Below are 72,089 nucleotides of genomic sequence, written 5' to 3' on the forward strand. Positions count from 1 at the left end.
AAAATATTTTAGTTTTACTTTTTGATTCACCAAACTTTTTTTTTAATCCATTTTTGGCTTGATCCAAACCAAACTTTTTTTTCTGATGTTTTCAGAATTAAAAATCTGTTATTCTTCTCTACACAACATTAAGAGTAGAGTATTTTGGTGGGGATTGGTCCTGCTTTGAGCAGGAGGTTGGACTAGATGACCCCCTGAGATGACCTCCTTCCAACCCTGATATTCTGAGTCTAGGGGGAACCATACAGAGCCACCTTGGCTCCATATAGCCATGTCTCAAACTATATACAAACATACAGGAGCTATATATATATATATATATATATATGCCACTGCTCTGTTCATATCTGGTGGCCTCTACAATGCAACGGGGGAGGACCCATTTAAAGGGCTGCCAACCTCCTATTTACACTGCATATAGGTATCTAGAATAATAGATGTAATTAACACAGAAAAACTAGGCAACAAAATGAAATTAATTTAAAAATTTTTAGGCCTAGTTCTCAAATGAGACTCAAACCTAGCAGCTAAAATTTCACTTGCAATTGTGTGCACTGTTTTGCAAGTGCAAATCAGATATTGCACACTGTAGTATTTAGATGTCTGGCTGCTTGACTAGCTGCCTAAACTACATTATTGCTGTGAAAGTGACCCGTCACTCTGGGAGAATGTGTCCCCTTCCAGTGGCTAACCTACATAATAGGTTAAGCGGCTACTAGAGCTGCCAGCTGGAGAAGTCACTCCTTTAATTCAAGCTATGGAAATACTCTTAGTGCTGGATGTTCCTGCTGATGAACCCTAGTTGGAAGCTAAGGGTGTCTAAAAAATTGTTGTTGCTTTTTTTAAAACTTAACCCTTTGATTTCACTCTCAAGTTGTCTGGCTACTGGATTTCCAGAGTCCTTGATAATGAATTAGAAATGATTTTTTTCCCCGCTGTTCCCAACTGGCAAGCCACTCTTTTGCTTCCTTGCATCTCTGAGGGAGCTGAAATTCCCATGGCTGGTTTTGCCTGTTTGTTTACTTCTCATGTCGGCATACTGGCCTGGGTGAAGACATGAGCAGAGCTCCAGTGGAGCATGGTGTTTCTTAGTTAACTGTGGCAAGTGACCAGTTTTCTGTAGATGTTGAATTTCTCCAGAAATGATCTTTGATATTAAACCTTCTAATTAAAGAAGACCAAGATCACATTAAAAGCAAGTCGTTCTATACAGACACCTGGAGACTTTGATTCAATCCTTTGGTCTCTCATAAGACTGCTGCTAAACAGGATGCCGCTGAAACCAGGCAATGCGGAGGAAGCTTTGAACACAGTACGATGCAAATATCAAAAGTTCAAGCCATGGATAAGAGATGCTATCTTCCATCTGACTGAAACAACAATGAAATGCCAGACTTAATGGGGACATGCTCCAAAGCATCTGCGGAGGAAAGACTTGAAGGCCCTTAGGCAGAAGTAGCTGAACACGAAGGTTAGAGTTTGCAAAGAAGCATGAGCCTGCTTTTATTTCTTAAGAAAATCTCAATGTTTACTAAAGAAAGTGCACAGAAATTGCCTGAGCTACATCCACAGCAAACTGATGCTTCAAACTGGAATCCAGCACCCAAACTAGATGAAGTGCTACGTCAATATTTCTCTAGAAGTTCCAAAGTACATAATCCTTTAGGAAGAGTCTTACCTTGCTGGTCTCTCCTAGTGTGGGGGAATTTTGACTTGCTGCTTTTCCCCTCTGGGTTGTTCCATATACTCATAGAAATCAGGGAGAGAGAGAAAATACCTACTAGATAATCTAACCTGTTTCCTGACACCTTAGGATTGATCCCTACAGTATATCTCTTATTGCTTTATTCAGATTAGCTTTCAGCATCACAATTGCTGGGGCTTCCATCACTTCCCTTAAGCATCTATTACAGAGTCTAATATAGCACCGGAATAGGATTCTTTCCTAATATTCAGCCTAACATTTCCCTTTTGTAATTTCGTCTTGTGACACACCCATGTACAGAACAGCTTAGTTAGATGGGTGCATTGGGGTGGTTTTCTGCATTCCTCTGAAGCATCTTAAAACATGCAAATGGACCGAAGATCTGGTGTGCTATGGGAGTTCCACCGGTTGAGAATGGCTTATAAAAAAATGAATGCATGCCAGCAGACGTCTCTTATTGGTGTACGTGTAGCTGCTCAATACATTTATTCCTCATTCTACTGCTGTTGGGCAGTGCTCTTGGGGTTACACTCTTTCCTCAGATAGCAGACATAATATTTTGCATCTCTATAGTGCATTTCAGACATGGGTCTTCTGGACCCTCCCCCCGACTCCACAGATCAGCAGCAGTGCTGTGATAGCTGGGCTGTCCCCGGAGCCCTGACTGACAATGGGGAATGAGGAAACAAAGGAAGTTGGCCTCTGCAGCCTCGCAGAGCTCTGGTTGGCTACAGAGCTGGCAGGAAACCTCACCCCGATCACCTGCTGCAGCAGGAGCTATGTGGGCTGCTGGAGGGGCCACAGGTGGCAGTTGCTGGGACACAGCTGGCCAAGCATCAGAGCTCCAGGCCGAGAGACAGGCCCAGGGAGCAGCCTGAGTGTGTGGCCCCTGTGAGAGCCTGCACCGCACATGAGAATCAGCCGGAGTCCAAAGAGAAGGAGGCCCCTGAGGGGCGACTGGGGGCACTGAGATGCTGGGTTTGCTGATAAAAGTGACTGTTACTGATAAAGCGAAGTGGTTGTTACTGATGGGGGTGCAGGGGTGATTTCTGGGTGAATTCCCACCTTGCCAATGGCTGTAGGAGGGGTCTTCAGCCCAAGGAGAAAAAACAGTCATTGGGAACTGATTACTGGCAAGGGGGGTGCCCTCCACCTTCTCCAAAGGCTTTACATGCACCGGGACAAAGTTGTGCCCGGCCCTTCTGCAATGGGGCTGAGTGCCCAAGGAATCTCCTCTCCTTGTTCCCTAGTTCTCTTCACCTGATCAGTGCCGGTCACAGTCCTGGCCCCTGTTGCTGCTCCCTGCTTAGCCCTCCCTGAGACAGAAGCCAGGCCAAAGGGGAAAAGGAAGAGGGAAGGGCACATCCCTGCCCTCCCCTCCACAACAGCAAGCTCTGGGGAGTGTAGCAGCAGCTGCTCCTATTCAGGGGTGGCTCTAGACATTTCGCCGCCCCAAGCATGGCGGCATGCCGTGGGGGGCGCTCTGCCAGTCCCCGGTCCCGTGGCTCCAGTGGCCCTCCCGCAGGCGTGCCTGCGGAGGGTCCGCTGGTCCCGTGGCTCCACCGAAGCCGCGGGACCAGCGGACCCTCCGCAGGCACACCTGCGGGAGGTCCACCGGAGCTGTGGGACCAGCGGACCCTCCGCAAGCATGCCGCTGAAGGCTGGCTGCCTGCCGCCCTCCCGGGGACCGGCAGAGTGCCCCCCGTGGCATGCCGCCCCAAGCACATGCTTGGCATGCTGGGGCCTGGAGCTGCCCCTGCTCCTATTGCATCATGCTGCCTGGTTTTCTGCTGAATGGTGCAGCTCCACCCTGCCTCTGAGGCAGGACTGTGACTAAAACCCCAAATAAGCCCTCTAACAAATTAGGCCACAACACCCCTGCAGGGCAAATAGGTATTTCAGCTGAGTCATTTGCAGCGCAAAGAGGTTCAGAGCCTTGCACAGGGTGGTAGTGGTGGAGCTAGAAATAGATGCCAGAAGTCCAGCTGCTGGGTACCTGCTCTGACAACTAGGCAAAGGTGATCTCCATGGTCTTAGCTGCTGTCCTCTAATAGCACACGGCTAGCCAACCAACTGCTCATTGAAAGGTAACCATTCTAAAGCTGTTCAAGACACACAAACATGTGCTCCCTTGAAGTTTGCGGGAGCGTCCTGTTGTTTTACCCTACATACGGTGATGGTGAAGCCCTCAGAGGAAATCTCAATGTGAATTAAGCAGGGAGGAAACCAATCTCTAAAAGAAAGCGACATTTTTTTGGCATTCTAGGAACAAAACAAAACACAGGGGGGAAAAAATGCTGCCAAGCCTGATCAAATTCCCCTGTTTTCAGAGACAAGCAAACGGCTTGCGACAAAGCTTGAGGAAGAGCACATTGTATCTCGAAAAGACTCCGAGCAGGCTGGCTACGTTCCCAACCTCGGTGCTGCCAAGCAGACCTTTCCTGTCAGATAAATAATAGAGGAGGCCAGAGAGTTTAGACATGCACCATATCAAAGAATTGTGAGTTTTAAAGTTGCGCAGAAGGAACTCACTGCTCGGGCGATTTTGAATCTGAGCAGGTGATCTAACCACTTTTTTCACTATTCTGGGGCTATCGTAGAATCATAGAATCGTAGGACTGGAAGGGACCTTGAGAGGTCATATAGTCCAGTCCCCTGCAATCAAGGCAGGACTAAATATTATCCAGACCATCCCTAACAGGTGTTTCTCCAACCTGGTCTTGGAAATCTCCAACGATGGAGATTCTACAACCTCCCTCGTTAATTTATTCCAGTGCTTAACTACCCTGACAATTAGGAAGTTTTTTCCTAATTTCCAACCTAAACTGCCTTGCTGTGATTTAAGCCCATTGCTTCTTGTCCTATTAATCACAGAATCATAGAATATTAGGGTTGGAAGAGACCTCAGGAGGTCATCTAGTCCAACCCCCTGCTCAAAGCAGGACCAATTCCCAACTAAATCATCCCAGCCAGGGCTTTGCCAAGCCTGACCTTAAAAACCTCTAAGGAAGGAGATTCCACCACCTCCCTAGGTAACCCATTCCAGTGCTTCACCACCCTCTTAGTAAGAATGTTTTTCCTAATATCCAACCTAAACCTCCCCCACTGCAACTTGAGACCATTACTCCTTGTTTTGTCATCAGGTACCACTGAGAACAGTCTAGATACATCCTCTTTGGAACCCCCTTTCAGGTGGTTGAAAGCAGCTATCAAATCCCTCCTCATTCTTCTCTTCTGCAGACTAAATCATCCCAGTTCCCTCAGCCTCTCCTCACAAGTCATGTGCTCCAGCCCCCTAATCATTTTTGTTTCCCTCCGCTGGACTCTTTCCAGTTTTTCCATTGTCAGAGGTTAAAAAGAACAATTTTTCTCCCTCTTCTTTGTGGCAACCTTTTATGTCTTTGAAAACCGTTATCATCCCGTTATATCCTCTCCCAGTCTTCTCTTCTCCAGACTCAACAAACCCACTTTTTTCCAATCTTCCCTCATAAGTCATGTTTTCTAGACCTTTATTATTTTTTTGTTGCTCTTTGGGTGTGCATTGGGGATAATACACACCCACCAGCTTCTATTATGCATTTTCATCTGATATTCTTGGCAAGATACTAACACGAAAGGGACAGACAGGGACTTGCGATTCATCATGCCTGGGTCAATCTTGTTTATTGTACAGAAAGTTGTAGACACAGCTTTTTCCAAGTCACAATCATGTTGCAACCTCATTATTACTATTCAAGCACGAAAGCTTCATGACACTTACAGTGAGAGCAGTACTGGGCATAGGGGCTGGCTGGGGGGGACGGGACAATTCCTTTTCATAAACATTTTGAGGCTTCAACATTTGGTTTCATTTTGATGTGGAATGAAAATGAGATTTTAAAAAAAATATATGAAAGGGAAGCCCAAAATGGGCTAGGCACCCAGTGGTTAGGGCATTTAACGGGGATGTGGTAAGCCCAGGTTCAAGTCCCTGCTCTTTCTGAGTCAATCATTTGCTCAAGTTCGCCTTTTGTCGTGGTTCTATTCTGTTTAAACAAGAGGGGGTAAATAGCAACTGACTTTGTCGCCCAGGGAGTCAGATTCAAATCCCTATTGCAGGCAGAGCAGCAACTTGCAGCTGCTTCATTTTCCTGAGTGCCCGAACCATTGAAGTATTCTTTCTCTTTCTCCTGTTCCGATTAGAAATTCCATCCTGGACCTGAAAAACCTACCCAACTAAATTTCCATTGAAACTGATATGCTTATATGAAACATTTTGGTTGTGGGATAGCTCAGTGGTTTGAGCATTGGCCTGCTAAACTCAGAGTTGTGAGTTTAATCCTTGAGGGGGCTACTTAGGGATCTGGGGCAAAAATCAGTACTTGGTCCTGCTAGTGAAGGCAGGGGGCTGGACTCAATGACCTTCCAGTTCTAGGAGATAGGTATATCTCCAATTATAAAAAAACAGCATTTTTTCAAAAGAAAAGGGTTTTGTCTAACATTTTACAACCGGCTGTGGTTGGGAACCTCTCCTTCATTATATACCTCATCACCTTCAGCTCCAAATGCAAGGCACAATTCATCAATCTACCTTCTGTAATCTAAACACAAAGGATAGGTGTGTGGGGGGGGGGAAAAACCCCAAACATGACTACACTGCATACACAATTGTCCCCCTGGGAAGACAATGAGAGAGCGAGCAAATCACACATGACAGATGTTAGTCACATTGCTTAATGGTGCTACTGGAATGCACCAGGATACTACAGGGATGATGGTGATATAACAGTCGGTGTAGAACAGAGTGGAATAGAATTTCCCGATTCTTCTCTCCCCACCACCCCACCACGCAGTTTTTACAGTGTTTTTGTCTATGCAAAGATCTTGTACTGGTTCAACTAACAATGCCATGTTGCACCTGTTTAGTTAAACTGGTCCAATTTAATGTGTGAACTTGCTGCATCAGTTTAAACAAGGGTTACATTAATTTTGCTGTAAAATTTACAGGAGCAAGCTAACCGGCCAAAAGCCAGGTTTAAACAGATATGAGTGTCCACAAATCAAGTAAGCATCAATTTCATTAGCAGTGCAACATTCAACCTTTAGTTAAACCACTTCACCTTTGTGCATAGACCAGGCCTCAGCTGCATGACCTTTAAATTTCTTGTCATATGCAAGGTTCTATTCATGTAATAGGCACCATGGAAACTTAGTGGAATAAGGATATCCAACGGGACATGGTAATAGCAGGATACAAAATATAAAGAAACGACAGAGTAGATCATGTTGGTGGGGGAGTGGCACTATATGTGAGAGAAAGCATAGAGTCAAACAAAGTACAAATCTTAAATGAATGAAACTCTACCATAGTCTCTATGGATTGAAATCCCATGCTTTAAGAATATAGCTAGAGGAATATACTACCAACCATAAGATCAGGATGGTGACAGTGATTGTAAAGTGTTCAGTGAGATTAGAGAGGCTGCAAAGGCAGAAAATGCAATAATAATGGTGGATTTCAACTAGCCTCATATTGACTGAGTACATGTCATTTCAGGACAGGATATAGAGATAAAATTTATACAACATAAATGACTGCTTCTTGGAGTACCTTGTCCTGGAACTCCAAGGGGAGAGACAATTCTTGATTTAGTCCTAAGTGGCACAAACAGGATCTGATCCAGGTGAACTGCTTGGTAATAGCAACCATGCTGTATTTCAATTTAACTTCCTTGTAGTGGGAAAATGCCAAAGAAACCCACCACAGTAGCATTTAACTTCCAAAAGGGGAACTACAATAAATGAGGATGCTAATTTAATTGGAATTAGAAGGAATAGTCACAAGAATGAAATGTCTGCAAGCTGCATGGACACTATTTAAAAACACCATAACAGAGCTTCAAACTAAATGTGTTCCCCAAATAATAATAATATATTAAAAAAAAGTAAGAGAAAAATGCCACCATACTAACCACCTCTTTTACTCTCCAAAGCAGAGTAAAACAGGTGGTTAGCAGCAAAAAAGGCATCCTTTAAAAATTGGAAGACAAATCCTACTGAGGAAAATAAGAAGGAACATAAACTCTTGCAAGTCATGTGTAAAAGTATAATAAGGTAGGCCAAGAAAGAATGTGAGGAGCAACAAAAGATAACGGCATTTTTTTTTAATTCCATCAGAAGCAGGAAGCCTGCCAAACAGTCAGTGTGGTCACTGGACAATCAAAGTGCTAAAGGAGCTTTTAAAGATGACAAGGACATTGCAGAGAAGCTCAATAAATTCGTTGCATTGGTCTTCACGGCAAAGGATGTGGCTGAGATCCCCAGACTCAATTAATTATTTGTGGGTGACCAATCTGAGGAAGTATTCCAGATCGAGGTGCTCAATAAAAGAGGTTTTGGAACAAATTAATAAATTAAACTGTAATAAGTCACCAGGACCAGACAGTATTCACCCAAGAGTTCTGAAGGAACTAAAATACAAAGTAGTAGAACTCCTACCTGTGGTATGTACCCTATTACTTAAATCAGCCTCTGTTCCAGATGACTGGAGGATAGCAAATGTAAAAAAGGCTCCAGTGGCGATCCTGGCAACTATAGGGCAGTAAGACTAACTTCAATTCCAGGCAAATTGGTTGAAACTACAGTAAAATGCAAAATTATGAGACACGTAGTTAAACATGATATGGAGGGGAGGAGACAACATGGCTCTTGTCAAGGGAAAATAGACCTCACCAGACTAGCAGAATTCTTTGAGGGTTTCAATAAGCACGTTGACAAGGGTGATCCTGTTAATACTGTGTACTTCAGTTTTCAGAAAGTCTTGGACAAGGTCCCGCACCAAAGAATCTTATGGAAACTAAATAGTTCTGGGATAAGTCATGCATCAATAACTTTTTAAAAGATAGGAAACAAAGAAGAATCTCATGCACTGCTACAGACAAAAGACAGAGTGGCTAAACAGCAGTTCTGCAGAAAGGGACCTAGAGGTTACAGTGGACCAGAAGCTGGATATGAATCAACAGTGTGCCCTTGTTGCCAAAAAGGCTAACAGCATTCTGGGCTGTATAAGTGGGAGCATTGCCAGCAGATTGAGGGACATGATTGTTCCCCTCTATTTGGCATTGGTGAGGCCTCATCTGGAGTACTGTGTCCAGTTTGGGACAAGAAGGATGTGGAAAAATTGGAAAGAGTCCAGCAGAGGGCAACAAAATTATTGGGGGGGGGCTGGAGCACATGATTTATGAGGAGAGGCTGAGGGAACTGGGATTATTTAGTCTGCAGAAGAAAAGAATGAGGGGGGATTTGATAGCCTGCTTTCAACTATCTGAAAGGGGGTTCCAAAGAGGATGGATCTAGACTGTTCTCAGTGGTAGCAGATGACAGAAGAAGGAGTAATGGTCTCAAATTGCAGTGGGGGAGGTTTAGTTGGATATTAGGAAAAAAAATTTCACTGGGAGTGTGGTGAAGCATGGGAATGGGTTACCTAGGGAGGTGGTGGAATCTCCTTCCTTAGAGGTTTTTAAGGTCAGGTTTGGCAAAGCCCTGGCTGGGATGATTTAGTTGGGGATTGGTCCTACTTCGAGCAGGGGGTTGGATTACATGACCTCCTGAGGTGCCTTCCAACCCTGATATTCTATGATTCTATGAAAGGGTAGGATACATAATTGGTTTTCACAATGGAGAAAGAGAAATAATGGTATTCCCCAGTGATCTGTACTGGGACCTGTGTTATTCAACATATTCATAAATGGTCTAGAAAAAGGGGTCAACAGTGAGTTGGCAAAATGTGCAGATGATACAAAATTATTCAAGATAGTTAAGTCCAAAGTTGATTGCATAGAGTTACAAAGGGAACTCACAAAATTGGGTTATTGGGTGACAAAATGGCAGATGAAATTTAGTGTTGGTAAGTGCAAAGTAATGAACATTGGAAAACATAATCCAACTATATACACAAAAAGATGGGATCTAAATTAGCTGTTCCCACTCAAGACAGGGATCTTGGAGTCATCATGAGTAGTTCTCTGAAAACATCAGCTCAATGTGCAGTGGCAGTCAAAAAAGCCCTAATAGAATGTTAGGAACCATTAGGAAAATTATAGATAATTAAACAGAAAACATCCCAATGCCACTATGTAAATCCATGGTACGTCACGCTGTTCTGGTTGTGCTACCTCTCTATACACACACACACACACACACTGGAAAAGGTGCAGAGACGGGCAATGAAAATGATTAGGTCTATGGAACATCTTCCATATGAGGAGAGATTAAAAAGACTGGAGTGGTTCAGTTTAGAAAAGAGACAACTAAGAAGGGATAGGACAGAGATCTATAAAATCATAAATGGTATGAAGAAAGTGAACAACAGGGAAATGTTATTTACTCCTTCGACATAATACAAGATTCATGGTTCTCCCAATGATATTAATAGTCAGGTTGAAAACAAACATAAGGAAGTACTTCTTCACACAATGCACAGTCAACCTGTGGAACTCATTGCCATGAGATGTTGTGAAGGCCAAAAATATAACTGGGTTAGTAAAAGAATTAGATAAGTTCAGGGAGAATAGGTCCATCAGTGGCTGTTAGCCAAGATGGTCAGGGACACAACTCATTGCTCCAGATATCCTTATACTTCCAACTGCCAGAAGCATCTGGCACTGGCCACTGTCAGAGACAGAACACTGGGCTAGATGGACCATTGGCCTGACCCATTGTGATCATTCTTCTGACACTAAAAGCCAAATGATATCTTTAAGTATACAGGCTCACCTCCTACTGATACTAGTGGAAGTGGCTTGGGCATATATGAAGGCAGTATTTATCACGAAAGGTGAGCAAACGTGTAAAAGTTTGGGTCACTCTAAACTTAGAATTAAGATATCTGCATACTTGTAGGCAAGGTTAATATTCAAGCACCACCTAGTGGCATGATGGTCCTACATCAGAATTTCATATGAAACTGAATGGTTGAAATGGCTAAAATCTCTCTATTTATTCTCCATGCATGGGGTAGGTCCAAAATGTTTCATTTTATACATCATTTACTACTTGCCACAGTCATTTCATAAAGTCATCTTTTGCCTTCTCTGGAAATGAAGAGAAAATAACTTCTAAGTTTGCTGATTTACACCCACTGAGGATCTAATGCAATATGTTGTCCACAGAAATTTCCAGAGAGCCACTGAGTTGAAGGGTGTGCTGCCTATTCAAGCCTACTAGGCCTGACTCAAAAGTCAATGGGGCTACACCAATAACCAGTGCATGTGAGACTAGCAGTAAATCTCTTGTCTGTAATTGGCACCTTGGTCAATGATTAATGTGCATTTACGATAGGAGATTTGAGCTTTGTCCATGTAGATCCAAGCTAAATCTACCTCAAGAGCGAATCAACCATATATCCATGTCATTTAATATTTGCATACCCTTTTCCTACCGTTCACTATGCTGCACCCCTGTGAAGACCCTTCCCACCGGCTCAGAGACTAAATAGCCTGACACCAAACTCAGTCTCCAGAGGCTGACACACATAGTAATAGAGAAAGTATAGTCATCCACTAACTTACACTTCACACAGAGTGTTCAGATCCATGTTTTTATTCAGGCTCATTCCTAATTAATTCACCCTCCCTCCCTTATTCCCAAAATTGAGTTCCTTGCCTTTAAGCCGGAATGAACACACATCTCTTTCTTATATTTGGAGCAGGGTGGGAATGCCATCTGATGACATATGCTGTCAGGAGTGAGGCCAGCTCTACACTAAAAAGCTAGGTTGACCCAGCTATGTCACTCAACAGTGTGAAAAATCCACAACCTGGAGTGATATAGTTAAAATGACCTCACCCCCAGGATAGACAGCCCTAGGTTGATTGAAGAATTCTTTCATCGACCTGCCTACCACTGCTCAGGGAGTTGGATTAACTACAGTAGTGGAAAAAAAACCTCCCATCCCTGTAGTGAGTGTATACACTAAAGTGCTATAGCTGTGCTGCACTAGCTGTTTATGTGTAGATATCACCTAAGATATAAGCCCCTTTATTTCAGTGGGATTACTCATTGAGTAAATTATTGCTCAATGGGAGTTAAGGTGATAGAATCTGTCTCTAACCATTCATAGGTGCCACATGACCTAGAAACCACTTCCTGGAATGTTGTTTCCCACCCTAGCCCAGTAAACAAATACCATTGGGGATGTTTGGGATGCAGGTGTCCATCAAAGTAAATGAACTTGGATACTTTGGAATGTCAGGTTTTAAACCTGAAGCTTAATTGCTTGGGCATTTAATGACACTAGAAGCAACAGAATGCTTGTAAACACTCCCTCATTACTCAAGACAGTGTGAGAACTGGAGGGGAATGAATGGGTCATTCTTGCTACGTTCCTAGCATACACACAAAGATATAGAGGACAACATAAATATTCTTTCTAGCAATGTAACATTACTTTATTTCCAGATACCTAACACATAACAACCAAGAAAACAGAGACAGACAAAACAGGCTGCTCCCTAAGACAGAGAAGCACCATCAACCCACTTTGCTCCAGGCTGGCTCTTTTCACATTCCCCATGAGGACTCAGATCACACAGCTTCCCTATAAATTCCTCTAGCCTGCAAGCTGGACCAAAAAAACCCTTATAATTTAAAGTGATACCTTGTAATTTTAACACAGTTTTCAATACACCATTCTCTGAAACAAAACAGAACTCTTAATCTGCTGAGCATTCCTCACCAATTGGCCTTGGTTCACTCTGCCTATGCTCACCACTCCTAAGAGTGGGGAAGATGAAGAAAATATAAAAAAGAGGAAGGCCAAGCTCAGAGTCTTCTCAAGCACAAGTGTGTCTGTTTGTCTGAAGCAAGCGACACGGTGTGAACCAGAAAACAGTAAGTATGTAGCAAATCCTCCATCTGCTCAGGCTTGAAATAAGGACATTGCAGAGCTCATCTGCAGACGGATGTTGCTAGTTAATGTGATTTCCAACAAACCATTCATTAAATTCATAGCTGCACCTGACACCCATTAATGTGTTCCTGCTTACAAGTTTGTCTCAAAATAGGCTATTCTGCAACTTTAGGAAGTTGTGCACACCAGATTATAGCAAACAGCAGGAAATGGGGTGGAGAAGGGTAGATGGAGATTAGGTACATTTACTATGGACATGTGAAGCCACATTGAAATGCTGATTCCACGAATACCCAGCACAACAAAGTAGGAATCCAGTCTTCTAAGTCACTCTAAATTTCTCGTCCAAACAAACTTTGGGGCAGATCCTGGGACACTCACATGAGAAGGGATGCGGAAGTAGGAATGTTGTGCATTAAACAGCAGCACTGTAGTTTAAATGAGCTGACATAGACTAGAATCTGATCAGCCATCTGCAGGGAATTACAGAAGCAATCCGAAGAGAGGTTTTTATAAAACCTGTACAAATGTTGGCAGTTTCAATTTGAAGGCCTGAGCAAACCTTTGTTGTTGTTTTCTAGGGGTGGGTGGATTTCATTCACTTCTGATATTATTAATTTTGATACTGAACCAAACCAAAATCCCAAAGCAATTTCAAGCTGAAAATATCAACTTTTGCTTGGTTTCATGTCAAGCCTATACAAAAACAGTGACCATGTTCACTTTGTCTCCACCTAAAAATAAATTGATGAAGGTTCATTTGAGCCTGACATTGGACTGGCTGAAATATTCACTATACCTAGGTAAGCCTTTGGGTGAATCTAACCCAGGTTTTATAACAAATACACAAGCCAGGCTTGTTTGTCTTGGCTTTGTTCCAAATGTTTCACAGTGATTTTAGTGAGAGTTTAGGACTGGAAAGAGATCAAACAAAATCGTTTGCATCAATACCAACTTCTCTTCGCAGAGCTCTGAGGTCATCTTTGATTGTATAAAGTCTTTCTGCACAATGGTCAATTGTCTCAGCATGGACTATCATTAATGCGAGATCCCTAGCATTTCTAGGATATCTTGCAGCCTTCTTGTGTCCCTTTAAGGGCATGATGATCAACCAATATTCATTCAGAGTCCCTCTGGCTGATGTAACATTTGTACGTAGATATCCCAAAAGTGAACGTTGGTGAATGGAATTTCTGTAGAACCAGGCAGACGCTTTAATCCTCTCACCTGCAGCTTCAGTTAAGTGAATACAAAACTTTTAATTAACTTCTACTTTGCCTTCAGACAATTACATACCTTGGCCAAGATTTTCAAAATTGTTGAGCACCCAGGGGATCGCATTGAACTTAGCAGTGCTGGTTGGTATTGAAAATGAGACCACTTATTTAGATGTCTATATATGAATGTAGGAGCCTAACTTTAGGGTCTTGGTTTTGAAAGTCATGGCCCTTTACTCCAAACGCTGTCATGGCAGAGGTTATTGCTGATGCCTGGGAGTCAGTATTGGCCATTCTGGAAAAAGGCTATAGCTAAAGAAATCACTCTATCTTTACAAGCTGCTTCACTGAGACAGCAAGAGCATCTGGTGCTTGGTCAGTGTTACTCTGCATAATGACAGGGCTTTTCAGCTACCTTGATAGCCTAGATGGTACCGTTAAGACTGAGACTAGCAATCAGGTGGCCAGGCTGACAGGAGTCATGGATTGCTTGTTTCTGCAACATTTGTAATTAAAAGGAGTCAATATACAGTTCTTGTTCTTCCAGGCCACTAATCTTGGCGAATAAGTAGATCACTATCCCCCTACCCTTCCAAATTGAAAGATGCTAGCAGCGTGAGCCCGTACTCCAGAGCTGAGAAAAGTGACTGGACTGACTTCAGCTCAAAAACGTTCTATTAAACTGCAAAAAGAAGAGTGAAAGGAAATTGGTTCAGATCAAAATTGTTATAATGGGGAACAAAGGGTGTCCTTGATAAAACATTATTGCTCTTTCAGGCATCAGATCTGTAACATGGTGGATGCCCTGTCATCCGGGCAATGCTCCAGAAGTTATATATTTGATTTTAGGATGGTTCAGACAATTCTTCTTGGTGCGTACATCATTTTGCTGTTGGCATAGCCGTTTTCTAAGCTTGTAGGCCCTAATTTGGTGAGGTGCATAATTACACACCTAACTTCAAGCATGAGAGTGGTCCCAATGATGTTACTGGAACTGCTCACTTGCTTAAAGTTCAGCAAATGGCTCTGTAACTTCCTGAATCACAATTTTTATTAGAGTGTATTGCATGTGTTTTACCATTTATGGATCTTCCATTTGTATTGATCGACCTTTGTTGGGCTTACATAATACTTGTGCAGTGGCAGCAGGAGATGCCTGAGCAGTAAATAATGAACCTGAAGGCAAGTGAAATTCACCCCATTTTGGGTTTTGTTACAGACCACAACTCAGCGCAAGTTTTCCGCCCTTTGCCAGTGCTCGGAAACCTCACAGCAAACTTAACCTAAGTTCTGATTCAAAGGAATGTGCGCCACAAGCCTATTGATTTACAGAGGAAGTTAGGAAAACTTTACATTCAGATCTATATTCAGACTTTGTCTCTGTTCCATTTCCAGTGTTCCCAGGTTTTGATCCTAAAAAAGATCTTGTCTTCATATGTTCCTTCAGATTAATTTTGCTTTGAGTGTTCAGGATTTGTTCAAAGTCAGAACTCTACCTGATATGGACAAGTGTGGACCTGTGTGTGTAAAACCCAAGACCAAAACCAAAGAGATTTCTATGAAACACCAGTGAACCCATTCACTATCCCTTTTGCACAGCTCATATTATAATATTATACCATTTTGTATAGCAAGTTTCAGACACCTGTATCCCAAAATCTTTAACTGAGTTAAATACTACGAGAGAGGGAGAGTAGATGAGGTAATATCTTTTATTGGACCTAATTCAGTTGATGAGAGAGACAAGTTTTTGATTTTACACATAGCTCTTCTTCTGGACCTGAAGAAGGTAAACGTTTCCAAATAATGATGGAAGAAGGTTTACATAAGAAAATTATATAAGAAAATTGAAAAATGAAGAAACTGTACAAAGACACTGTCTCATATATTCTGGTAAAGTGGATGCAATGTTCTGTTTTTGTTACAAATTCCTTGACGTTGGCAAGCATAGTCTCATTGATGGTGGTTCTCAAGTGGATCTCAACATGAAAGCTTCTTTCTCTCACCAGCAGAAGCTGGTCTAATAAAAGTTGCCACCTCACCCACCTTGTGTCTCTAATATTCTGGGACCAACACGGATACAAGAATGCTGCAAACAATATTGAATACTATAAGACAGCAAAGAGGGGCAGTGAACAGGAATATGGTGTTAATATTGAACTCTTCTGTCCTCCCAGATACTCTCAGGTACCACCAAAGTTAAACTATTTACAACAACCCCCCCAAATTACAGGTTTAATAGCTGTGTGATGTCTGATTGTGCACACAATGACCCATTTGAACATTCAGTGACATATCTTACACTTGGAACTTTCTCTTTGAACTTTTATATGGATATTCTGGGTCATGGGGGTGCAAGATAGGCTTCTAACTTTGAAAATGTGACCCTCAACATCCAAATCATTAAAGTAGCTGTAAAACCAACAGAGGAAATGAGACCACTGACTTCAAGCTTCCATCTTTGAGTTCTGCATCCATCTTACTCACCACAGTTTCTCTTTCCTCCATACTGCAACATATAATGAACAGGCACCACTAGAATCTTCAAAGCTACATTCTGGAATGTTACCAAGTCCAGCTCATTTTTTTTCTGAGAGTGATGGAGAGAGAAGGCTGGCTGTACCAAATGCAACAATGACTGTGTTGGATGGCTGGATACAGACTGAAATCTGTGTGCATCTCTTTTGCAGAGTATCTATCTATCTATCTATCTATCTATCTATCTATCTATCTATCTATCTATCTATCACCATGATGAGGGTAACATTTTCAAAACATCTAAGTGAGTTAGCAGCCTCTGTCTCATTGAAAATGATACCCCGAGTGCTTCTGTAGTATTTGGGGCTAGAAGCCAATGGAGCCTGGTATTACCACTGCAAAAGGCTCCCTAAGCTTTGGTCTGAGTAGCTCAGAATATCCAGGACTCTGGAAAATTCATTCCGAATGTGAGTCCAAATTTAGCAGTTTAGGCTTATCTTTAAAGTGATGACACACTGAAAGAAATATTTGCCAGTACTTAGTGTTTATTGATGTACAGTCTAGTAGTGCCCAGAGGTCTCTATAAGGACCACAGACCAATAAGGTAGGCTCTGTCCAAACACATGCAAAAACATGGTCCCTGCCTGGGAGAGTTTACAATCTAAGATTTATATTATGATTAATAATATTCATTTTCATTCTGCTGGTGCCCACCCTTTGCAAGGGTCTGTCTACACCTATAAGAGGATATAGTCCCCAAAGAGATTAATCTATGGGACTGCTACTTAATAAGAATGGGAGGGGAAGATTCAAGCCCTAAAAAAGTTATAAAACAAGTTACTGTCAGCACTCCTATCAGATACTTATGTAATTCCGAGTTTTTCTGTAAAGGGCTCCGGGCTTTCTGTGCTGTTCCTGATATATATCTCACCAGGAGTGTGTCCCTGTGGGTGGCTTTGTTCTTCGCCCCCCTGCACGCAAGAACTCTGCCAACCCAGCTGAGCTATCACTTCACAGTGGCAGGGAGAGAACATGCTGCACCTCTTTGCAATGTAAGGAACATTAGCATTTTCACAGACCGTAGCAGCAATTCAGGGGGTGCCACTCATGAGTACACCAGCCTGCTTCCCCCTAAGGTCTTTACATTAAAAATTCCTGCAGCGGGAGGTGGGGAGGGGAGTTCTGATACTTCCACACAAATTCTTGACCACCCTTACCACTCTATGTCCTGGAAACACCACTCATAAACAGTATGTGTGGCTGGCTGTCTACTCCCCAGAGAACACAATTAACCCTTGCTCCATCAAAGTGTTAAAATCCCAGATAGCTGAGTCACCAACAGTTCGCTAACATTTCATTTGCTGTTAATAATGACCTTATAGCAGCTGATGTGCAAAGCTCTCTATACACATTAATTACCCTCTGGTATTGGCAAGTATTATCATCCCCATTTCACAGATGTGGAAACTTGAGGCACAGAGAGATTAAATGAGCTGTCCAATTTCATGGAAAAGTCACTGGTCAAGCTGAGAATACCCCTGATCCAAGCATTATCATGATTTATTTATTTGTATTACAGTAGTGCCTTGAGGTCCCATTGTGCTAGAACCTGCATATACACGCAGCAAAAGTTCTTCCCCCAAAGAGCTTAAAATCCAAATAGGTGGGACATACAAAGGGTAGGAACACAGAGAGGTGAACTGACTTGCCTAAGGTCACAAATCAAGTCAGCAATAGAACAGGGAATAGAACCGAAGTGTGTTGCTTCCTAATCCAGGATTCTAACCACTAGGATCTGCTGCCTCTCATACATGCAGCTGTATTCCCCTCAGTAAACTTGCCGCAGCTTTATGCTTCATTTTGTGCTGTGATTACGGGCAAAGAAAACATGTTTCAAAACCTAACGCTCTCTGTCATTTATTTCAGAAATACTGTATTTCAGCCACCGATTAGCCTGAAGAAAAATGTAGGCATTACAAGCTTGTTTTTGTTCTAAATTGGTTATTTAATATACAACTCTGCTGCAGCGTGTTTATCAGAATTTAGTACACCACCTGCAATTGCTTCAGCTTAACGATCCCGAGTCTATTCTTACTTTACACCAGTGTTACTCCGGAACAATCAAATTGGTTTCAGTGGTGTTACTCCTCATTGACACCAGTATAGGTGAGAAGAGGATCAGACCAGTATGTTTATGGAGCAGGCTTACTACTATTGCCTTTCAATACGTGCAATAAATCCATCTTCAGTACTAGTCTCTTTGATTAAGATTAAATCGTGGATACAAATTAAATGTTGGCCATCAGAGCTCATTTCAGAGCTATATTAAGGGATTTATGGGGCCGTTTCCCCATGGAAAATATTGCATAAGGAACCTTGTCTCATACTCAGCACTACAGCATCTTAGTTTGCTTTCCACACCCCGCCCCCCCTTGATCTCACCACACAGTTGCGGCAGCTTTTGGGCAGCAGGGAGATGAGAGAGGAGAGAGAGGGTGCCATCCACCACTTGCAATATTTCTCCTTTGGGGTTTGGGCAGAAATCAGATCCAAAGTTATTGCCGTGAAACAAACTGCAATGCCCCTCCATAGCTTCAACAAGAGAGGACTAAGGATTAGCCAATGGCAGTGGGTTCCCCTAAAGCAGAGGGGAGCAAACTACAGCCCGTGGGCCACATCCGGCTGGCAGGACCTTTCCTTCTGGCCCCAGAGCTCCTGCCTGGAAGCAGGATCAGGACAGGCTTGCGGAGGAGCCAGCCCAACTCCTCAGCAGCATGGTGAGCAGGGCGGAGGCTAGCCCCTGGCCCCTCCGCTTCTGCTCCCCTTCCTCCCTGCATCCCTTGGGCAGCATGGCTGCAGCTCTGGCCGGGTGGCACGGCTGTAGCCCCAGGGTGGCACGAGCAGGGTGAGTTCCAGGTGGGCTGCAGGGGGCAGTCAAGGGCCCAGGGGCAGAGCAAGCCAGGACCCTCATCCACCCTCAGCGTGCATGGCCCCTGTCCCCAGCAGCCAAGCCCACACAGGGAGCGAGCCCTGCCCGATGGCCAGGTAGAGCAGCCAAACGAGCAGGGGAAATGACTAAGCCCCCATTTCCCCCACCCCATAGGTAAAGTGGGGTGGGGAGAGCAGGGAGGGTTGGATAGGGGGTGGAGGGCCCCAGGAGGATGGTCAGGGTGTGAGGAGCAGGGGGGATTGGATAGGGGACAGGCGTCCTGTGGGGGATGGTCAGGGGGAAGAGACCAGGGGTGTTTGGACAGGATGCAGGAGTCCCAGGGGGCAGTGAGGGGAGGGGGGTGGGAGGAGTTGGATGAGGAGGATTCTGGGGGCTGGATAGGGGGCGGGTGCCGGGCCATTCCTCATTGTTTGGGCAGGCATAGCTTCCCCAGCTTTCCCTACCCGGCCCTCCATATAATTTCTGTATGTGATGTGGCCCTAGGGCCAAAAAGTTTGCCCACCCCACCCTAAAGACTAGGCACCACGAGCTAGAGAGGCCAGGGAACTTGGTTGAGCAGGTGGTACTCTGCATGATGGTCTCTGAGCTCTGTTCCCTGAGCTCCCCACAGATCTTCCCTATTTCAAAGGACCTACCAATGTCTTCATCCATGCAGAGCCAAATATTCCCCCTTGATGAGGGTGCTACAGTAATTTACATAGTTTGGGGCACATCTTTTACCCTCCCGTGGGTTTATTGACAGGAGGTTGGAATGTAGTGCTGTATCTAGAGGACGCATGATCTGATTATTTGAAAAAATCCCCTTTTACAAAAAAACTGGGTGCTGAAAGGTATAGTGTTAAAGAAAAAAAGTTTTGTTTTTCACTATGGCTGTCAAGTGATTAAAAAAATAATCGCAATTAATCACATGATTAAAAAAATAAATTGCAATTAATTGCACAATTAAGCGCACTGTTAAATAATAATAGAATACCATTTATTTAAATATTTTTTGATATTTTCTACATTTTCAAATATATTGATTTCCATTACAACACAGAACACAAACTGTACAGTCCTCACTTTATATTTATTTTTTATTACAAGTATTTGCACTATATAAAACCCAAAGAAATAGTATTTTTCAATTCACATAATACAAGTACTGTAGAGCAATCTCTTTATCATGAAAGTTGAACTTACAAATGTAGAAATATGTACAAAAAAACTTCATTCAAAAATAAAACAATGTAAAATTTTAGAGCCTGCAAGTCCGCTCAGTCCTACTTCTTGTTCAACCAATCGCTTAGACAAACAAGTTTTTAACATTTGTGGGAGATAATGCTGCCCGCTTCCTGTTTACAATGTCACCTGAAAGTGAGAACAGGCATTTGCATGGCACTGTTGTAGGCGTCACAAGATATTTACATGCCAGATGTGCTCAAGATTCATATGTCCCTTCATGCTTCAACCACCATTCCAAGGGACATGTGTCCATGCTGATGACGGGTTCTGCTCAATAACAATCCAAAGCAGTGAGGACCGACCCATGTTCATTTTCATTATGAGAGTCAGATGCCACCAGCAGAAGGTTAATTTCCTTTTTTGGTGGTTTGGGTTCTGTAGTTTCTGCATTGGAGTGTTACTGTTTGAAGACTTCTGAAAACATGCTGCACACCTCATCCCTCTCAGATTTTGGAAGACACTTCAGATTCTTCTACTTTGGGTCGAATGCTGTAGCTATCTTTAGAAATCTCACAGTGGTACCTTCTATGCATTTTCTGAAATCTGCAGCGAAAGTGTTCTTAAAATGAACAACATGTGCTGGGTCATCATCTGAGACTGCTATAACATGAAATATATGGCAGAATGTGGGTCAGACAAAGAACAGGGGACATACAATTTCCCCCAAGGAGTTCAGTCACAAATTTAATTAATCCATTATTTTTTAATGCGCGTCATTAGCACGGAAGCATTTCCTCTAGAATGGTGGCTGAAGCAGGAAGGGGTATACGAATGTTTAGCATATCTGGTACGTAAATACCTTACAATGCCGGTATGTGCCATGCAAATGCCTGTTCTCACATCTGTTGACATTGTAAATAAGAGGGTAGCATTATCTCCTGTAAATGTAAACAAACTTGTTTGTCTTAGCGATTGGCTGAACAGGAAGTAGGACTGAGTTGACTTGTAGGCTCTGAAGTTTTACATTTTTTTTTTTAGTGTAAAAACTCTACATTTTTAAGTTGCAATTTCACGACAAAGAGATTGCACTTCAGTATTTGTATGAAAATTGAAAAAATACTATTTCTTTTGTTCATCGTTTTTAGAGTGCAAATATTTGTAATAAAAATAATATACACGTTGATTTCAATTACAACACAGAATACAATATATATGAAAATGTAGAAAAACATCCAAACTATTTAATATATTTCACTTGATATTCTATTCTTTAACAGTGTGATTAAAACTGCAGTTAATCACAATTAATTTTTTTAATCACAATTATTTTTTGTGTTAATTGTGTGAGTTCACTTTAGTTAATCGACAGCCCTAGTTTTTACTAAAACCTGTTTTACTGAAGATAGTTTTTCAAAAACTGATTTATTTTCATTTTAGTTTCTATGTTGAGAACAAAACAAAAAAAATTGAGAAATTTTGAAGGGAAAAAAAGAAAATATTTCAACATTTCTTACAAAAAATGCGTAATCAGCTCTACTTTAAGATTCCAGAATGATCAGCTAAGAGTACTTTCCTCCATGTTTGTCAAACCTTTGCACTCTGTTCTGTAAAGAGGAGTCTTGTTGTTATGGCTCCTCTCATGAATTCCAGAATAAATGCACAGGACTCCTGTGGATGGATAGCTCTGATAAGCTTCAGAGGAAGCATCTGAGCTTTTTAATGCTTATCCAACTGAACCAAAACTACTGGACATTCCGAGTTTCAAGTTAACCTGGGAAAGATAAAAACACTAAAGAATTGACAAAGGGTGTTCAATCCACCATCAGGAAATAATGTTTCAGATGCAACTGTTGATGGTGAGGTTGAAGGATGAAAACTGAACAGTCTCAGGAAGATGCTATGGCAAAAAGATGCTGCATTCTTTGGATGTATAAAGGAGAGTAGTGAGTAGGAGCGGGGTTGAGATTTCATCTCCATATATGGCATTGATCAGACTGATTCTAGAACACTACATCCAGTTCTGGAATCCACATTTTAAGAAGAATGTTGAAAATTGGAGGAGGGTGCAGAAAAGAGCCACACACACAAGCAAAAGATTTGTGGGTGAGAGAAAATGGCTTTACAATGAGAGACTTAAAGAACCTAGTCTGTTTTAGTTATCAAAAAGAAGATTGAGAGGTGACTGATTCAAGTGAATAAGTACCTTCACAGGGAGAAAATACAGGGTACTTAAAGGGCTTTACATTCGAGTGGAGAAAGGCATAACAAGAAGCAATGACTGGAAATTAGAGAAATTCAGATTAGAAGTAAGGTACACATTTGTAACAGTGAAGGTGATTAACCATTGGAACAAACTACAAAAGGAGGCATTGGATTCTCCATCTCTTAATGTCTTCAAACCAAGACTGGGCACCTTTCTGGAAGATATGGTTTGGTCAAAAACAACTTATCTGGAATGTTATAATACTCAAGACAACATAAACAACAGTCCATTGCTAACTTTGCCCCGGGTTTCCCTGAAGCAATTTAGTACTAATCTCTGTTATGTTTTTTTACTTCACTGGATTTGTTGGTGCATCAGGGATTCAATTCAATGCAAGGTGGAGACGGGATCAGAGACAAAACCAAATGCATGCATAACATGGAGAAAGCCTTGTGGCTCTGCACAATAATAGTGCCCTCTGTAGCAGGGTCTAGATGCTTTGCTCAGAGGAATGGAGCTACTGCAGATAACGAGAACCGTTCCTCTGGCCTTCAGACTTTATAAGCGGGGAATGAATATATACATATATTTCAAAATGTGTCTCATTAGATCCCTCAGGCAAATTGCTTAAAAACCATCAGAATGAATCCATCTAAAGCCACCTATAGCAGCTCCTCTTAAAACACAAAGGAAACAACTAACTAAAGAAACCTATAAATAAAATCTTTCCATGGAAAACAAAATTAAAATGACATAATGTGACAGCTCTGGATTTACTGTGGTATTGTTCAGGGTAATAGCTCTACTGCTGTGATGATGAAGGTTCAGGGACATCCTGAAATGCTAAGGGGTTGTGATATTTTGTCCTCACAGTTTCTATAAAAGAATATTGTGCTGCTTAAATAGTAGGTGTGTAACCATCAGCCACCAAAGTGAGAATATTTAAGGCTGTGAGGAGCTTTTGTTCTGAAACCACGTGAAACCCCATCTCTTTTTGTGGGAGGGGGTTGGGATAAAACTGAAACCTGGCACAGATTGCATGTTAAGCAAACCCCATACCTCCCCTGTAGTTTCACAGAGGGATTCATGGCAGCATGCAATACCTGTGCTTTTACATGGTTTCCTCCCCAGAGCAGCTAAAACATGGCAGCCCTGGGTATTATTTTAAGTTTCCCTGATTGTTAAAGAAAGAACTCAAATACTGGGCTAGACAATTGGTATGCTATGACAGCCATTTATAATAGTTTCCAAGTTCCCTTCATAGAGTCATAGCTTTTAATGCCAGAAAGGACCATTAAATCATCCAGTGCAACCTCCTGTATAGCATAGGCCATATCATTTTTACCTGTTACCCTTCTATTGAGCCCAATAATGTGTGTTTGGCTGAAACACATCTCCCAGAAAGACATCCAGTCTTGATCTGAAACCTTCAAGAGATGGAGAATGTACCACTTTCCCGCAGTAGTTTGTTCTAATGGTTAATCACCACACTGCCTTATTTCTTCTTTGAATTTGTCTGGTTTTGTGTTCCAGCCATTGCTTCTTCTAATGCTGTTATGCATTAGACTAAACAGTCCATTATTGCTGGTATTTTCTCCCCACGGAGGTACTTATAAACCGTAATACTGATGGTAAGTAATACTGGTATAAAGCAATCACCTATCAATCTTCTTTTTGATAAATGGAACAGACTGAGCTCACTAGATTTGTTTGATTTGTTACATCTTGTGTCTCAGCATATGCTTAGGCCATAAACTCTTTGAAGCAGGGACCATCTCTTTGTTACATGTACGTACAGCCCCTAGCACAGTGGAGTCCCAATCCATATTCTAGTGTCTCATTGATTCAATTCATACTTCATTTTCCAATGTTCACATCTCCCTGTGTGTGCAATACATTTATTATGATTTAATCACTCTCCATCCTAGTCCTTTACAAAATTAATTTCCTAATACTTTTTTCCAGTATAAATTAGATTTTAAAAATAGCTTTGTGTAATTTTTTTAATGCTGTTTTCTTGTGTGAATGAGAGGTGTTTTTAAAGGCCCAGAGCTGCTGAACTGATATTCTTTGACCTTCACTTGATCATTCTAGTAACCATAAATGAACCTGTGTACTGTGTGCCTTGGAAAAGTTGGGTTCAATGGCAAATGGACCAAGAGAATGTAGAGGATCAGATCCGCAGCTGGTGTAAAGTAAATTCCATTGAAATCCATGGTCCTATCTCAAGTTACACAAGATGAAGGTTGATCAGGATAGTGGAAGAAATCTGAAATGTATTTGCCTGGTATCTTTCTAATACCTGCTCTTTGCTGGAGGTCTTTTCAGTTTAAAATAAATGTTTTCTTATTTTTATTACACTCACCCAGCTACGATCTAGGTCCCATTGTGCTAGGTACAGTACGTACATATTGGAAGCGACAATCCCTGCCCCAGAAAGCTTGAAAGCTAAATAGACAGTAAAAAGGAAGCATCCGCAAAGTTGCAGATGGGAAATGGAGACTCAGACATTGTTACTGGAGTAAACTGGGAATCTGGAGCAGAGACAGAAATTGAACCAGATTTCCTAAACCCCAATTTAGTACCATAACCACAAAACCATCCAGCCTCTATTTTTTCTTTGGAACCCCGCTTCTCCTCTTAGTCCTGAAGTGATGTCAGAGTCCTATATTTATGACACCATCCTACCATATTGCCAAGGAAACTCAAAGCAGGGCCAAAGCAAAACTCTGGACCCTTCCACCTATTTCCTCAACTGTGGGGAAGCTGAAATTGAGTTTTTGATCAGGATCTGAAGTTTGCAGCTGCCTCCTACCCCTACAATGATAAACTAAAACCCAGCATCTAAACAGCCTAATACACTGGAGAAGTTTGGATCCAGATTCTAACACAGAGGCAAATGTTGGCTCCTGCCTCTCTTCCAAGCTAAACCAAAACCTCATGTCTGAAGAGTAAACATTATAGGAGTCGTAATCCAGATGATCTGAACTTCGAATCTCAGGTCTGTCTCTAAATGCCACAAATTCATTATCATCAGTGAATCGGCACAACATTCTGCAATTTTCTTCATCAGAGTCTTTGCAAGCATTTGCTTTGTTTTTGTTCTGAACTCACAATTTTCATTTTGAGTTTGACATCCAAATGGACTGCACAACTTAAGCAAAATACACCAAACTCACGAGTTCTATCTTTTCTTTTGTTAAAATTATGTGACACTTTGAGACCTTCATGTTACTGACCCACGGTCCCTTAGTTACAGCTGGACCCAGAGCCACTTGAAAGGTTTGTGAACTGTAGTGAATGTCTGGATAAGCCTGGGCACCGTACGTTATGAACCAGAAACCAAAACTTGCTCTCAGTAAGAAAACCTTGTACATCTCCAGTTATAACATCAGTGCCTGATCAACAGGGAAGAGAAAATGGGCTGTGATGGAAGTAATGCTTGTTTGCACATAATTTGCCATAGAACCTAGATATTCAAAAGGGATCCGTGATTCTGCAGGCCTCCATTTTTAGGTGTCCAACACATGTCACTTTAAAGGGTCTGTTTTACATAGGCTAAGTGCTCAGCACTTTCTGAACATCAGAGCCTGTTAAAATATCTCAATCTGGGCACCCCAAAATGGAGGCATTGGAAATCGGTAGTCGCTTTTGAAACTCTTGGCCAGGAATGAACAAACCAGGAACCCAGTCCTGCCTGTGTAAATCTCATGGACTTCAGTGACAGTTCCATACATCGTGTTCATGCTGGATCAGTCCCATCGCAAACCATTATATACGAAAACAGGGAAAGGGTTTTTCTTGGCTGCTATATCTGTTAGCTTTTTCTTCCCAAATGAATTTGGGTTAGCCAAACCAACCATGATTAAAAGCTTGAAGGAGGAAAAAGGAGAATGAGTAAGATGCGGCTGCTGGGAAGCTTAGCTGTGCAGCTGAGACAAAGCCTTTGAAAGAAATGTTGAACTGCAGAAGCAATTGAAATCTGTGGTTCAGGTAGCATCCCATATACCAGTTGGCATTTACTGCTCCTTGACTAATAAAATAAAACTCATGGCCTTATTGTTCTATTTTTCCGAGCAGAAGGTTTGTCAGAAAGGGTAGTTTGTGATATTTTTGAGTGCATTATGCATTGTGTTGGAGAAGGCCTAAAACATACACTTTCATAATGTTCTCTTTTTAAACCTAGCTCTTGGAATTGTATTTAAGAGCCTATTTCAGAAAACAAACAAACAAACTGTTGTGTATTTGGTTGTCATGGGTTTTGTTACTATGGCAACTGAGTTAGACTATTAAGGCTGAGTGAGCTCTCTTGGAGGTTTTGGTTAGCTGTCTGCTCTCTGGCCTCAAGTGATTGCTTCCTACACCGGCTGCCCCAAGGATATAACACAAACAAAAAAAGATTCCTCCAACTACTGTGTCTGTGGACTAGTATCTTCCTAAGTCTGCAGCTTCCCGCAATTAAAAACAAAAAGATGTCTTTTGCTAAATGATCTTTAATTGAAAGTTAAGTGTTTGAATGAATTTAATGAATGAGAAAAGAGCAGACTGAATCCTACCAGGTTCATTTGGAGAGTTTGATGGGGGAGAATGTCAAAGGGAGATTGACATTCTGGGGATTGGACCTGCTTTGAGCAGGGGGTTGGACTAGATGACCTCCTGAGGTCTCTTCCAATCCTGATATTCTATGCTTGCCTCATCCGCATTTTTGCATATCATAAAACCACCAGACACTGTGACACAGCAGGCATCGTTTGCTCAGGAGTGGCCCAGGATTGAATCTGCCAAGGCTACTTAGAGGTCATAGCAGGCCATGATAAAGTAGTGTGATGAGCGGGCCTGCATTTGCATTGCCTTACTCAATCCAGAACAGAGCCCCTTGCATTTCTAAGCACTGCATTTCACTCACAGATTGGTTTTAGTCTTTTTGTTTTTGTTTTCCCCAAGAATCTGAAGACAAAAGATGGTGCTGGCAGGAGCTGAATTCTTGCTTATGTTTTAGTTTCTAGTTACACATGAGTGGGTGGCAAAGGCCCAATTATTTTGCTCCTTTGATATTTTTTATTTCAGACATTTGTTTTTTTAAAGCCCTACTGGGATCAGAACGAAAGCATTGAAGTACAATTTTCTTTTCAGATTCTGTTTGTTCCTTTTATCTATCTTCCCAATTTGGCTAGCTTTCCGTCTGCTCTAGCTTATATCTAGGACCGTTAGCTCTAAGACTGAGGTGGTTTTTAAAGCCACCTTTGCCTTCACTACACCACCTCCAAACTTGCACCAAGTGCCACTCAGCCAGTTTATAAATTACAACACCACTAGGATCATTTTTTCTACTGTGGTAGTGTTTCTAGTAGTAGGAAGGAACCCAGTGAAGAATCAGGGCTCCATTGCACAAGGCACTGTATAAATGAATAAAACAGAGAACTCACAATCTAGGATTTAGATAACACACAACAGGTGAATAAAAAGACAAATGGGTGAGGGAAAAGGCGGGAGTGGGAGGTCCAGGTAAGAGTAGATGCAGCAGTGTAGCCAATGCTCATGATCTTGTCACAAGTCTCATGTTTGATGTTTTTCTTAAAGCCGCAGCTCCTGGAGTCATGGGATTATCAGCATTCATTGTTTTTAATTAAATTTCTAGCTTTCATGGTTGCATAGAAAAATCTTGAAAATGTGACCTGAAGATGCTCTGAAAGATTCAAAATCAGAAGAGAGGGGTGTGTGTGTGTGTGTGTGTGAGAATAATCTTGTGATATTTAAGTCAGTTTCAATATTTTGTGGGGCCTGACTCCTGATTTTTGAATGCTCGAGACTGGCATTGCTACAGGTGGGTTAAGTCAAGAATTTGGGCCTAAATCTGGAATCCATTCTTTGCATGGTAAAATAAGATATCCCATCTTTAGTACAATACAGACTAATCTATACCACCCCTAGTCATGAAACACATTGTTTAGTCAAATAGTTGCAGTCAGGACGATATATAGAGCTCATTCACTTACCAATATAGAACTGATTTTTGAGCCACGTGTTTACTTATTTAGTTGTTGGTTTCAGAGTAGCAGCCGTGTTAGTCTGTATCCGCAAAGAGAACAGGAGTACTTGTGGCACCTTAAAGACTAACAAATTTATTTTAGCATGAGCTTTTGTGAGCTGCAGCTCACTTCTTCGGATGCATAGAATGGAACACACAGACAGGAGATATTTATACATACGGAGAACATGAAAAGGTGGAAGTATGCATACCAACAGGAAGAGTCTAATCAATTGAGATAAGCTATCGTCAGCAGGAGGAAAAAAAACTTTTTGAAGTGATAATTAAGATGGCCCATAGACGGTGTGAGGAGAACTTAACATAGGGAAATAGATTCAATTAGTGTAATGACCCAACCATTCCCAGTCTCTGTTTAGGCCGCAGTTAATTGTATCTAGTTTGCATATTAATTCAAGTTCAGCAGTTTCTCTTTGGAGTCTATTTTTGAAGTTTTTTTGTTGCAAAATTGCCACCTTCAAGTCTGTCACTGAGTGGTTAGAGAGGTTGAAGTGTTCTCCCACTGGTTTTTGAATGTTATGATTCCTGATGTCAGATCTGTGTCCATTTATTCTTTTGCGTAGAGACTGTCCGGTTTGGCCAATGTGTTGTGTTGCACCAAATCAATGACAGAACTCTCATTGATTTCAGTGGGGCCAAGATTTCACACAAGGAGTTTATTTGAGAGAGGAGAGGATCTAAGGAAGGTGTGGGAAGAAGTTCAAGGTGTCCAAGAACTGGACTAGGAGTACGCCTGTTGGATCCCAAAACTTTTAGGGGGGGTCCAAAATTTATTTTGTAAGGAAGTCTGACATGTGGTAGGTCCAGAATGACTTGAGCTTTACCCCACACCTCGCCTTTATATATCTGTTTTCATTCTGAGCCCTATAGTTCTCAGTGCATGTAGAGCCAGTAGCAATTTAATTTAACGCAGTTTTGTAATAGCTAATTTCTTCCATTGCAAGGACCTCTTGCCCTATCCCCAGTGCACAGTGGTGGTCAGAGGAGAAGGGAATACCTTTTCCTGTTCACAGAGAAATACAAAATTTAGGAGATAGTATTTCCGTGGAGGAAGCTTACACAAATCCCATTGAAAGTAGACCAAGAAAGCTGAAACTTTGCCTATGAGAAGGCCATATTAGCTGTTCACCCAACGCTTCAAGGTCATACTTCGTTTCCACGAAATTGAGCAATATAGAGATAAGGGCCTGTTGTGACTACAGATCCCAGCATGTACTGCTTCTTCTTGAACTGAGGCAGAGATTTGCTTAGCTCAAGTAGCAATATTACTGACTTGGACCAAGCAATACCATAGACCACTTCTCCAAGTAAAGACAAATTTACCCACATTGTAGAATTTTGTTGCCCCTGCCTGGCCACACCCCTTAACTACATAATCTTTCAGTTCATGAAGCAACGTACAAATGAAACAACAAGTAACACTGAACCAAGAAAGTTCATCCTTCCCTGATCCATTGATGAATTATTCAGTAAAACAGATAAATCATTTCTGAGCCTGCCAGCCCTTGTTTTTCTCCAGCATGTTCCTTCTCACACTCTGAGAAACTGTCACAATTTCTTGGTCATTTTCCATTATTGTCTCTTCCTGGGTTCCACAACATCATTGTCCTGTGCTACTTTACTGAAGCTGACAATTCTCGTTCAAAAATATTTATCGGAGATCTTCAGCTCAGTGGTTAGGGTACGCACCTCGGACGTGAATAGCCAGGTTCAAATTCCTGCTGCGCGTGATTCAGAGCAGGGAGCTGAACATTCTCATGTCCCAGGAGAGTGCTCTGACATGCCTTTTTACCAAAAAAATGAAAGGTTTCAGTTTTGTTCAGATATGGAATGACATCAATTTCTGAAACCTCAAATTTGTTGTGAAATGGAAATGTTTCTGGCTAGTCCTGGTAACAGCTCATATCCTCTGTGGCTAGGAAAAGAGGGGGACCTGTAAGCACACACACACTCATCAGTGGGTTATACTTAGACTCCACACTGATCAATGCACTGGAATAGGCTGAGAGAGACATAGACAGACATACGATTGGATGAAGGCATTAGGATAGTATGATTACAGATGTTTGAAAATACCCTGTAAAGTATTAATGGGGACTTCTCAGAAGAACTTAGTGGGTTTTTTCAAACAAATGTCAACTGTTTGAACTTTCCATGAAAAGCTGACATTGATTTCAGTGGGCTTTGGATCAGGCTGATATTTCTCACACAGGGTAGTTTGGCTTTCACATGTAACGGCTAACTGATCTATCATTTATTTAATTTACTGTTTATGTGGTACAAATAAGGAATTAATCTCCTTTATAGCCATTTAAGTAGGTATTTTACTTGGGGAAAATTATGATTTCAAGTTTCTGTTTAGGGTTTAAAAAATATAATTTTATTTTTTAAATCTTTGGTCTTTAAAAGGCCAAGGAGAATCACAGATTCTAGAAATTTGAACCCATCTTTTCAATATTCGAGTTTCTCTCCTTTGCCAATGCAGAATTGTTCTCTACTGTTTTGTGCCCAGTCTAATTTTTAATATGCCAAGCAACTGGGTTTCGGTCACTTTCTTAGGTGCTCAGTTACCATTCTAAAGGGTGAAGTATAAGAACATGAATAAAATCAGTGGGAGGTTATTCTGTAGGTTAGTACGCCTCACAAAAGGAGAGTTCCCCCCCCAATATTTAGCTTACTCCTTCTAATTTCACCCCATCGCTCCTAATTATACCTCTGTTGTTATGTTAAATTATTCCTTTCCCTTCTTGGAGCTTACAACAATCAAATATTTGTAGGGAATTGCTTATCTTGACCTCTCTCAGCCAAAATACACACATTTAACTCAATTTTTCTTTTTAAACTAATCCCTCCAGCCTCCCGACCAATTCTGTTGTTCTCTGAACTCCCTCCAATATATTTATGGCACCAACTTGCCCAGAAATGAATGCCTACACGGGCCTGATCAAAAAGGCCACCAAAGTCAATGGGAATCTTTTGACAGACCAAATTCCAAGTTCATTTGGGCTAGAGACATGTAGAAGAGGGACAATTGTCTTCCCATCCAGAGGCATGTTACCTCAGTGCATGCAGGCCAGAACACCATTGGTCTTTTTTTGCTTCTGCATCTCATTCCAAGCTCATGCCCAGTTTGTGGTCCATTGGAATCCTGTAAGTGATGGTTTCTTTCAGCATTACTGCAAGTTTCTCTCTTGAAAGGTCTGATCAAATTTCCACTGACTTCAAGGAGCTCTGGATCAGTCCCCAACTGAATATTTCATTTTGGACTATTTTCCCTGAGATATACACCTTGAAGATGACTTTCCTTGTGTTACATGAGGAGTATGAATGGTGCACCTGACTGGGTGAACCATGAAAAAAGCAGGCTCACAAAACAGTGACTGAACATTTAAGAATATAAGAACGGCCATATTTGGTCACATCAGTCATCCATCTAGCCCAGTATCCTGTCTTCCGACAGTGGGCAATGCAAGGTGCTTCAGAGGGAAAGAACAGGACAGGTAATCAAGTGATCCATCCCCGGTTGCCAGCTTCTGGCAAACAAAGACTAGGGACACTTCAGAGCATGGTTTTGCATCCCTGTTAATCATGGCTAATAGCCATTGATGGACCTATCCTCCATGAATTTATCTAGTTCTTTTTTGAACCCTGTTATAGTCTTGGCCTACACAACATCCTCTGGCAAAGAGTTCCACTGGTTAACTGTGTGTTGCGTGAAGAAATACTTCCTTTTGTTTGTTTTAAACCTGCTGCCTTTTAATTTCATTTGGGGACCCCTAGTTCTTGTGTTAAGAGAAGACATAAACAACACTTCCTTATTTACTTTCTCCACACTAGTCATGATTTTATAGACCTCTATCATATCCCCCCCTTCATCGTCTCTTTTCCAAGCTGAACAGTCACAATTTTATTAATCTATCCTCATATGGAAGCTGTTCCATACCCCTAATCATTTTGTTGCAAGCAGAGCTCAGATTCATTCAGATTAGAATAATTAGGCTGCTATTATTATTATTATTACTATTATAATTATTTATTATTTATTATGTATTGCAATATCTTGCTACACATTCACAAACACATACTGATTTGGCACTTATCTGCAATTCATCCAGCATTTTCCTTGCTCTCCGAGTTATTGTGACTCACTAGTGTAATCCACAGCTTTTGGGCTGCCAGCTAAAATCACACACTTTGTACCCTGCCTGGCTGCAAGGGCAAAGTCACACAATTCTTCGCGTGGATAGAGTAATAATTTTACGGATAAGGTGGGTGTGATTTCAAAATGCCAAGTTCTACAGAATAAAAATGCTAGTTTGCTCTTTATAGTTCCACTAGCTGAGGTCCACTCATGTGACAGGGCGTAATCAATAAATCATGTGCCAGTTGCGGTTATTCTGCATGTCAGGTCATATCTCTCCCTATCAGTTGCCAGTCTCTTACAGACTATTCGTTTGCTTTCTAATGTTGTACCTTTCCACCTCCTCCATGTCAATTTAAGGGTTGTTATTTTTGGTTCAGAGTAATTGCAAAAAAAAAAAAAAGATATTCCATCTGTTAGCTCCAAAACATGGAAATGGAATGAGGGAAGTAGACAAATCCTCTGGCTAAACTCCACTCACTGGTGTATAGTTAGAGGGCCAGATGCTCAGCTGGTGTAAACCAATGCAGTTCTACTGAAGTCAGTGAAGCAATGCTGATTTATTCCAGCTGAGGGTCTGGCCCATGAAGGCCACAGACCACTATGATCATCTTGTCTGAACTCCTTCGTAACACAGGCTACAAAACTTCACTCAGTAATTCCTGAAGTGGAGGGACATGTTCTTCACTACTACGTAAGTGAACACTTAATAAATTGACTGGTTGAACACATATAACTTTTGTAAGGAAACTCATGATTCAACAGATTGCATGAAACAAAATGCCTTCCTCATATGCAATCCATGTGACGAGGGGTGAAAGTAACTTAACGGACTTACCGGTACTGCCGGAGTCCTGATCGAGGGCGTGGCCTCAACTGGAAGAGGCGTGACCTCAACCGGAAGAGGTGGGGCCTTTCAAGATTCAAAGGCCTTGGGGCTCCAGCTGTGGCTGGGAGCTCCAGGGCCTTTAAATCACCCCAGAGCTACCAGCTGCAGAGGCGGCTGGATCCCCGGGACTCAGGGGCGAATTAAAGGTCCTGGAGCTCTGGCGGCCTCGGAGCTCTGGGCCATTTAAATCACCGCGGGAGCCTGGCTGGCGGAGCTCTGGCGGGGATTTAAAGGGCTCGGGGCTCCCCACAGTGGCAGGAGCACCAGGCCGTTTAAATCCCCGCCCGAGCCCGGATGCTAGAGCTCCAGTGGCGCTTTAAAGGGTCCAGAGTTCCCGCAGCATCCGGAGCACTGGGCCCTTTAAATCCCCCACCCCACTCCGAGCCCAGCTGCTGGAGCTCCGGCAGTGATTTAAAGGGCCTGGGGCTCCCCGCAGCAGCCGGAGCACCGGGCCGTTTAAATCCCCGCCCGAGCCTGGCTGTCAGAGCTCCGGTGGCCCTTTAACGGGCCTGGGGCTCCCCGCAGCTGCCGGAGCACCGGGCCCTTTAAATCCCCACCTGAGCCCGGCTGCCAGAGCTCCAGCAGGGATTTAAAGGGCCTGGAGCTCCCCACAGTGGCAGGAGCACCGAGCTGTTTAAATCCCCTCCCGAGCCCGGCTGCTGGAGCTCCGGCGGAGCTTTAAAGGGCCCGGGGCTCCCTGCAGTGGCTGGAGCCCTTTAAATTACCACCACGGAAGCCAGTCCAGTTTGGTATGGTGTACTGGCTCTTGCCAGTATGCCGTACCAGCCTGTACCAGCTTACTTTCACCTCTGCATGGGACCTATATTAGTCATGTTCCTTAATCACCCTGTGACCAGTGTGAGAAGCCAAAACATTTTTTACATCTACTGATGAGTCATTCATCTGTGTGTAACGTATTCACATCCATTTTTCAGAAACAATGTTTCTAGATAGACAAGCATACATGGCAACCCACATGAAAGACCCATACAAACCAAACACTAGGGTCTAATCCTGGCTCCAAATTCTAATCCTTAGTTCCCATGTTCTTCTCTGGCCCTGCAATGCACTTGCTGTGTGACTTTCAGCAAGTCCCAACATTTCAGTGCCTCAAGTCGCCAGGTGTCTTATCATGTATCGCCAGGAGGGCTTCGGCTTCCTTGACCATGGGATGTTCTTCCAGGAAAAAGGACTGCTAAGAAGAGATGGGGTCCACCTATTGAGGAAGGGGAAGAGCATATTTAGATCCAGATTGGCTAACCTAGTGAGGAGGGTTTTAAACAAGGTTTGAAGAGGGCAGGTGACCAAAGTAAGTCAAAAACATGGAGACTTGGGAGAAGGGTCGGAATTTTGGGGGGAGCACTGGCTGTTATAGCAGGGATAAGGGAGAGACAAGACAGAACTGGACGGGGGGAATCAAATCAGTATTTTAGATGTCTGTATACTAATGCAAGAAGTATGGGGAATAAGTAGGAAGAACTCAAAATGCTAGTAAATAAACACAACTATGACATAGTTGGCATCACAGACACTTGGCGGGATAAGACGCATGACTGGAATATTGGTATAGAAGGGTACAGCTTTCTCAGGAAGGACAGGCAGGGAAAAAAGGGAGGAGGTGTTGCCTTATATATTAAAAATGTATGCCCTTGGACTGAGGTTGAGATGGAAATGTGAGAAAGATTTGTTGAAAGTCTCTGGGTAAGGATAAAAAGGTAAAAAACAAAGATGATGTCATGGCAGGGGTCTACTACAGACCACCTAACCAGGAAGAAGAGGTGGATGAGGCTTTTTTTAAACAACTAACAAAATGATCCAAAGCACAGGACTTGGTAGTAATGGGAGACTTCAAGTACTCAGACATCTCTTGGAAAAATAACACAGATTATCCAACAAATTCTCAGACTGTATTGGAGAGCAAACTACCCCACTGTGTAGGAGAAATAGGAAGTATGGCAAGAGACAACCCTGGCTTAACCAGGAGATCTTCAGTGATCTAAAAATCAAGAGTCCTACAAAAAGTGTAAACTAGGTCAAATTACAAAGAATGAATATAAACAGATAACACAATTATGTAGAGACAAAATTAGAAAGAGCAAAGCACAAAACGAGATCATACTATCTAGAGATATAAAGGGTAACAAGATAACATTCTACAAACGTCTTAGAAGCAATAAGATGACCCAGGACAGGATAAGCCCATTACTCAGTGAGGGGGAAAACTATAACAGAAAATGTGGAAATGGCAGAGGTGCTTAATGACTTATTTGTTTCGGTTTTCACCAAGAAGTTTTGTGGTGTTTGGTTCTCTAACATAGTGAATAACAGTGAAAATGAGGTAGGATCAGAGGCTAAAATAGGGAAAGAACAAGTTAAAAATTACTTGGACAAATTAGATGTCTTCAAGTCACCAGGGTCTGATGAAATACATCCTAGAATACTCAAGGAGCTGACTGAGGAGATATTTGAGCCTTTAGTGATTATCTTTGAAAAATCATGGAAGATGGGAGAGATTTCAGAAGACTGGAAAAGGGCAAATATAGTACCAATCTATAAAAAGGGAAATAAGGGCAACCTGAGGAATTACAGACCAGTCAGCTTAACTTCGGTATGCAGAAAGATAATGAAGCAAATAATTAAGCAGTCAATTTGCAAACGTCTAAAAGATAATAAGGTGATAAGTAACAGTCAGCATGGATTTGTCATGAACAAATCATGTCCAACCAACCTGATAGGGTAACATGCCTTGTGAATAGGGAGGAAGCAGTAGACATGCTTGACTTTAGTAAAGCTTTTGATACTGTCTCACATGACCTTTTCATAAATCAACTAGGGAAATGCAACCTAGCTGGAGCTACTATAAGGTGGGTGCATAACTGGTTGGGAAATGATTTCCAGAGAGTGGTTCACAGTCATGCTGAAAGGGCATAATGAGTGGGGTCCCACGGGGATCAGTTCTGGGTCCGGTTCTGGTCAATATCTTCATCAATGATTTAATGGCATAGAGAGTACACTTATAAAGTCTGCGGACGATAACAAACTGGGAGGGATTGCAAGTGCTTTGGAGCACAGGATTAAAATTCGAAAAGATCTGGACAAACGGGAGAAATGGTCTGAAGTAAAAAGGATGGAATTCAATAAGGACAAATGCAATGTACTCCACATAGGAAGGAACAATCAGTTGCACACATACAAAATGGGAATTGACTGTCTCGGAAGAAATACTGCAGAAAGAGATCTGGGGGTCATAATCGACCACAAGCTAAATATGAGTCAACAGTGTAACACTGTTGCAAAAAAAGTGAACATCATACTGGGATGTATTAGCAGGAGTGTTGTAAGCAAGACACGCGAAGTAATTCTTCCATTCTACTCTGCGTTGATTAGGCCTCAACCGGAGTATTGTGACCAGTTCTGGGCGCCACATTTCAGGAAGGATGTGGACAAATTGGAGAAAGTCCAGAGAAGAGCACCAAAAGTGATAAAAGATCTAGAAAACATCACTTATGTGGGAAGATTGAAAAAATGGGTTTCTTTAGTCTGGAGAAGAGAAGACTGAGAGGGGACATAACAGTTCTCAGCTACATAAACAGTTGTTACAAGGAGGAGGGTGAAAAATTGTTCTTAAACTCTGAGGATAGGACAAGAAGCAATGGGCTAAAATTGCATCGAGGGAGGAAAAACTTCCTAACTGTCAGGGTGGTTAAACACTGGATTAAATTGCCTAGGGAGGCTGTGGAATCTCCATCATTGGAGATTTTTAAGAGCAGGTTCGACAAACACCTGTCAAGGATGGTCTAGAAAATACTTAGTCCTGCCGTGAGTGCAGGAGACAGGACTAGATGACCTTTCGGGGCCCTTTCCAGTTGTATGATTCTATGATTCTAAGTTTCAGACATGTAAATAGGGATGTTAACAATTACCTACATCAGAGAAGTGTTATGATGATTAGTTAATGTTTGTGATGCTTTTTGAAGACATGAAACTATATACATGTACACATGCTGTAATTGCCAAGTATGTCAGTTTCTCAGAGACAATGTCGAAGACACAACAGCAAACTATCCCCATGCAAAGGAAAGATAGGAAGAATAGCAAGAGATCAATACAGCTGTGTCAGGAGCTCTTTAATGACCTGAATATCAAAAAGGAATCCTACAAAATGTGGAACCATGGACAAATTATTAAGGAGAAGCAGAAAAGAAGAGCACAAGCATGCTGGGACAAAACCAGAATGCCTAAGGCACAAAATGAGTTACACTAACAAGGGGCATAAAAGGCAATACGATGAAGTTCTATAAATACATTAGAAGAAAGAGAAAGAAAAAGGAAAGTGGGTAGATCCACAGCTCAGCAGGGAAGGAGTGCTAATAGCAGGTTACAGCAAGAAGGCTGTGGTGTTTAATGTTTATTTTGCTTCAGTCTTCAGTAAAAAGGTAAATTTCTTGACACAATTAATATTGACAACAAGAGTGGAGGAACACAAGCAGAATAGGGAAAAACAGATTAAAAATATTTAGATAAATTAGATGTATTCAGGTTGGCAAATCCTGACAAAATTCACATTAGGTCACCCAAGGAAGTAGCTGAAGCAATTTTGGAAGTATTAGTGATCATCTTTGAGACCTCATGGAAGACAGGTGAGATCCAAGAGGAATGGAGAAGGTCAACATATTACTTATCTTTCAAAAAGGATAACAAAGAGGACCCAGGGAATTATAGACCAATAAGCCTAACTTCTGTTTATGTAAAGATACAGGATCAAATTATCAAATACTCAATTTGTCAACATGTACAGTATAATAAGGTGATAAGTAATATCCAACATGGATTTGTCAAGAAAACATCATGCCAAACAACCTAATTTCATTATTTGACAGAGTTACTGGCCTAACAGATAAAGGCAAAGCAATAGACATGATATATGTTGATATTTGTAAGGCTTTTGACACAATCCCACATGATATTATCACACACAAACTAGGGAAAAGTGGCTTAGATGAAATTACTATAAGGTGGGTATACAACTGGTGGAAAATACTCCGAGTAGTTATCAGTGGTTGACTGTCAAACTGCAAGGATGTATCTAGCAGTGTCCCACAAGGGCTCTGTCTTGGGTCTGGTTCTATTCAGTATTGTCTTTAATTATTTGTATAATGCGGTGAAAACTATGCTTATAAAATTTGTGGATAACACCAAACTGGCAAGCACTTTGGATGACAGAATCAAAATTCAAACTAATATTGATAAATTGGACAACTGGTCTGAAATCAACAAGATGAAATTCAGTAAAGACAAGTGCAAAGTACTGTAAGTATAGTACTTAGGAAGGAAAAATCAAATGCACAGCTACAAATGGAGAATAACTGGCTAAGTGAATCATAGAATATCAAGGTTGGGAAGGACCTCAGTAGGTCATCTAGTCCAACCTACTGCTCAGAGCAGGACAAATCCCCAGATTTTTACTCCAGTTCCCTAAATGGCCCCCTCAAGGATTGAGCTCATAACCCTGGGTTTAGCAGGCCAATGCTCAAACCACTGAGCTATCCCAGTACTGCTGAAAAGATCTGAGGGTTACAGTAGATCACGAACTGAAAATGACCCAACAATGTGATGCAGTTGTGAAAAAGGCTAATATAATTCTGGTATGTATTAACAGGAGTGTTGTATGCAAAACATGGGAGGTAATTGTCCCCCTATACTCAGCACTGGTGAGGCCTCTGCTGGAGTACTGTGTCCAACTCAGGGTTCTGCACTTTATGAAAGACATGTACAAACTAGACAGAAACAAGAGAAAAGCAACAAAAATGATAAAAGACTTAGAACCTGACCTATGAGGAAAAAAACCCAACAAAAAATCAAACAAACCCAAAACATGTTAAATCTTGAGAAGAAATGACTGAGGGGGCACCTGATCACTGATCAAATATGTTAAGAGCTCTTATAAAGAGGATGGTGATCAAATGTTCTCCATGTCCATTAAAGGTAGGACAAGAAATAATCAGTTTAATCTTCAGCAAGGGACATTTTGATTAGATATAGGGGAAAATGTCTAACTATAAGTAAAGCTAAGTACTGAAATAGACTTCCAAGGGAGGTTGTGGCATCCCCATCAGTGGAGGTTCTGAAGAACAGGTTAGACCAGTTAGGGATGGTCTAGCTATATTTGGTCCTGCCTCAGGGCAGGGGCATGGACTAGAGCACCAGATGACCTCTCAAGGTCCATTGCAGCCCTACATTTCTGTGGTTCCAAGATTATTACTAGACAAGGCATTCTTGAAATCATTAGTCTGTGGTATACGTAAAGATGATATTTTCTTGTAGTCAGTTCTGTGTATCATTCTAAATTAAGGTTCCCAACAGTGACTGCCTTGTTTAGATGTGCAAAACAGAGCCTTTTTTTTCTGGGTCCTTCACAGCATTTCCGTCAGAGGATGATACTATATAATAAATGACACTGAAACACTCCGTTACAATGATCCTAAGTGACTGTGATGGCTCAATGCGTAACTGACAAAGGAGCAGATTTGTGGCCACCAAGCTATTTATTTTCAATCTACATACACCTATACCTCAATATAACACTGTCCTTGGGAGCCAAAAAATCTTACTGCTTTATAGGTGAAACCACGTTATATTGAATTTGTTTTGATCCACTGGAGTGTGCAGCCCCGCCCCCCAGGCACGCTGCTTTACCGCATTATATCCGAATTCATGTTTTATCGGGTCGCATTATATCGGGTCGCAAGTGTATCAGCTTGGGGCTCAATCTACATATCAGCTCATGTAGATTGGGGCTTACTCTGACCCCATCTCATTCATTCCACTTGCTCTTTCCAGCCTACAAAGCACAGGATACTTCACCAGGCTCCATCTTATTTTGCAGGATTTGATTCCAAGCTCCCATCGCTTAAGAAATCTCCTTTTTTTCCAGCAACGGCAGCTGCAGTACTGAGCTCAGTGCTGTGGCTCTCTCTGTTTGTATTCTCTGATGTTATCTATTAAGCAGAAGGAAATAGCACATTTAGTTTTTGTTAATGGTTGCAAACAAGTTTCTGTGAAGTCTGTTTCTTTAGCACACATAACAAGAGTCTCTCTATTGTCACCAAGGGATGGTAGAGCAGCTGTGCTAATTGTTCAGATATTAAGCTCTTATTTCTCTAAACAATCACAAGTCCTCCTTTTTTTTTTTTAGCATATTTTGCTCCAGCTGTTTAGGAAAGGAGAATTCAGGTGTAGGACCACTTATTATGAGGTTCTAGAGAGGAGAAAGACCCCCAGAGCTCCAAATATCTGCCTACACAGATGCCTGAGAGTTGAACACTCTGTGTAGGGATGGACAAAATGTTTGATCGACATGCCAGGACAACCAACTGCAGGTCCATATGGCTGGCACTGCTCGAACATGTGACTGACCAAAGAGAGACAGTGTTTGGGGGACTGGAGTTGGATGCAAGGAGCTGGCTTCCAGGAACAGAAAGACATGCAACCCTACAGTTGTCCTTGAAGCAAAGGTGTTCAGAAAATGCAGCATCCCTGGCTCCACGGTGAGCCACTGAGAAGGGAGAAGCCAGTGGAATCTTTCACTTTTGGGTACCCCAGGAGGAAGACAAACATAATGTCCTAGTTCCAGACAGTTTACATCCAGAAGGAGCCATTAGATCATCCTGTCTGTGACTGCCTATATATTGCCAGTCATTACATTTCACCCAGGTTCCCTTCTGTTGACCCCCAATGACTTCAGTTAAACTAAAGCATTTCAGTCCTCAGGAAACAAAACTGCTGGGTGCCACAGACAGAACACAGGAGAGGCTGAGGTGTCATCAGTGCCTGAGACCCCTCAATGGTAGGTAATTGAGTTGGTTGAGATATGCCCAGATTGTCCTAGTGGGTGATCTGCGTTCCATGCTGCAGAGGAAGGCAAAAAACAGCTGTAGGCATCCACTATTAGTGGGGCCTCTGTACTAAATTGGGGGTGTTCTGGTTGGGAATAGCCTGAGGGCTTCAATCCAACCTTGGACACCCCCATGATATCTTGGGGAACAGAGAGACTTCTGCTTCCAGAGATGTGGGGAGCCTCAGTTTGGAGGCCGAGGTATTATGAAGTGGCCTTCATTTTGTGAGGGCTTAAACAAGAGTAGCTGCTGAGTGGCTATAAGCCATGGGCACTGACTTTTCATTTTGCCGGTGGGTGCCCCACACCAGCTCCACCCCCTCCCCCGAAACCTCGTCCCCTGAGCACCTTCAGCGAGTGGCGGGGCAGCCCTGCTCAACAGCTAATCATCAGGACAGCAGCTGAGCACCCCCAGAGTCAGCGCCTCTGCTATAAGCCTTGTCTGAGATCTGTTCAGGAGGGACACCAGTGCATTGCTGCAATCTCCTGTTCGGACTCGGAAGCTGAGACTGTTACCAGGCCATTGATCTGGGGGCAGGGGATCGCTTTCTGGAGACCTTTCCAAGACAGGAATTACTGCTAAACTGCTGCTAGAAAGCCAGAAGGTGCTGCTGAGAAACTGCTGAGGTTTCGACCAAGCAGGGAGTCAAGGAAGCTATTGCTGGGCTTCATCAGAGACAAGGCAAAGACTATTACTGTGACCAGAATGACTGAGGTTGGCATGCAGTTAGGGCAGTGTGAGAACCGCCTTTGTTGTTTGGGAAAGTGCTTTCAGGGGAAGAGGGACAGTGGAGGGATTTGAAGGGGTTTCTTTGAGCCTGAGAAGAGAAGAAGTGGTTGTATTGTCTAACCAGGATCCAGGATTATTTACCTCTAGTTATAACTCCCATCACCAGAGAGATTGTGCCACTTGGAATCATCCCAGTTTAGACTAGTTTGTTGCATTAGCTGGGCTGTTTTACTGGACCAGCAGAGTGCTGCCCCCAGCTTCAAGATCTTCAAGTGAGTCCACGCGAGCAAGGGTCTAGAACTCTGAAATCCAGAGTCCGCACTCAGGGGAGAGGTAACTGGTGTAAGTTGGTTACATTTTATTTACTACTGTAAACTGCAATTATTAATTGATTTATTGAAGTGCTCCCTTCTGACTTAAAATGGTTGTGACACTTTAATTAATCTCAATCTGTCATATCGCGGTTTTCTAAATTGTTAAGTAAAGATTGTCATCTAAGAGTATATGATTTGTGTAGGGTTTATGATTAGTACTTTTGGGTTAGACCCGTTGCATAGATTAGCTCAGATTTATTCCTGGAGGCTCCCAAGGCTCACCAGGGTGGGTATAGAGACCAGCCAGGTGGAGGCACTGCCAAAATTAATTTTCCTTATAAATAAAAGGACTGCAGCAGAGGGGTAAATAGAGGGTTCCCTCCTAGCCAACATCACCACTCAGAATCTCCTTTACTTTTGACAGTATCAGGTGTCCAGTTACTCCTGATCCTGAGTAACCTGGGAAGGAAAGGGGGATTACATGCCCAAGGTCCCTGCCAATCTGACCTGGGGGGAAACTCCTTCCCAATCCCAAATGTGGAGATTAACTTGACTCTGGACATGTGAGCAAGACTCACCAGCTGGGCATCTCAGGGTAGGGCTATACAGCAGCTGGAAGGTGTGACCCACAATGCTAATAGGCAGACTCAGGCTAGCTCTTGTAGAGCTACATGCTAAAAATAGCAGTGTGGCTGATGCGGCATGGGCAGCGGTTCAGGTTAGCCAGAGTCCAAGCTCACCCGACTCCCTGCGTCTGAGCTCGGGCACCTAGCCCAAGCCACTGCCTGTGCCGCAACACCCACCCTTCTATTTTTAGCCTGCTAGCTCAAGCAGGGCTAGGGCAAGTCTGTCTACTCGTGCTGGAAATCACACCTCCCAGCAGCAGCGTAGTCGTACCCTAAGACAGAGGATCCTCTGTACGCCACAGAGCACTCGTCTACCACACCCCGCATCCCATCTCTAACTGTGGTAGGACTCTGATGCTTCAGAGGAAAGCAAAAAAAAATAGAAATAAAACCTAACAGATTACAGTTGTGCATAATATAAACCACCCCTCCATTTCTCTGATTCAGGGAGAACGTGGAGTGTACTCAGCTAACTCCCTACTCCAGATAAGGAAATACAGGAAAGTAGTCATAAGAGACAGCCTCCTCTAGGTCTCAGCTCACTTGGGGAGTCCTACCATGAGAAGCTGTTCCCTGAAAGAGGTTAGTGTTCCAAAATGTGCATATGGGGGTCGGAGGGGAGAACAAAAAAAAGACAAACCTGTCTGTGTCTGGGTAGGGGAGAAATGAGTGTGTGAAAGGACTTCCGCCTCCAAGGGCCCCATTGTAGGTAACACACTCTGGTGGCAGGGGAGGCAGCGTGATCTTACAGTGTCACTGAATGAGACTCAGGAAACCAGGATTCAATTCTCCGCTCAGTCATGGACTTTCTATATGATCTTGGTAAGTAACCTTAGGCCTGATCTTCAGAAGTGCTGAACATCCACTATTCACCCTGTAGAGCTTCAGGAGCTTAGGCCCTCTGAAGATCAGGCCTTTAATCTCTGACTCTTAGTCAGTGAAGTACCTAAACGTGTGCCTAACTTTATCACATCAGCAATCCCACTGAAATCTGTTTCCCATCTGTAAAATGGAGCTAAGGATACTTCCCTGTCACATGTGAGGCCTGTGAGGATGCATTCATTAGTTTGCCAGGTCCTCTGTTTGTTTTCTTTCCTGAGACATCACTGCACTTTCTCCCTCTATCTTCATCCACCTCAGCTGGCAATTACAATCGAGATTCGGAATGTCATCTTCTTGTAGTATCATCTCTGTACTTGGTGGATCCACAACAAATGTGCAGGTGACAAATGAGTCTCTGCACATACTTGAGGCTGCTGATAAGCCACATAGTGTAAATGGCCTTCTCAGACTGAACAATATTCTCTTTGCGCTCACGTCACATTTGGGAGTGGAAACAAGCTGCTGTATTCGGTTGAATATAGTTCCCCAGACCGTAATTTGCGAGATCTCTATTTTCAACACGAGCCATTTAAAGTTCAAGAAAAATCTGTGTGCCGCATGCATCTCTTTGCTGGTCTTAAAGCTAGTACCTAAATTCTCCCCAGCACTTTCATGTTGCAACACACAAAGCCTTTCATTTGGGAGCTAGGAATAAATTTTGTCCATGGTAAAAGAAATTAAGTAGTGCTTCTTCTTCCTCATATCAAAGCTTTTTCCATATGGTGAGAGCCCTGGAGTGCTAAGGAATAGAAAAGCAGACCAAGCGACCCAAGAGTCTTTTAATTATATTTGCAGAACCTTGGACATGCATAAGCATCTTCATATTAACAGAGTAATTTATAATAAGTCTATATGTATGAAATAAAAAATAATATCCAAGCAGAGATGCTCAGTTACTTCACATTTTCACTGCACCAAAGAAAAAGGCTATTAGTTTAATTTTTAACATTTAAATTTTACAAAATTTAATAAACCCCAGCATGCCATGTAACATACAATGTATATCCAACATGGTTGATTTTGAGTACAATATTTGACCATTGAACACAAATCATCACATTATAATTAGGTATATGTACTACAGTTGTGCCTAAAGGCCTTAAATGAAACTGGGGCCTAAATGTGTGACATGCTGTATACACACATAAGAAACAGCCTCTGCCCTATAGCATAGCAATGAATCCCTGTATTGCGGACAACTGCGAATTATGAGAGATATTTTATACACCTGGGGCATTGGAATTGGAATCCTGGACCTTCAAGCATCAAGATCACCGTGCTCTATTACTTGAACTAAAGGAAATCTATTTTAGGTCTGTTATTGTCTCCAAGGACCCGTTGCTGGACGGCAATGTTACACACAAGAAGCAAGCACGTTACTAGAACTCAAAGTTTTCCAGCAGAAAATTGTTCTGTTGGGAAATACTGATTTGAAACAATTGATATGTTTTGTGGGAACTTATTCCATTGAATTTTGTCGTCGGAAATTACTGAAAGGTTTTCATAAGGTCAAAATCTTTCATTCCGAGACGTCACAAATATTCTGATAAACTATAATATAAAAGTCAAAATGATCAAATGCAAACAAAACATTTTGATATGGTCAAAACAAAATGTTTTCAGAATATTTTGTTTTATGAAAAATTCTGATATTTCAACATTTTGTCCAAATTTGGGATGAAACCAAATTCCCAAATCTCAGAATGTCCCATGTAACAGAAATTCCAAATTTGGACTATCTCTACACATTACATTATGGCTTGAAGTGGGTGCCAGATGAAACGCAATAGTTTCTAACGCATTTAGGCAAAATTCATCCATTTTAACTTAGTGTCATTTTGAGCTTTTAGGTTTGTCTGAACCAAAACTCAATGTACAATACCAGAGGTGCAAACTCATACTAATCAAAACCAAGGAAACTGACAAGGAAAACATTTTGTTTTGATTTTGAGAGTGAGATTAAAAAGTACCACCACAATACATTCTGCTAATGAATGGCATTATACATTGCCCTTCCATTTCCCTTTTATCCCTTGCAACCTCGGGTCTAATCGAAAGCCCATTGAAGTGAATGATTTCACCTCAATGAGCATTGGATCAGGACCCTTGCGAGTTTTTCAGGTTTCATAATCAAAAGGCTCTCAAAGACAATCAGCTTACATCTTTGGTCAATGGACAGTGAAAGTTCTAATCTTTTATAGTCTACATTTTCAAAATGACCACCAGTGACTTTGAGTATTTTGGGGTAGCCAAGAATAGACACTTCAAAAGCATCTGATTTTCAGAAAGTGGGTGCTCAGATCTTTTCTGAAAATCAGGTCCCTTTATGGTATCTTTAGTAAGCACCCATAATCAGTAGGCACTTTTGAAAATTTAGGTCCTCACATCTCTGGTAAAGTATGGTACAGCTGTAGAATTAGCCACTCAGCTAGTGTAAACTGGCATAACTCCAATGAATTCAGCTGAGCTGTACTAATTCACAGCCGCTGAAATCTAACCCTTAATTCTGATATTCTGTACTGTGGAAGACTATGTTTTATGTGATCTTTCTATTATTCAGAAATGAATATCTTCTGTTTTCTATTCATAATAAAAACATAAGAATATGGAACATGTTCTTATTTTCCCCCTAGTATTATAATAACAAAAGAACTTTCTCTGTGATGAGCATTACATTGTAAATCACTTTTTGCCATTCACACAGCCTGAATGCAGAGTTATCTGAGATGATTATAATCTTCCAAAAATGCAAATTACCTTTTTTTTTCACATTCTCTGTGTTACAAACACAAATCAAAACTTTATGACACTTGGAGGGCATTTTTATTGGTCTCTATGAAGACATAGTGTAGAGAGCTGAAACCTCATTTGTCCATGTAAATGAGCCAAACAACAAATAGACTTGAGTTCCTTTAGTACATCTGAAGCTACAAAGGAATAAATCAACATCAAATAAGATTGGTATTAGAAGTGGGTACTAAGGAAGAATACATTGGTTAATGAGAACACAACAGCCCACAGATGAAAAATAATTACAAAACATTGTAAATCCGATTTTTATGAGATTTGATTGAGATGAAATTTTGGGTTTTAAGAATGACATTTGGGAAGAACTGATCTATAATTAGAGTTTTCTAAAATATGCAGTTCAAATGGTACATGGAGATAGGAGACAAATAAACTGACTTACTGGGATGTATTAAATGTAGATAGAATAGATGCTTTTAAAATGAAAGTACTGTTCTGAGAAAGAAAATTGTGACTTACAAGAGCAATTTATGAACCAATATAAGTGCTTGATCCTCTGACCATTGAAGTCTACGGCAAAGGCCACATTGATTCAGTGATGAAGAATTAGGCCATAAGGCCCTGGTTCTGGAAAGCATTTAAGCATGTGATTAAATCCCACTGATTAAAGCATTTCCATGGGATTCCATAATTTCTGTGGGAGTTAAGTGCCTAGGTGCTTTTGAAAATCCTGCTAGGTGCTTATTTGCACATTTAGGTCCCTAAATACCTCTAAAATCTGTCCTGAAGTGAACTGCTCAAGGTCACAGGTAGTCTGTGGCAGAGCTGGGATATGAATCCAGATCTCCTGAGGCGCACTCTAGTGTCTTAACAGCAAGACCAACCTGCCTGCACTTGTTTCCTAAACAATTGCATTCTTCATAGTTTATCCTTCTCAACAGTCATTTTAGGAGCAAAGCATATGAGGGGCAGTGTAGCCCAGGGGCTTATGCACCAGATCCTGAGTTCTAATCCTGGCTTTGACCTGGACTTCCTGTGTGGTCTTGAGCTAGTCACTTAATCTCACTGCCTTAGTCTCTTCATCTGTAAAGTGGGGATATAATTCTTATAATTACCTACCACAAAGGACTGTTGTGAGGATTAGCTTAATATCTGCAAAGGGCTTTGTGCATGCAAAGCATGGTAGCGCATAGTAAGTAAATGTCTGATAATGGGAAAATATCTGTCAAATCAACATATGAGACAGTTTCTTCTATCACTTAGAGAAATGGGGCTGTACTGAATACACAAAGTCATGTTATCAAAGGAGAGTTATCAAAGAGTGAAGCTTTCCACAGTGCTAGCCAACATATATCAACTGGGGTAAACTTTCAAGTCATGGCGAGGATGTGGGGGGAAAAACAACTCCCCCACAATTGCAAGTACATTCAAATAAGTAATTGCAATCAGTGAGCAATTAGTAGGGCCGGACAGAAAACAAGAATTCCATTTAGTGAAAAACATCAGTGTTTCTAAAATTTATTTTTGTCTTTCATTGGACTAAAATGAAGACCTCTCCAAATGAGTGAGTGGGACAGACAGACACACATCTGAGTATAGCACAGCAGTTTAGGGCACTCACCTGGGATGTGGGACACTCAGGTTCCAGGCCCTGCTCTACATTGGATAGAGTAGGACCTTGATGTCCTATGTCCCAGAGAAGAGCTCTCACCATCACGTTATTGGCTATCCTGGAGTAAGGGTACTCTCCCTCTCTGCCATTGATTATAAATCCCAACCTGGAGCTGAGAAACCTTCCTGACAAAACATTGTCAACACAAAAACATCTCATAGAAAGGGGGAAGGGATAGCTCAGTGGTTTGAGCATTGGCCTACTACAGCCAAGGTGGTGAGTTTAATCCCTGAGAGGGTTATCTGGGGCAAAATCAGAACTTAGTCCTGCTAGTGAAGGCAGAGGGCTGGACTTGGTGACCTTTCAGTTCTATGAGACAGGTATGTCTCCATTAAAAAAAAATAGTGTCAGTTTCAAAGAATTGTCATTTTCTGATGGAAAAAAACATTTTGTCACAAAAATTCCCAACCAGCTCTAGCCATTAGCTGATTTTTGCATGTGCATGCTATGTTATGGGTGAACTCATGCTATGTTTTGGAAAATCTGCTCCAGATTATAATCTGAAATTAGACCCCAGTTCAGAATCTTCTCTAGAAACCTGTCTAGACTAATCTTCAAATATCAGAATGTTATTTTCCTTTGCTAAACATCAATGGCAAATAGAATGGGAGAAATTGAGCACCATATTTCCACTACATCAAACAATCAGGACTGTGATTTCCCCAGTCCTAATATCCAGGAGGGATTAATGTATAAAAATTTCCAACAAGATAAGCACACGTTTTACATTTGCAATTCTACACACCACTTCTGGTTCATGGTGACAAGCCTAAAATATAAGAAAAGTGTACTACATGCACCAAACATAATCAACATAACTAGTTCCTGCGAGGCTCTCTGTGAATCTTTTAAATTGCTTGTGGAAATAATATTAAGCACCTCTACCTCTATAAACATGGCCCTATGTTATAAGCAATTTTCCTGTAATAAGAATGTCAAGAAACACCACTGGGGCTTCATAAAATAGCTTAGCTGCTATTAATGTGCAATCCTTTTCTTTAAACATTGCTGCCTCAAGGATAAGGAACATATTTAAAAGTCCAAAAGTCACTCGAGGGCTTCCCTCTGAGGTAAAAATACTCTGTGGGCCAAAGCCTCAGCAGTTGTAAATTTGATGTAGCGCCACTGAAATCAATGGAGACATGACATCTTATACCAGCTGAGGATTTTGTCCTGTGGCTGACATTTTCAAGTGTCTACTAATTTCCAGTGCCTCAGCTTTTGGGTGCCCAACTTGAGACACTTGGACTGTGATTTTCAAAGGTGTGATCATCTGCTGGTCTTGACTTTAATAGGAGCCGTGAATGCCCATCACCTCACAAATTGAGGCTTCTTAAAAGTGCATCAAGGTGGGCAACCAAACATGGAGATACCGAACATTAGTGGACACTTTTGAACTTTGGGTCTATGTGATTTAACTACAATGTTAACAGCTAACTACAGAGTACTGCAAAAGAGTAATCACTACAGGGCATCTAATAGTATATAAAAATGTGTTAAATATAATTAAAAAGAATAATGAACAATGGTAAACAAAATATCCCATTCTGACAGTTTAGTAATGTAGAATAGTTCTCAGGGAATACTGGTCCCTTTTGAATTAATGAAAAATCAGAAGCCTTAAAGTTGTTACAAAATGAAAGCTCTTTGTATGAAAGCAACCGGAGTTAATCAACAAAGTTTTTTCAATTAATATAACTCTGTTATGGGCTCTGATCCTTCAGTATGTTGTAAACAGAGCTTTGTGGGAAATGGTTTTCTTGGCCCATGAGAATTTTCAGGATTACAAGATTTTTTTCCATCCTAAATCAGAACATTCAAATTTTCATGAATTGAAAATCTGAAAAAAATCCCAGATCAGGTCAATCAAAATGTGCCAGTTCAATAATATTGAAATATTCTGTTTCAATTTGGTCCTTTAAAATATTTTACTTTGGTTTTTTTTTACTATGAATTAACTTAAATTTCTAAGCAAAAAGTCATATTGACCCAGAAAATGAACTTCTTAGTTTTGAAAATGCTGCAATGGGAAAATCGTTGAAACTGACACTTTCCAGTTTCGGTTTTGACAAATCAGCATTTTCCAATGTAAAAACCATTTCATTGAAAAATTCTCTATCACCTCTAGTAATAAGGTGATAATTGCCTGAACCCATCAGATCCAAAAGTTCACCTAAAGCTCCAGGGTGAAGACCATGGCTGGCAGCTCCACTCCTTAGTCACAATGAAACTGTCTAGCCTATGTATATAGCTCATTGGTACAGCAGAGAGAGATTTCTCAGTGACCAGTGTGAGACTCTGGAATGAACTCCCCCAGGAATCAAGCATCATCATAACCCTCACCACTTTCTGCCCCTTTGGGTAACCTTTGGGTGGGCTAGAGTTCACTTCATTGCCCTTCTCCAGTGACTAAAAAAAGCCAACTCCCATAGAAAGTAGCTAGAGACCCAGAATCAGTCTCTAAGGTTTTTCAGCAAGGATTGCACAGGGTCAACCTCCCCACATTCAAGTCCCAAAAGGAACTAAAAAAATGAATTTAATCAAATAACTTTCTAAAATCTTAGGCTAGAGAAACCATTAATAATCTAATTTTTACAGCCTAACATGGCTATTTTATAATCCACAGACATTATATTCACAGTTATGCATAAACATAAATAAAGAAAACAAATTAAGATCTGAACAGTTCAGTCCCCACAGCAACACTGTGAGAAGAGACTGAGAGTTCCCAAAAGCTTAGGTTGAGTTCACCTAAGTCTCAGTTAGAGTCTTTGACCACCAAATCTATACAGTCGGCTGAGTCTAAAACAACATCTTCCCTCCACTTGCTTGTAGGAATCTTCAGCTGGAATCCAGGCAGACTCTTCCTCTGCTGAAATCACTGCTAGCCAGCCGGCTAACGGATTAACCAATCACTCAGCTAAGTGTATAGATTTAAAGAAAACCCTGTTACAAGAAAATACGAAACCGAGAATAGCAAAATAGAAATGACTCTTTCCCCGTGACTATATTTATAGAAAAGTTGGTGAATTGCACTACTTGTGACAATTTAACTAGAGCAGTTTGGCTAAAATCAAAACAACATTCAAAGCATACAATTAAAATAGAAGTTATTTTCCCCTCCCAATTTCCCCTGGCTATAATTAGCCCAGGCTGCCCCGTTAGAGGGTTAACAATATCAACAACCTACTGCAAAATGCTTCAGCATTAGGGACACCAGCCTGCTTCCTGCTCCTGGGATCAGCTTCTCCCAACTCACACAGGGCACATGGCCCCCTGCAAAGCAGCTGCCCTGACTGTTCGCCCTCATGGAGTCTGACCCCAGCAGCAGGGAACCTATTGGAGCAGACCCAAAACTACCACACCCAATTCCAGAAGCTTCTGGATGTAGAGTTTTAATCTGCCTAGCAACAGTGACCCAGACACAACTCACTCCTACCTTCTCCCACCCCCCAACTGGGTCTCAAAGATATCACCCTATTAGGCACATGGGTTACACAAGAAACATTTCTTCAGCTTGTTTTCTGTCATGTCAACAGAGAGCAGAGTGTTCATTAGAAACAATAATAATAATAATAATAAAGGATTGAAACACAAATACGCCACTGCACACAATTTGCCCCTGTGGCAAGAGGAGGAGAGAGAGAGAATGAACCATGTTGCCATTGTTCGTCAGCCACTATGGTGATAAGGGCAGTAGAAGAACATGTATAGAATAGTGATAAGTCCCTTAGAAATGTGATAGACTCTGCGGGGGCAATGGAGGTTGGACCTGGGCAGAGTCATGGACCAAGCAGTGGGGAAACGTTCTGAGAACAACGTGCCCACAGATTTCCCTCAAAACAACTGTGCCCTGTTACTTGGCACTCATAGAGTCTAAATATTATTAAAAAGTCAAACCTGTCAAGCACAATGAAGCACCTCAATCTGATTTTTGGTAACTGGTTATTTCATAGGGTACAAATAATCATAAACTCAAATTGTCTCTACTTATAATTTTATAGTAATTGCTTCTATATCACTTGCCAGTTTTTTCCCATAATAAACTTCATGCATAATTAGAATATAATCTTCAGGCATAAATAACACCCTAATTAGTCTTAATCTGTAATTATAATGTATTTACCGACTAGTTATATGCTTGTTTGGACTCTATAAAATGAAATATCTTTATTAAAGAAATTGAAGGAGAATTATGTAAATTTTGTGTGTGGAGCTCATTCTTGGGGCTCTCAGGACAAAGGAAACAAAGTTATAACAAATATTCTCCTTACTGCAAACTAGGGGTCGGCAACCTTTCAGAAGTGGTGTGTCGAGTCTTCATTTATTCACTCTAATTTAAGGTTTTGCATGCCATTTTAACATTATTAGAAAGACTCTTTCTATAAGTCTATAATATATAACTAAACTATTGTTTTATGTAAAGTAAACATGGTTTTAAAAATGTTTAAGAAGCTTCATTTAAAATTAAATTAAAATGCAGATCCCCCCGGACTAGTTGCCAGGACCCAGGCAGTGTGATTGCCACTGAAAATCAGCTCGTGTGCTGCCTTTGGCACACGTGACATAGGTTGCCTATCCCGATCTAAGCAATGGAGTGATACTATGGGAGAGACAGCAAGCAAAACACATCACTGCTGCATTTTTAAAGGCAGAGCCAAGTTTTCCCTGAACATTTAAGGGTGGAGGCAAAAGGAATAATACTATTTAATAGTGAATCAGAGAAACACCCTGCTGTCAAGAAATGTACGAGCAATCACATCCGGAGAAGATGAAGGCTCCAGATGGAAAGATTTAGTCACAAATTACATACATTAGAGAACAACAAAGTTTGGGTAAAAGATCTGGCAAATGACATCCAAGGAGGATAATGTAATTACAGCCTTAAAACTGTGACAATATTAGGTTAATTCCATAGTATCTTGACTTCCCTTTAGAATTGTTTGCCAGAACTGTGGACACATGTTTGTGCTGCAGTCATATACAGTAACTTTCTGCTAAAGTCTGAAGAGTATGCTTTACGATCAACATGCTCTGTAGCACTTACGTTTTCATTTTGAAGTTCAAATGGTTTCATATAGACAGTGGTATGTGTTCTTTCTCACAACCTTTATTAGTATGATTTGCAATACAGTAGCATCAAGAGGTCCCAGCTCAGATCACAGCACCGTTGTATTAGGTTCTGTACAAACGCAGAGTGAGAGACAGTCTCTGCTCTGAAGCAAACTCTAAATTAGAGTTGGGCTGAAGAAAAGGCAATTCCTTTTTGTGAAACATTTCTCAGTTTGTTTTTGCTTAGAAAGCTGTTCTGGGGGGAAATTTTCAGCCAGCTCTCTTCTTAACAGACGATATAGATGTGGGAGGAGGGGGGAAACCGAGGCTCAGAAGGTGTATCTACACAGCAGCTGGGAGATGAGTCTCAGCGCAGGTAGACAGACTTCCGCTAGCTCTGCTTGAGACAGTCTGCTATCAGTATCAGTGTGGATGTTGCAGCACTGGCAGCAGCTCTGAATAGGACCCAGGGGGGTCAGGCATGCTTGGCCTTGTGCAGCTAGCCCAAGCCACCACCTGTGCAACAACATCACACTGGTATTTTTAGCCTGCTACCTCAAATCGGTCTGCCACGCTGAGAATCACACCTCCCAGCAGAAGTGTAAACATAAAGTGACTTGAACAGCAATGTGGAAGCAAAGTCAGTATTTGGACTGATGATACCTGAGTCCCTGTGGTGGTGTATGCACACCCTGTCTCCTGTTGAAGCAGACGATACATGTGCTGACACCACAGTTACAGTCTACCCAGCTGTTTCGGGACTCTGCACGATAAGGCACAATGGTCAGATTCAAAAGGGGGGCCCTTGGGTTCAGGGCAGTGAGGCCTAGTGGCCAGCCTCAATACCATGGCCCTTAAGTTCAGGGCTGTGCGGCCTAGTGGCCAGAATCAGTACTTGGGGTCAGGGCTATACAACCTAGCGGCCAGAGTCAGTACAATGGCCTTTGGGGTTAGGGCTGTATGGCAGTGGTTCTCAAACTTTTGTACTGGTGACCTCTTTCACCAGGGGTGGCTCTAGCCATTTCGCTGCCCCAAGCACGGCGGCATGCCGCGGGGGGCGCTCTGCCGGTCGCCGGTCCTGCGGCTCCGGTGGACCTCCCGCAGGTGTGCCTGCGGGTGCTCCACCGAAGCCGCGGCACCAGCGGACCCTCCGCAGGCACGCCTGCGGGAGGTCCACCGGAGCCACCTGCCGCCCTCCCGGCGACCGGGAGAGCGCCCCCCATGGCATGCCGCCCCAAGCATGCGCTTGGCGTGCTGGGGCCTGGAGCCACCCCTGCCTTTCACATAGCAAGCCTCTGAGTGCGACCCCCATTATACAGTAAAAACACTTTTTTATATATTTAACACCATTATAAATGCTTGAGGCAAAATGAGGTTTGGGGTGAAGGCTGACAGCTCGCAACCCCCCATGTAATAACCTCGTGACCTCCTGAGGAGTCACGACCCCCAGTTTGAGAACCCCTGCTGTGTGACCTAGTGGCCAGAGTCAGTACAAAGGGTTGTACAACCTAGTGGCCGGAGTCAGTACAGTGGCCCTTGGTCAGGGCTGTGCAGCATTTGGAGCATGCCCAGTCTGGTCCAAAGTATGGGACTTCCACCGCCCATAGGGTGGGATTAACCCTTTCCTGCCTAGTGTGAGGTTTGCACGCCCTGTCATAGTCCCACTTTAGAGCTCTATCTTCTTGACCACATTACCTTGCAAATTTGAGTGTGATGTGAGTGTCTGTGATATTCTAACACTCTCTTTCTCTTATTTGATTTCCTTTTACTACATAGAAGGGTTGTAACATGAAAGCAGATTAAGTGTCCAGTTTACTGTCCTCTGTAAAATGCTGGTGGATGACATTTAATAGCTGAGACAGTAATTACTGTTTATTTGTTGTTGTTAGACCTGCTTGGGGGGAAAAAAATAAAATTTCCCATCCTGTGGGAAATTCCGAGATTTTGACATTTGCTTTTGTCCTAAATCAGGATGAAAAATCGAAATCCTGGATTTGTTTTGTGAAATTAAATATTTTGATAAAGTCGAAATGTTATTTTGTCTTTATCTTTGTATATTATACTCAAACATATTAACTTTTATAATATAATCAATAGAATAGAATCAATAGACTAAAATAGCCTCATAGACTTTAAGGCCAGAAGGTACCATCATTATCATCTAGTCTGACCTCCTGCACATCATAGGCCACAGAATCTCACCCACCCCACTCCTGAAATGTTTTGACATTATTGAAACAAAACATTCTGCTAGTTTCCCAGTGAAAAAGTGATACAGTGTATGCTTTCCTGTCAAATATTGAGATTTTGTTAAATCAGCATTTTCAAAATCACTATGTTGGAAAATTTCCTGCCAGCTTTAGTAGTTATTATATTACTGTGAGTCATTTGTGACCCACACTTCCATTGTATTCGTACATAGTAGTTGTATAATTTTACTGCATTTTATTCTTCTGTGACTCAAAAAAGTATAATGTAGAGAAGTGAGAAAGGAATAAATCCAATTATTTTTGTGTATGGCACCTACAGGAATGAGAGCTTTATAAATTCTATATAGCTAGAAGATGATTCTTAGCCCCTTTGAAGCTGTATATAGCCATTTATTCTGTATTGTTATACTGTCCCGCATGAGGTGAAATCCTAAGAAATGAGGTTCAGTGGCATCATATATAATCCAAATCTGTTCTTTATTCTTCTTACGTAAATACACCTAGATATAACACTACTGTATAGGCTAGCTCTTTGCACCTGTAGACCAATTCCCAGGAGCCCTCAAGAGAAGCAGGCCTTTAGGTAGATGTAGTTTTCATGATTATATGTTCACTTACAGTCCTGGATTGCTGCAAAGATTCATTTCAGTGTTGGGCAAAATCTCCAAAGAGCATTGAGCTGGGCCAACTGATACTAGTCAGCTCTGTATTTTTGGGGAACCAGGGCACAGTGTCTGGCCTGTCTGACTCATGAGGGACACCTCCCCCCGCCAGTCTCTGCTTGAACCAAGACCGATCAGAGAAATGGCTTGCAGAGAGCAGTGAAGGGCATTGGGAGACACGTGGCTTCAATGGGGTTGTGTGTGCAATAATGTACTATTCGGTGTTAATAAGGTTGGTAGATTCTGGCTCTGAGAGAACCAGTGAAGGCCACTACCAAGCTGAGTCATCCTTTCCACAACAAGAAAAAATAGCAGCCCCCAGAACCAGTTACAAACTTTCTCTTCATTTCTTATTTTAATGTGACTATTGTAATTTAAAACACACAGCAATATTTTGTAGCTAGGATATGCCCATCATTTAAAATCAGATCTGAACAGGGCATGGAAGAGGGCGGATTCTTGTATTCTTCTCTTGTTTTCCCCTAAAACACTTCTCAGAAATATTTGAATTGGATTCCTGTGCTTGTAATTTCTCTGAAGCTTTGTTCGCACCAAACATTGTAAATAGCAAGAGGCATGGGAAACCAAACAAACAAACCAAAAAAGCAAGCAAACAAAAAAACCCCCACCTGTCAGCGTCTTTACACTTGTGTCTTTTACGTTCCCTGAAAAACTATCCTCTTGTCATAAAAAAACCAAACCCACAAACCTTCCTCTTTGCAAAATCACTACATCCCTATGTAACAAATGCCACTAATAAAGTAAGAATGAATCCATGGCAGGAAGGGAAATTGTGTGTAAGGAAAGGAATAACTGCTTGTAGATGAAATGGAGAAGCAATGGGCAGTCTGAGGAATTTCCTTTGGCGCTTTATTACAATAAGGGATTTGGGAGAATTTGAAAATCTAAGCGTACCAGGAAACAGTAAAGTAGGAGCTGAGAAAATCTCTCAAAAAAACCCCAGAACCTGGAATAGAATAGATAAATTGATGAATTTATAAAACAGGGTAAAAATTGCCTTCATCTGTTGATTGCCTTCATCTGAATGAACTCTGGGATGAAGTTGTATTGGATGGGGACAAATCTGTGTAAATAAGGAAGCCAGTGATTTTGTTTAGCTCTGCCCTCTACTGAATGGAATTTGACATGCTCAAACATTGGTCTTGCCTCCTAGTGGGTGGTCTTCAAAGGGAAACCCTAATTCTCCTGATATCTAATGCAGGGGCACCTGAACGTGTTCATAGTGTAGAACACATGTGAACAGAGAAGTCATCCCATGGACACCTCTCCATCCTATTAAAGATCAGGCAAACCACCTCTCTCCCCTGTTCATAAATTCCCAACTGTGGGAACTACAGTAATTGTTTAAAGTCCTATTTTGGCCAATCATTTATAGATGCAGGCTGAGATCCAGGTAGACTGCATTTATCACCACGTTCTTGGAACGTCTTATTCTACAGGAAACACAATATAAACTCTCTTTCCTGCCCCCTGTGCGACAATGGCTTGTTTATTCTGGTTTATTTTTTTAATGTTTTGTTTTCAGTATTTTGCATGTAATTACTGTGGGAAGCTCTGCTGAACAAGTCTGTCTTCCATTTTGTTCTGAAAGTAAGTTTAATTCATAAACTTCTTCATTCCTTCCAGGAATGAGTTCCACAGTCATGCGCTAGCTGTTGAGAGAACTCGGACTCTATCACCAACTAGTTTCTTTCTTTTGATTGAGGAGCTCTGTTGTTCCCATGGAATGTGGTGAGCAGGCATAATTGTGGAGGTTTAAGGAGGTCTCAGGTAGTCTGGATCATTTGCATGGAAGTCCGTCAAGATCATGCCCAAAGGATTGAACTCCATACTCAATGAGGTATACAATTATCCGATCATCATGCAATTCTCCACCAAATCAGATCTCCTCTTCAATACATATTTTATCGTCTCAGAGATATTCCTTCATCTTCCACATGAGGAATCTTGCTCGCTACCAATAGTTATAACATTCCCATCCCCCAAGTTGATGAATAAATATCAGGGCATCAGAGAGTTGTGTGTGATCCACTGAGAGAAAAAAGGGTCCAAGAGGTCAGGCTGAATCTTAATGGAAAAATCAAAAATTCGTGCCGCTGACCCCCAAATCTGCCAGCTAATTTGAAACCTCCAGCATCTTAGATCAGCTTAACATGTGACTGGACTTGGAGGCTACTTCATCCCTAAACGATATTTAAAGATGCCTCTGACCAGAGCTCCAGAATTCACAGATTTAAAGGGATGATCATGAACCAGCTGCTCATCCTGCTATTTCCAAGAACCACATTTCAAATGATCCATGCTTTCATTTAAAGTTGAAAGCCCCAGAATAAATATGCCTTGTAGGCTAACCAAAAAGTTAATTTGCTTTCAGTTGCCAAGGCAGCCACTTGCCAACTCTCCCAGTTTAAGCAAAATGCTGGGCAGAGCCAATAACAATGCCAAAGAGGAAGAAGAAATGGGAACCGTGAACAACACAGCAGAAGAGAAGAGCTCAATTTAAAAGCAGATCATAGTACTAATCCATCAATAAGAAATGTAGGAGTTTTAAAAACCCTTTGGAGTCACATTTATATACAGTTGTGTGGAATATCTCTAATTATATTCATTATTAGAACACCTATCTTTAGCAGAGAGACAAACTGTTAAAATGTATAATGTATAATGGAAGCCACAGTACAAGGAGTGACAATTAGATCAATGAACTGCAGGAGGAAAATGTTTATTTGAAATTAGAGAAAAGGATCATTTAGGTATCTGGGGCAAAAATCTGTCTGGGGATTGGTCCTGCTTTGAGCAATGGGTCGGATTAGATGACCTCCTGAGGTCCCTTCCAACCCTGACATTCTAAGATGAAAGGGATGTAGCTAATAACATTGCAAAAAGACCAAATCCACACTCCAATTTGTAGCAGAGGAGGTGCTGTTTGCATAGAATCAGACCGCTCACCTGCAGGGGCGGCTCCAGGCCCCAGCACGCCAAGCGCGTGCTTGGGGCGGCATGCTGCGGGGGGCGCTCTGCCAGTCGCCGGGAGGGCAGCAGATGGCTCCGGTGGACCTCCCGCAGGCGTGCCTGCGGAGGGTCCGCTGGTCCCGCAGCTTCGGTGGAGCATCCGCAGGCGTGCCTGCGGGATGTCCACCGGAGCCGCGGGACCAGCAGACCCTCCGCAGGCACGTCTGCGGGAGATCCACCAGAGCCGCGGGACCGGCGACTGGCAGAGTGCCCCCCGCGGCGTGCCGCTGTGCTTGGGGCAGCGAAATGGCTAGAGCTGCCCCTGCTCACCTGGGCCAGGCAGGATGAGACCACAAGAGACAAGGTGGCAAGAATAGACACACCATATATGGGCAGATGGAGGTTCCCAAGAAGCATCCCAGAAGGGATTTGTCATGCTGTCTGGAGTGGCTCATAAGTCTATTAACCGCAGGGAAGACTATTAAGAAGCAGGGCATAAACCCCAAACTGGTTATGACTTCTACACTGAGATTACACTTCTTGATTGGTGAAAACTCCTCAGGCACTATACAGTCTTAACATGGAGTCACAGACGGTCCCTTTGGGCATTCTGGTCTATCTTGCTACTCAGGCATGCTTTACACTGTGATAGCCACTTTACACCAAAGAATCACAAAATATTCAGGTTACCCCCAGTCCCAAAGGACCAGTCACTTACCCCAGGTCAATTTGCATCTTAGATCTTGCACCAAAGAAAACGTTTGTAGTCAATCCAACTAAGGGCTTATTATCTAATAGAAAGAAATGAATTATTTACAAGGTTAAAACTGGAAAACATACACACAGTGAATTGCGGTGTTAGGTTTCAGATAGTGATAGAGCTGCTGAAATAGGCCATCTCCATAAATCCTTTCAGGCTAGCTCAGGCTAATCCTGGGGATCTGTTGCTTATGTTTAGGAATCTTTTCCCCTTAGAGTCCAAACAGCATAAAAAGACCCTACTATCTTCTGGCTAGGGATTTTCATTCCCATCTCCCTACAGTCCAAGTTGAGGGCTTCTATGTGACTCCATCTTCATGGGTGTACTGTGAGCAATCAACAAAGTCTGTGTTCTTTGATGGCTTCCAGTGGCTCAATTGGACTCAATAAGCCTTCCTGATGGGCCAGAGATAACCCCTCCTCCCGGAGGAAAACCTGTATTTCATGGTTGGTGACTTTTCTTTCCTGACTGGAATTACAGTTTCAGAGCAAACACTTTTATAGTTACAGAACAAGCACAAGTATTACCTTATATAATTGGTAACAGCTATTATAAGTAGGATTAATGCATGCAATAACTTACAAGCATTTCTTAAGCTCTAAACACACTAAATACATTGTTACAAATCCAATACCTATTTTAGTAATACTAACACACAGATGAGTCAGACTCTTTTCCAGTAGTGGTCACTTGAGGTCTAGGGACGTTGGCATGAGCTAACACCTAGTCTATCAGCATCACATGGTCACCATGGTAAGCTCTGGTTTGGCATGCAGTGCTCAGTCACCTTGTATGCACTGGAAAACTGAAGCATTAGGAACTGACCTGGTGGGATAGCACCAGTCTAAGTACCAAATGGCCATGCTGTTTTGGGTGCAGGTCAGTTGTACTACACCACTGCAGCAGAATTGCCCTCTGGGTGCTTATCTCTCCGTTGCCAGTACAGCTTCCTGAAGCAGTTGTATCTGGGATATTTCAGAAGGCTTCAAGAAGCGCAAATTCACTGTGAGCTCTGAGGTTAAACTCCCATATACCCCCAAGAAAATCCATAATGTGGTGAGTCTTCTGTTACTGATATCACATTTACCCTGTATGTGTTAGTCCAAAGATGGAGAGGTATAAGTCTTAGATGCGATACTAAATTCATCGTGCCACATGAAATCGTAGGTGACAAGGAAAGAGATGATCATTGCAAATAAATATAAACCACATGTTTTGGTGTATCCAAAAGCTCCTGATACAAATGTTCTCAAATTCTTCTGGAAAACTTACTTTCATCTCTCATCCTGCACCTGCATGTAATATTGTCATATAGAAAAGAAAGGAAAGCATGATTAGGGTTATCACACAGGAGACATTAGCAATGAGTCAGCAAGTGTCATGGCATGATACTTTGGTGATACCTCTCTAAGGCCTGGTCTACACTACGAGTTTATATCGAATTTAGCAGCATTAAATTGCATTAACCCTGCACCCATCCACACAACAAAGCCCTTTATATCGATATAAAGGGCTCTTAATACCGATATCTGTAATCCTCCCCGATGAGGGGAGTAGCACTGAAATCGGTATTGCCATTTCAGATTAGGGCTAGTGTGGCCGCAATTCAACGGTATTGGCCTCCGGGCGCTATCCCACAGTGCACCATTGTGACTGCTCTGGACAGCAATCTGAACTCGGATGCACTGGCCAAGTAGACAGGAAAATCCCTGCAAACTTTTGAATTTCATTTCCTGTTTGCCCAGCGTGGAGTGCCGATCAGCACGGGTAACCATGCAGCCCCAGAATCAAAAAAGAGCTCCAGCATGGATCGTACGGGAGATACTGAATCTGCTCTCTGTATGGGGAGATGAATCTGTTCTATCAGAACTCCGTTCCAAAAGACAAAATGCCAAGCATTTGAAAAAATCTCCAGGGCTATGATAGACAGAGGCCACAAAAGGGACTCAACACAGTGCTGCGTGAAACTTAAGGAGCTGAGACAAGCGTAATGGAAAGCCAAAGAACCAAAAGGACGCTCATGGAGGGAGGGAGGGGGGACTGAGGACTCCAGCTATCCCACAGTTCCTGCACTCTCTGAAAACCATTTGCATTCTTGGCTGAGCTCCCAATGCTTGAAGGGTCAAAAACATTGTCGCGGGTGGTTCAGGGTATATGTCATCAGCCACCCTCCCCCGCCACCCCCTGTGAAAGAAAAGGGAAAAAAATCATTTCTTGCCTTTTTTTCAATATCACTGTATGTCTACTGGATGCTGCTGGCAGACGCAGTGCTGCAGCGCTACACAGCAGCATCCCCTTCCCTTCCCGATGGTAGATGGTACAATATGACTGGTATCCGTCGCCATCATCATCCCGTGAGTGCTCCTGGCTGGCCTCGGTGAGGTCGGCCGGGGGCGCCTGGGCAAAAATGGAAATGACTCCCGGTCATTCCTTTCTTTAAGCTTTGTCTCCTGGAGATTAAGTCCTGCCTGGAATATCATAGCAGCTGGAGGCTGCACTCCCCCCCCCTTTTATCTCTGATTGCAGACGCAATAAAGTCAGTGTTGTTTCTTCATGCATTCTTTATTATTTCATCACACAAATGGGGGGATAACTGCCATGGTAGCCCAGGAGGGGTAAGGGAGGAGGGAAGCAACGGGTGGGGTTGTTGCAGGGGCACCCCCTAGAATGGCATGCAGCTCATCATTTCTGCGGGATCTCTGGGGCTCTGACACGGAGCGGCTGTGCTCTCTGGTTCTCTAGTACACTTGCCCCATATTCTAGGCTGGACTGACTCTATTTTTAGACAAATCATAGGAAGGAAATGACCCGGGGAGTCATTCCCATTTTTGCCTATGCGCCCCCAGCCGACCTCAGCGAGGCCAGCCAGGAGCACCCATGACAGCAGCAGACGGTACAATAGGACTGGTAACCGTCTCTGCTAACTTGCAAAGGCAAGGGAATACTGCTGTGTAGCACTGCAGTACCGCGTCTGTCAGCAGCATCCAGTAGACATACGGTGAGAGCGAAAAAAGGCTGAACGGGCTCCATGGTTGCCGTGCTATGGCATCTGCCAAGGCAATCCAGGGAAAAGGGCATGAAATGATTGTCTGCCGTTGCTTTCACGGAGGGAGGATTGACTGACGACATTTACCCAGAATCATCCATGACACTGTTTTTGCCCCATCATGCACTGTGATCTCAACCCAGAATTCCAATGCGCGGGGGAAACTGCAGGATCTATGGAATAGCTATGGGATAGCTACCCACAGTGCAACGCTCCGGAAATCGACGCTAGCCTCGGTACATGGACGCACACTGCTGAATTAATGTGCTTAGTGTGGCCACGTGCACTCGAATTTATACAATCTGTTTCCAAATACCGGTTTCTGTAAAATCGGAATAATCCCATAGTGTAGACATACTCTAAGAGCCATTGTGGCATGATAAGTCCACAACCATATGACAGAACAGTTACATGAGTGTGCCACTGTGATATTATCTGATAAAATATGACCATGTATATCATTTTTGCTACCACAGTTATATAATCTTGTACAAAATATGCAAAGTAAGGTGTCTATGGAAAGGTTATGATTTGCTGAATACGATTGTTGTCTGTATGCATGTATCATTTTTATCTGAAGTTATGAATATTAACCGTGTGCCTGTATTTCAAATGTTTGCTCATGTGGTAACAACAACAAGGTAATTAGCCTGTACATCTTGAAGGGACTATTCAAATTAAATGGCTCATTAAGGGAGACTTAACTCACAATGGACCATGGAAGATGCCTATCTACGTTTAATGGACTTTCCTGTGATGGACTTTGCTATGACTAAGCAAAATCATGCATGGACATGTGACTTGCCCATGTGACTCAAAACACCATCTTGTTACATGTAATTTTCCACAGTGAGAACAATGGGTTTCCCTTCAATTAGCAGAAGCTATAAAAGGCCCTGAAAACATCTCCATTTTGCCTCTTTCCCACTCAAACCTCTGGACTATGAATTTATACTAATGGGAACATTCTAACTAAGGGACTGAGGACCTTCCAATGAGACTTAACAAGCCAGTAGTTTATTCCATCACTGCTGCAAGCCTGATCCAAGAACTTTCCATTTATTGTATGTATTTGATTCTTTAATCAATTTTAATTCTCCCCTTTCTTTCTTTTTTTATAAATAAACCGTTAGGTTTTAGATACTAAAGGATTGGCAACAGTGTGATAATTGGGTAAGATCTGAGTTATGTATTGACCTGGGTATGTGGCTGGTCCTTTGGGCTCAAAAGAATCCTTTTGTTTGATGAAATTGGTTTTAAATAACCATTAATCTTTAAGTCTAGTGTCTGGGTGTTGAATCCAGGACTGGAATGCCTAAGGAGACTGCTTTTCTGACTTCTTGTTAGCCAGTGTGGTGAAACAGAAGCTTACTCTTGTTGCTGGATTGGTATAGTTTATGGGAGAATAACCACCAATTTTGGGGTGTGTCTGCCCAATTTCTCAGCAGTTTGTCCTAAATTTGGTATTCTCAGTTGTGACCCATGGTTATAGCCAAACACACACACAAAAAAACTGTTGCAGTCACAAAAATGATGCAAGCAATTATTGCCAATGCCTTACCGCCAAGGGGAATCAGTGTGCGTGTTCCTATCTAGGTCACCTTCCAAGTCCAACACAGAAACAGCTTTTGCTGGTGGTGAGCATCATGAAAGCCTTGTAAGCTAAGTTACAGTGGCTCCCTTGCCTGAAGTCATTGACATAACAAGTATACCAGACTAGGATCTACTGAGATGGCAGAATCTCCTGCCACAATCATTGGATAATCCCATAAACCTTTATGCTTGTGATGTCAGCAATATGACATTTGTTAGCCCCAGAACAATAATCAGGTCAAAGGCTTCTGCAGTAGCTCTCTTAGTTAAAGTATTTTTTGGATGAAAAGGCATTTCACCATCTGACTACACTGCTCACCCCTAATAACCCCTGATAGGTGGCAACATTTCTCATGTGCAGACACTGAGGCAGAAACGCTGTTTGGGAAGATACTTCAGATTCACTCAGTGGCTCTGCTCTGGCCTGCAATGGGGGTTGGGATTGGAATCCATGTCGGTTGTGGTGAAGCTGAGACAAGGCCCTGATTGAAAATGTCCACAATAGAGCCACTAAATGTTGAAGCAGGGATTGTTCCTTGCATGCTTAAACAGCACCCGGCTAACACGCATGTGAAGACCATGATTCCTGGGGGGATGGTGGCGTCACGATGCTTCAGCCAACTCTCTAGATAGTTAAAGTGAATATAGTTAAAGCAGCTACTCAAGTTGTTGGGTTTAACGTGCGGATACTAGGTATGTTGGTGGCCTGTGATATGCAGGACGTCACACTAGATTATCTGGTGATCCTCCTTGGCCTTAAACTCTTACTCTCTTATGAAAATAAAAATGAATATAAAGCACCAAAATCATAACTGAAACTGGAAGCTAAAGGGAGGGAGATGGTTACTGCTTATATTTCATATAGATTCCACTTCACCTCAGACAGTTGAAGCTTCTAAAGATATATAATTGGGCAATTATGACACAGAGAAAGGAATGATCATTTTGGTGAGTGTTATAGAACAATGAGAAGCCATTAATTGAAACTCTAATTACCTCTTATAAGTGTTTGACAAAGTAGACGGTTTTTAGCACAGTGCTAGAAGCAACACTTAGGGGATGATTTCCAGCAAAGCTTTTGGATTAAATCGCACGATTGTTTGTAGCTACTATCTTCATCTTTGAATGATGTGCCATTCTGAGTCTTCGGTTTTATGACCAGCCTGCCCTTTTTATCCTGTGCTTGATGCTATATAATGTAAAGGCTAAATTCTGCCACAAGAGCTCACATTGATTAGTAACTTACTCTGCTAATAGTTCTATTTGGTTTGATTGTCATAGATTCATAGATTGTAATGCCAGAAGGTACCACTGTGATCATGCATTCTGACCTCCTTCATTACAGAGGCCATACAGGATTTTGGAACCCTCAATCACACTGATGAGCATTTATCCCTATTAGTCCCATTGAAGACGATGAGATTGCTTTCATGAGTAGATGCTTACCAATGTTCCCTATCAGGGTTCTAAGATCTGACCCATCAAAAACAATAGGATTTATTGCAGAGTATTACTGAGTGTCTGTAAGGATGGTAGACTCTGGCCCTGAATTTGTCTCTCTCAGATAAATAAAAATAATAGTTTTGATTGTTTCCATAAATAAAAATAATCTAATCAAAACAATTGTGAATATTTGTGTCGTCAAAGAATTTGTAAGCACACACACATTTCCTATTGATAGAAACTGATTCCCGTGACTAGTTAAACATCTTCTCTGATTTACAGTCCATGAATCCCAGTTTCCTTTTCTGTCTCTGCCACTGTACATCACTTTTTCAAAAAATGGGAAGTGGGGCAAATGGTTATCATGGTATATGACATAAAACCATTTTGGGGGTGGTTATCCCAGAGCAATGAACTTTGAATCCAAGTTTGGGTCATGTGGAATCTGTTTCTTGGAAGCAGCAGGATGATCAGATGTTTTTTGCTTCTTACTTGCTGTAATGGGCTTCACTCGGGAGCCAGCAGGCCTAGGGGTCAGATCACAGCCAAACAGTCTCTCTGCGTTGTGAGATGGCTCTTCTGGGCAGTCCAGGGGCCCAACAGCCAAGTCATGGTTTGTCACCTCCCCCAGAGTACTCTGGGATCTTTCAGGTGGTCAGGGGAGGAGGAAAGGGTAGGAAGACCTGGGCCCTCCCTCTCCAGCAGGGCCCAGACAATGGCCCAAGGGAAGAAAGGCAAGGGGTGCCTCAGTCCCTTCTGGCTGACACTCCAGATCACCCTCCCCTGGGCCACTTCCTACTGTCTCTGGGTTGCCTTCATTTTGGGGCATAGCCCCAGCCTTCTGTTTATACAGTCTCGGTAGTTCAGAGACTCAGCTCCAGGGAGGGCAGGGGTGGTGGTGAAAGTTCCAAGCTCACTCTGAGTGTCCAGTTCTTCCCCTTCATCAGGGAAAAGGGCAGGCTCCTTTCCCTGTAAATTGCTCTGCCTCAGCAGCTATAGCCTGTCTGCCTTCTTGCAGCCAGCCTCTCCTTCACGCACCTCACTACCTGAGTGCGAGAGATCCCTTTTATCAGGGCCTCCATAGGGAGCAGGGCCAGTAGCTGCTGAAGGGGAGGGCTTCCTTGGTCCAGTTTTGCTTCAGCACTCCTTTAAGCTTAAGGGTGGGGTCTGTGAACTCCACCACTTCTGTCTCTATGTGCGTGTGTGTGTGTGTGTGTGCGTGCGCACGACTGCATGAACATATTGTATGTGCCTGTTGGTGAGGTTCCAGCCTTATGTGCCTTTAGTCAGGGGCTCATTTATTCTTTATGGTTATATCTATGTTCTTTTGGGAAATCCTAGAATTAAAAAAAAGTTACTTACAAATAAATCTTAGTTTGCTGGCAAAGAAAACTATAAATCTGGTAGTTTGACCTCTTTTCCCACAATTTCCCTGGCCCCCTTTTTTTTTCTTTTTTTTTTTTTTAAATCCATCATTCTCAGATTGGTTCCAGAGACTCATTGATTTTCCAGAGTAGCACTGTACTTCTCTTCTATTCTCCAAGTTTGGCATTGGAGTTTTCCTGTCAGGGATCATCGTTCTGCCAATACACCAGTCTTGGCCTATTGAGACAATCCAGGATAAGAATCAGCCCTTCCCCTTGGAGTTGTTTTTAATAGTGATCTAACATGGGAACATTTGTAGAACATGAAGGACAGGAGTATAAATGCAGAGAAGGCCGGCCCTCCACTATACAGAGCCCGCTCCCATCCACTGCACTGGACAAGGGCACGGTCTGCCTAAACAAATTGCTAGCTCCTTCAAGAGACTCTGAGGACAGCTGGTGTCTTATCATTTTGAAGTGTGGAAGGTTACCACTAGCCCCTCCTCCACTGGGAAGCTGAGGGGTAAGGAGTCATTAGGGAACTTTCAGCAGTATCCATCTCAGACTTACTGGTTATTCGCTCACAACAGATTGCTCAAACATTGTGGAAAGCCTTTCCATTGATGGGATAGCTGTGGAGGAAGGTATGGGAAAGCAATGACTATCTAGATAGGAGATGGAATTCTACTGAGGAAGAGGCTCTCCTACCATATAAAGATGACCTCCCCTGAAGGAATAGATAGTCTAGGGTACCTCTACTGCTAAATGGAGACTGTCTCCTGCCATGATTTGTTTGAGGGGAGCCAAAGGAGTTGATGGGCGTTGGTCTCAGTTTATGTGGCCTCAGTGACCTCATCCGTGGTGACCCAGTCAACTGAAAATCAGCACAACAGTCCATCTGGAGTTGAAACAAAGGAGTCTGTGGGAACAGGCTCTTCATCCACAGAGCAGAGGAAGTCTGCTCGGAGGGTAAAACAACATGAAATGCAACATAAGAGCCTGCTGTGGGAGTGAGGTGTGAGTCATCCATGTGGCCATTTGTCTGAGTGTCAGCTGACGGAAAGTGGAGGGGAGGCTACGCCCTAGATGTATGGGACGAAAACAGCTCTTGGTCTCAGATACAGAAGTAACCCTCACACACTTGCCAGTACGAGTATGTGAAGGCCCATCAATTAAATGAAATCTGGCTTTATTTCACAATGATAAAGACATAGGATAAGAGTGTGTGCTCATCCTCCGGAATCCACAGCCCAGAAGGTGCAGTCCAAAAGGAGTAGGGTGGGTAACAGGTGGTCTTAAGAGCTGAACTGCGGGGACAATGTGGGGGTACCTATGGTAGCAATTCTCCCCCATCCCCTGGTATGCTGTTTATGGGCCCATGTGTCTCCAGAAGGGCCTATAGGAGCCCAGAGTAGGGGGATGGAATCCTTGCCCCCATTTGGGATTGGGGTTTTCAAGTGTTGTAGAACATGAGGGCCAGCTTCTGCTTGGGTTACTCATATATGTTAATTGTTAGTGATCATTGGGAGTACTTGGGTGAGCAAGGCAAGCCAGATTTGGCTCTTAGTTTATTGGCAATAAAACCCCCAAGTGAAACTAATATTTACAAGGAAACAGCTATGATGTCCTGTCCTTTTGCGTTGATCACTACACCCAGGCTTTCAATTAACACTGCACTATCACACCTCCCACATCGCAGCTTCAATTAGGGTCCCATCCTGTGGTGTACTGAGCTTTGCCAGCTCCCAGTGAAGCCAGTGGGAAATGAGGACACTCAGCACCACACAGGACAGCACCTGGCAGAATCAGGTCTTTCATAGGGAAAGTGCAGAAGGGAAAAAAAAGGGGAGTTTGAAGTGTCTTAAAATAAAAGGTAAGGCAGCTCTAGAAAACAATCATCCAACACCCCTCTGCTGAATCAGGGAGCCACAACAGGCTTGTTTGTGGTCTTCTGTGCCCAGCAGAAACTGGTTGCCACAGAAAAGCCCTATACAGATGCCGCACCTACCCAGTTAAATTCGTGATTTCAGCGTCTGAGCTCTGCACTTGCCAAGGAAACATCTTCATGCCCAAAGGCTGTGATGAGCTGGAGCTCACATGACAGGAGTTGAGAGAGAGGGAAAAAAGCACAATGAATCAACAGCCTCATCAGTAACGGGAGGAAGACAGAGACAGAGAATTACACGTTTCTGTCAGCTTTGCTTTTCAAATGGCTTTGCTAATTAGTAGTCAAACTAAAATTACAGGCTTTGATTTTTGTCATGTTCCCCCTTTTTCCATTTACTATTCATATGTTACAATTGTATGGTGCCACTCTTGCCTGTCTCCCACCTAGATGAATGGGGAAAGTTGCCACCCACCATGCTAATTCAGAGCAGAGGGAGAGGCTACGGACAGTACTAATAAGAGCTGAATAAATCTGTGGTGTGCCAGGGTCGATAGGAGAGGGAGGCTGGGAAGATGGGAGAAAGAAAAAAAATATAAGAAGTAAAGGACAAGAAAAATGAATAGATAGAAAGGCTAGAAGGGAACATTATGATCATTGAGTCTGACGTCCTGAATAACACAGGCCATAGAATTTCACCCCGTAATTCTAAAAGAGATGCTGTAGTTCAACCAGAAGTCATTGAGTTTGACTCAGGAATTACTGGGTGAAATGCTATGGCCTAAGTGTTGGAGAATTGATCATGCTTTTTAATTGGAAGGAAAAAAAGAGAAAGGTAGAAGAGCAAAATGGGAAGAGAAACAACACTGCAGTGTTGGGGAAAGCGCTCGTTAGATTGGGAATCAGAATGGGCCACCAGGGAAGTGGCTCGATTGAGTTTTATTGCTGATGAATGTTGTGGAAGAATGCACATCCATACGAGGCCAGACTTTGAAAGGGCCAGGTGTGACGGGTTGGATCACAGAAACCCCCTTGGGGCTGCCAATTGATGTGCCAAGACTACTCCTGCCTCTGCCTTCCCTGCCAGCTTGGGACTCCAGCCTGGTTGTGCCAGACATGCTTGCCGGCTACAAACACAGACCCAGGTCTCAACCACGTCCCACAAACTGAAAGCAGCGTAAGAAGTGTTCCTGTCTCTAACACTCAGATGCCCATCTCCCAGTGGGGTCCAAACCCAAATAAATCAGTTTTACCCTGTATAAAGTTTATACAGGGTAGACTCTTAAATTGTTCGCCCTCTATAACTGATAGAGAGAGATGCACAGCTGTTCCTCCCGTATTAATGCATACTCTGGGTTAAATAATAAGTAAAAAGTGATTTTATTAAATACAGAACGGATTTAAGTGATTTCAAGTAGTAACAGACAGAATAAAGTGAATTACCAAGCAAAATAAAATAGGGTCTCCCAGGGGTTTAAATAGACTTTCTTTTGTGGATGGACACCCCTCCCTCCCCCAGTGTAAAATCCAGCTACAAAATGGAGATTTGGAGTCACATGGGCAAGTCATATGTCCATGCATGACTCAGAACTTACAGGTAGCAGCCATTGTTCACATACTACTTTGAACGTCCTGAGGTAGGCTTCTTATGTGGATTGGAGCTTTCCAAGATCCATTAAATGTTTCTTGACTGGGCACATTCCTCTCTAAAGAAGCTGACCAAATGCCTTACTAAGGCTACTTAAAAGTATACAGCCAACATTCATAACTTCGAATACAACGACACATGCATACAAATAGGATGAATATATTCTGTAGATCATAACCTTTACATAGATATGTTGCATGGCATATGTAGCATAAAACATATTCTAATTATGTCATATATACATTCATAAGCATATTCCCATAAAGCATTATGGGGTGCAATGTCACACCGGGCATCTGTTCTTGCCCCCACCCAATAAAACTACTATATGTGCCACCAGGTAATGGTGTTACACAGCCTGCTGATGTGCACCCCAAATGGGAAACTGAACAAGTCACCATAGTCACACAAAGGATTATGCAGTTGTCTATTTAGTCACCTGGCTACATGTGCATTTGTGACTGGCACATGCATGGGGAGTGTACCTTCTGAAAACTGAGGTTTGAAGACAACAGGCAGTAGGTTTAAAACAAACAAAAGGAAGTATTTCTTCACACAACGCACAGTCAACCTGTGGAACTCTTTGCCAGAGGACGTTGTGAAGGCCAAGACTATAACAGGGTTCAAAAAAGAGCTAGATAAGTTCATGGAGGATAGGTCCATCAATGGCTACTAGCCAGGATGGACAGGGGTGGTGTCCCTAGCCTCTGTTTGCCAGAAGCTGGGACTGGGAGACAGGGGATGGATAAATTGATGATTACCTGTTCTGTTCATTTCATCCTGGGCACCTGGCATTGGTCGCTGTCAGAAGACAGGCTACTGGGCTAGACGGACCATTGGACTGACACAGTGACTGTTCTTATGTTGAGTGTAGAATAAATGGTGCAAAGTCTGTCTCTGGAGTTC

The sequence above is a fragment of the Mauremys mutica genome, chromosome 2, assembly GCF_020497125.1.
Source record: "Mauremys mutica isolate MM-2020 ecotype Southern chromosome 2, ASM2049712v1, whole genome shotgun sequence".
NCBI lineage: Eukaryota > Metazoa > Chordata > Testudines > Geoemydidae > Mauremys > Mauremys mutica.